This window comes from Palaemon carinicauda, chromosome 1 (assembly GCF_036898095.1).
Source record: "Palaemon carinicauda isolate YSFRI2023 chromosome 1, ASM3689809v2, whole genome shotgun sequence".
Taxonomy (NCBI): domain Eukaryota; kingdom Metazoa; phylum Arthropoda; class Malacostraca; order Decapoda; family Palaemonidae; genus Palaemon; species Palaemon carinicauda.
In genome coordinates this window covers 44,155,047-44,227,135 of record NC_090725.1, presented here as the reverse complement: position 1 = coordinate 44,227,135, position 72,089 = coordinate 44,155,047, and the positions used below count along the sequence as shown (strand labels likewise).

At 37.0% G+C, this 72,089-nt stretch overlaps 2 protein-coding genes and 1 long non-coding RNA gene across 3 annotated transcripts; all 3 read right to left on the bottom strand.

Annotated features, from left to right (window-relative positions):
- Positions 1–27,863: 27,863 nt before the first annotated feature.
- Positions 27,864–28,400, bottom strand: LOC137641642 (protein FAM200C-like). The gene has a single exon (XM_068374428.1). It carries the CDS (start codon positions 28,398–28,400, stop codon positions 27,864–27,866), a length of 537 nt encoding a protein of 178 aa, XP_068230529.1.
- Positions 28,401–28,674: 274 nt separating this feature from the next.
- On the bottom strand, positions 28,675–29,625 carry LOC137641572 (protein FAM200C-like). The gene has a single exon (XM_068374305.1). It carries the CDS (start codon positions 29,623–29,625, stop codon positions 28,675–28,677), a length of 951 nt encoding a protein of 316 aa, XP_068230406.1.
- Positions 29,626–43,098: 13,473 nt separating this feature from the next.
- On the bottom strand, positions 43,099–70,486 carry LOC137641993 (uncharacterized). Its single transcript, XR_011044623.1, has 3 exons — positions 70,434–70,486; positions 43,636–43,682; positions 43,099–43,255 (listed from the first exon to the last, which is right to left on the bottom strand). It is a non-coding gene; the product is annotated as an uncharacterized lncRNA (long non-coding RNA).
- Between the last annotated feature and the right edge of the window lie 1,603 nt (positions 70,487–72,089).

The window sequence follows — 72,089 nt, the reverse complement described above, 5'->3', positions numbered from 1 at the left end:
GACAGAAATGCCCACATTCAACTGAATGGTAATTCCCTTGATGATTATTGGTCTTAATAAACGAATTGCTTTTCATCTCATCAAAATGTTATGTTAGCCACACGTAGTTGAGATGGCGTAGGATCAAGTGTGCATACGGAGAGGTGTAGAGAGGCGTAACAAAGGAGTAGTTGTGTCTGCGGTCGAGAGTCTGTGATTGAGTGCACAAGGTAAACAAAGGCGTAGTTGCGTGAGCCTCGGTCGTAGCTGTGCGAGGTAAGCTCAGAGCGCACTCTTGAAGTCGACAGCGATCAGTATAGAGGGCTAAACGGTGTTGCTCCTCTTATTATTATGTGAAAGTCTTACTTTCTCCCTTGTAAAAGGTATGCACTTGTTTTAGTTATCATTTATCTGTTTTAACCACTTCACTGCGGCTCCATTCGGATCGTGTCCGTCCACCACAACGGCAAGATTTGGGAAAAAATAAGTTAAGGTAAATATTTTTATAAATACTTTGAAAGAAAGACCATTAAATGCCGAATCCAGTGGTATATAACAAATCTTGTGAAATTAACTGTATGAACTTTTATTTGCGAATAAAGGTCGTAAATTCCGCTGCCAGCCGTAAGAGCATATTATTCAGAGACCGGGGGGATATAGGGCACAGTGTAAAATCCGGACGTCGGACGTCGGATGCCGTCCAGGAGAATAGAAAACCGCTTGTATCACCGGTAAAGACGCCATAATACACCACTTTATTGACACTGGAATGTGATACATGGTATCATCCAGTGTGTGGTAATAAAGGTGCCAAAACATTATTTAATGAAACTTGGATTTGTGACAGATGTACTAAGTGATATATTAACAGCACATTAAAAGAAAAAAAAAAAGAGGGGCATGGATGGTTTGTGTGTGCATCGTCTCACACTTACATCACACTTACATGTTTATATGTAAAACTGCTTTTGTTGTATTTGTACTTGTAGTCTTATGTAACTTTTAAAATAAACTATTCTAACATGTTGTTTGTTTGGTCGAGACAAGTGCAATTAGGAAATCATTGTTCTAAATTTCTTGAATTATTTTGTGTCTGTGATAAAACTTTTTACATTTACTTTTACATTAATTTTAATATTTACCTTTTCTTAATTGTCTTATTATTTCTTTCAATTGAGTATATTTGCTTATATTTATGGTTATGGGAAATAATATGGGTTAGGGTGGTGGATTAGTTGGTTAGACTGTCAACTGCCTTCCATTGGCTCTGACTGGGCAACAGGCACAGGCTATTATAAAACGAATAAAAACAAATTGATTGATAAAATTTCAGTACATTTCAAGTGAAATAGACATCATTTCTTACATGTAGTATCCTGTGTCTGGCTAAAGTTGGCAACATTTTAATTGGTTCGTGGATCATACTAAACCTATTGGCAACTAAATGCAGGGTAAAGGGAGTGGTAGGCCCTTTCTCCTTATGTTACTTTACAGCCAGGTAAATTCTTATCTGTGACTGCTGATTGGCGACGTCTGGCTTTTATCCTAACAGGGTAAAATAGCGGGCAGTTAAATAGTGTAATGTTGACGTCCGATTGAGATTATTCTCAATAACATGAAAATAAACCAATATTTTTCGAACATTTATTCAGAAAATAACAGAAAGTATCAGTGAACATTACCAGTCACAAAAAAGAGGTGTATTTTCGCGTCTTTCACGGTGATACAAGCGATTTTCTATTCTCATGGACGGCATCCGACGTCCGACGTCCGACGTCCGGATTTTACACTGTGCCGGGATATAGTAGTGGGAAGGACGGTGTGGAGTCGGATTTTGACGGTAAATTAAAGACACAGCAGACGGCCTCTTTTGGAGGATAATCTGTCAGCTTATAGGTCTACCTCTGAATGAGATCAGTGACAACACTTGGTCTTTGTTCTAAATCTTTCATTCCTTGTATTTGCACTGCTCTAACTTACGAACATAGGACAATAAGTATTTGATTACTCTTCACGTAGTTGTAAAAGATTTATAAGATTTGATTTCTTAAAAATATTAATTACTACCTTCAACTCGTTTTTTTAATGAGTATAATAGTTTTCCCTTTATTACAAAGCATATTATGATAATGTTACAAATATTATATATGGTACCCTATAATCAACACATTGATTAGGATAAGTAGATATTTTGATTTGCCTACTTGCTTTTTTATTAGACCACTAATTGTTGTAGCAGATGGTTGTTATATATTCTTTCATAGTTACATAAAAATAATTTCAGAGAAGAATGCTCTCTTATATGCATACTATAATTATCAGTCTCACAAAAGTTTTACTCTTACAAATGATCATAATTATACGCACAAATTAACATAGATACTTATTTGTGTGATATATAGAGAAAATTATTATAATTGGACGAGAGAGATATTAGGTTACTTCCAGCGTATCATTTTAAGATAACCAGGATAAGTAAAAAAGCATAATTATTCTGTATTTACATTTTTATTACTTGACAAAGTTATCAATACTAAAAAAAAAAACGAAAATAAGATATTCAAAATAAAATATATTTATCCCTAGCTGCAAACAGAATTAGAAAACCTTTACAGTATGGTATATTTTAAAACATGGCTAATTAATCTGTATTTACATTTTTATTACTTGACAAATTATCAATACTAAAAAAAAAAACGAAAATAAGATATTCAAAATAAAATATATTCATCCTTAGCTACAAACAGAATTAGAAAACCTTTACAGTATGGTATATTTTAAAACATGGCTAATTATTCTGTATTTACATTTTTATTACTTGACAAGGTTATGAATACCAAAAAAAAACTGAAAATAAGATATCTAAAATAAAATACATTTATCCTTAGCTACAAACAAAATTAGAAAACCTTTACAGTATGGTATATTTTAAAGCATGGCTCAATGCAAAGAGGAACATCACATGCAGAACGCTGATAATATGTTCTCTGCGATTTCCTTTCTTTCTTAGTACTATGGGAGCAAACGTGGCAGCGGTTTCGAGGCTTGGGGTTATTTTCCGAGGGGGCAAATGACGCTGGGAAATGTTTCCCAGTGCATCCGGTCAAGCGCGTTAGATTATCACCAATCACTCCTACTTCCCTCGCTCTTACTACTGCTCCCTGATATCTATATATTAATTGCCTTATTGCCTGTTTTATGAAATAGTTAAATGGAGGCTTGTTCCCAGTTTTTACCTGGTACGTCGTATATGCATTGAGAAGGCGCATATCTATTATATGAAAAAATAACTTCTTATACCACTTAGAGCTTTTTCTCATACATTCATTGGTGCTCATATACATATCACTTTTATCAACTAAGCGCATTTTTACATTATATTCTACTACAGCATGTGGTTTTTGTACCTTTTCACCGGTGAAATGATCGAGCTTATCTGTTTGAACCATGTTTCCTTTATGCACAGAAGAAAGAATATGAACTTCTCGCTTATGGTGCCACTTCAAGCATAAGAGATTATTGCAAGATTTGCTCATTATGTCACCTTTTTTTTAGCACTGGAAACTTGGGCATTTGTTTTCGCCTTGTTATCACAGTCCCACAGGCCCCGGTGCTGTTTTCATGTTAAAATGAAAATAATGTTGGACTCGTATACCAATTATCACAGTACAATATATGATTTACACCTAAATAATCTTTCAATAGCAATTTCACTACGCTTCCACTGACTTTGAGATTTTTATCGATTTCAATTTCAGTTTCTTCACCCGTAGCCTATATATGATAAAATCTAATATATATCCCGTCTCGACATCAGCTAACACGAATAACTTTATTCCAAATCTGTGCCTTTTACTGGGAATGTACTGACGGAATCCCAATCTTCCTTTCCATAGTATAAGTGACTCATCAATGCACAGATCTTGGAATGGGTACAGTTTTGTCTTGAACTTTTTCTTTATCATATCAACGATATTTTGATTTTTTTTTTTTTTGTAATCTATTCCGTCTTGGTAAAGAATTATCAGAAAAATGTAAACACTAGTAAATTGAGAAATCGGTCACGAGACATTAATTTTCCAAATATTTTTGTCGCAAATGCTTCTTCGGTACTCCAATAGTCGTTAATTTGATGTTTTTTTCATTTGTGCCATGAGCATTACCATGCACAAGAATAAAAGAAGCTCGTCTTTGCAAGTATCTTTCCATTCACGAAGTCGACTTTTAGGCGACAAGAAAACGGACTTTTGCCTCAACACTCTGTAATAGAGGTTTGTTTCTTTCACAATGGCATCCAACATCTCATCATCAACAAACTCTAAGAAGTAGTCTACTTCCTCTGAGTCTTCGTCAACTGATACACTGTCTGTCAATCCTGAATTAGTACTATCAAATGGGAAAGTTGATGGTTCTTATTCAGAATTTTCTGTCCATTCCCATCGACGATTCCAGTTGACAACAACGTTCTGATTATTCCTCTTCCTCTTTTGTTGCTGGGGCTCCGGGGACAACTGCAATTCAAACTCATCCTCACTTGAAGATTCATCATCCTCATTTCTTCGGTCCGCTAGTACTTACCCATGTTTGGGTGTACAAACATTCCTAACGCATGAATGATAACATAAATCCAACTGTTTGTATAGAGTCCTTTCAATGACGTCACTGGGAATCGCCGGCGGCCATGCTGGAGGGCATACAAAGCGAAAACATGGCAGCTGCTACAGCGAATATGGACAATGAGAGCGACTTTGTCAAACAATTGTCGGGTGATGATAAGCGTTTTTACAAGCAGAAACTCGATCTAATTGATGGCCTAGATCCATACCAGATGCAGAATTCATTCAGTCAAAATATCGAGGATTTTCCCAGTATTTCATACATTGATATGGTGAACTACTTGATACTGTCGGCCAACCCAAAACATGAGTGGGCATACATTTCCATTGAATAATCTGCTTTCAGAATTCGTTGTTTTTCCCTTTAATGCTTTTAAGTCCAAAATTAGATAAACACTGGGCCAATGAAGAGAGTGTTTATAATTATAAAGCTAATATTGATCATTTAGCCTAACCTTGTGTATTTTAATTTTTTATTGTCAAAATGTATGTAAACGTTTTGCATTACAATGTCAAATCTTTATCAGTTCATGCCTAAACATTGTGTTTGTGTTTGGTTACAAATGCTATAATTTCTTATATAAATATAAACACATGATGGACAAACTCTATTGTAATGCTCTTGGATGATCGTTTTGCCTCCTTGCAATTGAATGCGCAAGTTTAATTATTTTTTCAATGTTTCATATATAAGCTGAAGACCCCTTCGGATTAAACCAGCTCTCAGATATTATTATTATTCATAATCAATGTTTATTCATCACATAGGCCTGTATGTCTGCACAATTTAATACACAAATTAAGATAAATATAAATATACACTTAATTATATATAGGCATGAGCAACTTGACGAAATAGAGACCTAGGTAAGTAGCCTTTGTTAATATAGCCAATATGGGCGCTTTTAATTTTTGTTTTGAAAATCTGAGATGCCCCTTTGATGTTTAAAAATTGAGATGGCCCTCCCCCACACACACTACACACTGAACTGACGATGATACTTGTCAAGTCACATATGCGATCGGATATAGCATGTTTACACAGGAATAATGATACTTTTAGGGCCTAGCCGAGACTGACCTGATATGAAATGATCAGAACAAATACGTGCTTAGGGTAGTGAGGATTCACGTAGATCAGCCCGTGATATTCTGGTCAACCACAAGTCACGTCTGCACTTGGATGATTCTTCTGTATCTTTGTCCTGATTCTGAATAACTGCAGGTATGCGGTAGAAACTCTTGTCATCTCTTCGTCCTCGATTCCCACAGCCAGCAATAGCGCAAAAACTGGGCATTGTGTGAATGTGAATGTGATGAAATGGCTAAATATTCCACAGTTCAACCATAGCTACTCACTGAACGCGTCTTTGTTTGCCCTCCAAGATGGCGGACCGGAAGTTTGATGACGTGTATTGAAAGGACTCTATTCAAGAACATATATGAACTCCACTAAAATTTACGCAAATTCTACTTTGACTGAGTGAAAATTTTTCGAGTGATATTACCTGGGGTGACGAATCATAAGAGGTGATTCTGTTCTGAAAGTTACAGTTACCTCTCTCTCTCTCTCTCTCTCTCTCTCTCTCTCTCTCTCTCTCTCTCTCTCTCTCTCTCTCTCTCTCTCTATATATATATATATATATATATATATATATATATATATATATATATATATATATATATATATATATATATATATATATATATATATATATATATATATATATATATATATATATATATATATATATATATATATTATATATATATATATATATATATACATATATATATATATATATATATATATATATATATATATATATATATATATATATATATACATATATATATATATATATATATATATATATATATATATAGGTGCTACTATAGCGTGAGGTCTACCGCCATATGTCGCCTACCCAGGCGGAGGGTGAGGTCTACCACCCGACAAGCTTGGACCTTCCGCAACCTAAATGCCATGGGGTACCAGCATTCTACAGTGAACCACCAGCAATATTATGTGGATCCAGCGACAGGAGCACACACACAGGCAATTGAGCGATCGTGGTTGGACGCTATACCGATGATTCTGAAGAGATTAATGCGAGGTGTTGGTCGTCAGCTGTTCCAGTCTCATCTTGATTATTTTTGCTGGAAGGTGGTGAGAAAAAATTCCAATGATCTATTTGTGTCTTTCTTAGAAGATGTACGAAGTGTGTACCGCTAGGATAAATGTATGGAAATATATGATAACATGTTTATTTTTACCTTTATTCCTTTTTTTAATGTAATTAGAAATCCAATTATCTATTTAAGTCATTTCTAAGATATGTTTAAATTAAGTGTTTATTGCTTAAACAAATTGTATGAAATGTGTTTTATCTATGAGGGACGAATAATTTAGCAGTAGACCGATAACATGTTTATTTTTACCTTTATTCCTTTTTTTAATGTAATAAGAAATCCAATTATCTATTTAAGTCATTTCTAAGATATGTTTAAATTAAGTGTTTATTGTTTTGTATCGCTAGAATAAATATGGAAATATATGATAACATGTTTATTTTTACCTTTATTAATTTTTTTTTCAATGTAATTAAAATTCCAATTATCATTTTAAGACATTTCTAAAATATGTTTAAATTAAGTGTTTATTGCTTAAGCAAATGTATGAAATGTGTTTTATCTATGAGGGACGAATAATTCAGCGGTAGACCTCATGCTATAGTGCTAACGGGAGGTAGACCTCACGCTATAGTGTGGTAGACCTCACGCTATAGTAGCACCTATTACTTTGTATATTTTTTTTTTCTCACGGTCTTTTGCTATGCCCTATTCCTTTAAAGATTTATATTTATATTATCCTCCTTGTAGGCCTATATATGCCATCTTTCTTTTTGTGTATAGGCCTAGTATGCTAATCTTATTTTGGTGCTACTATAGTGTGAGGTCTACCACCATATGTCGCCTACCCAGGTAGAGGGTGAGGTCTACCGCGTGACCAGCTTCTATTGCGCCTTGCTCGCACCTAACCATAAAAAACGTGACCTGTCCACGTGAACTGCCCATATAAAAGGAAGCAAATGGAGCTTCTAAATCTTGCTACGGGTCGACCAAGGGAATGGCCCATGCCAACGAGAACTGTTGGCTATATTCTACAGCAAGCAAGCAAGCAAGCAAGCAAGCTCCTACATAAGGACACTAAAACGATGATTCTGTTGGTCGTCAGCTGTTCCAGTCTCATCTTGATCAATTTTGCTGGAAGGGGATGAGAAGAAATTCCAATGATCTATTTGTGTCATTCTTAGAAGATGTACGAAGTGTCTCACTAGAATAAATGTATGGAAATATATGATAACATGTTTGATGTACGAAGAGTGTATCGCTAAAATAAATGTATGGAAATATATGATAACATGTTTATTTTTACCTTTATTCCTTTTTTTAATGTAATTAAAAATCCAATTATCTATTTAAGTCATTTCTAGATATGTTTAAATTAAGTGTTTATTGCTTAAACAAATATATGAAATATGTTTTATCCATGAGGGACGAATAATTCAGCAGTAGACCTTACGCTATAGTACGAACGGGAGGTAGACCTCACGCTATAGTGTGGTAGACTTCACGCTATAGTAGCACCGATCTATGAGTGATTATTTACCTGTTTGTGAATTTGTATTAGAATATTGACAGATAGACAGTCGTTAATAACAAGGCCAAAGATTATTGAGATAAGTACCTGACAGGACTCCTCTTCTCAGCTGGGAGCATAGTGATTATCCATATAATCCTCTTAAGGGCGTTTTTCACTCAAACCAAAAGTAAACCGATAGGAAACGGGAAATAAGAGAACATTTCTGCCGATGTATCACTGATAGTATCGTACATTGAATATTCCTTTTATCTCCTTTTACTAAACATATATAGGGACCTTTTTTTTAATACAATGTATAAACCTTCGGTAAAAGTATATTGAGGTGCTGAGATAGTTGTTTTTCATTTCCCGCCATTGTTAATGGTTTAATCGACAAGAAACCATATCTGGTCATACTGCAGGATGGGCACAATCATCTGAGCGACCAGATATGGTCATTCCGCAGTGAAGTGGTTAATAACACGTGATATTGTTTGTTGTGAGTTTTTTTTAAATGCAATACAGTAACAGAGTTATCAAATAAAGTTACGATAATCCTGCCAGTATTGAAACTGCTGCATGCTGTGTTTGCATGTGGTTGGAAGTTTGCTACCAATCGTATGTTAAGATGTGTAATATCAATTTCAGATTTGTGAAGTTTTTATTATTTGAGTTGCCACGCTAACTGTGTAGCATAACCAATAGGTTATTTAAGAGTACAGTATAGCCTAGGCTACGAATTGCATGTTGTTTGACATAGGATCATTGTCATAAATGAAGACTTTGTATTACAGGGTACCAGTTTGGAGTACTTGTCATGTACTAGCACTTGTAGAAGTAAGAATAAAAAGACCCCGGGAACCCGCCTTTCCATCAACCTCCACTGCAAAGGAAGAATCGTCCTTCTCCACAGCAAGAGTCAAGTTCAACTTTAAGTATAGGCTTAGAATATTAGCCTATGCCTTTGATGTATACGGTATAAGCCTATACCAAGGTTTGGTTGTTATAGATAGGCTTGCCAGGAATAAGTCGATTATCCTAAATTGAATGATAGCCTCCGAATGATTTTCAGGTAAGAGAGTTTAGCGAAAAGTCATGATGGAAACGGCATGACATATGAATTTTGTTATGCAACAGAACAATCCTCATTTTGCTAGAATGCACCCCTGGGAGTTACCCATGTATCCATGGCAAAGAGTGTATATAGATTTTGTAGGTCCTTTTTTAAATTATTTGTTTTTGATAGTCGTAGATGCTTACAGCAAGTGGCCAGAAGTCATTCCAATGAAAACAATAACGTCTTACGCCACAATAAAAGAGTTAATGCAAATTTTTTCTACACATGGTATTCCAGAAAGAATAGTTAGAGATAATGGTCCACAATTTACCTCACAAGAGTTTAAAGAATTTTGTAACGTCAATGGTATAAAAAATAAAATTTTCAGCAACATATCATCCCTCCACCAATGGAGAGGCTGAAAGATTTGTTCAACCATTTAAACATAATATGAAGTGTAGAAAAGCAAATTTGGGTAACATATTTTTGCATGTATCAAAGTTTATATTGTCTTATAGAACAATGCCCCACAGCACAACAGGCGTGACACCATCAAATTTGTTTATGGGGAGGAGGATAAGGTGTAAGTTAGATTTGTTGTATCCAAGTTTGGAAAGTGATTTAGAAGATAAACGGTATAAAAAAGTATTAACGCTTCCTAATGTAAGACATTTTTTACCTTTATCTGATGTCATGGTAAGATTGTAGAACACTCCAGAGAAGTGGGTACCAGGAGATTGTAAGAGAGATAGGAAATTTATATTATGATGTTCAAGTTGGTGGAAATATTGTAAAATGTCATGTTGATCAATTACAGCCATTAAACAGAAATACAGTAGAGCTTGTGAATGCTAGAGATGGAAAACTTTCATAAGTAGTTAGATCAAATGAGTCAAATGTTAACCAAGATGCTCCAACATCAAATGTAGATTTAAAATCAATTCATGTAACAGTACACGATGAGGTTAGAGTGCTTCCTAATAGAATTAATAGAATAAAGCCCCTGAGTGATTAGATTGTAAGGACACTGCTCCTTTCGTCGTCCAGAAATCAACAAACTGCTCATATATTTGAATTCTCCTTTCGCCACACCGTGGTTTCCCATGTATATGTATTCCACTTTATCAGAGCTACATTTTGACATATGTATCATTTCATTACATGTTTCTGTTAACTCATAATTCGTATATTTGTAAGTGTAAGAAAACATATATTTTGGCGGGCAATTCATTCTGATTTGGCGCCAGCGCCATCTTACCTTTCCCTCCGCACCTTGTAATATACTCCCATGCACATTTGAATAAAGTATTAGTTGATCTTGGTGACGCTTGACTCACTGTCCTTACAAGATTTATATAGATTTTTGGAATGTCCAGTTAAGGGGGAAGAAACTGTTACGTATTATTGTAATAATATACTATATTACCTCAAACGTTATGTATATTGAGCACAACATTGCATCATATTGCATTGATAAAACCTGTTATACATTGTACATAACTGAAATAATGTATTTTCATATTAGGGTTCAAGCATTTATTAATTACCTCAAAGATAAGATGTGATTTTTTTTACTTTTGTACTGCAGTAGGATTTATGTCTTTTGCGAGCGATGCTCTTATGTTTATTCTAATGTTTATGTTTGTGAGATTGTTTACAAGACGCTCGATGGTCAGTTGGGAGTTGGTTGTTGGAACTCGGAAGCCCAGAGCCACCGAGTAATGTAGCCTCTGATTATACATTAAAGGGTTATGTATACACCTGCGTTTGATTCAACATATCAACATAAAAAAAACTGACGACGCAGGAGGGATACCTCTGGATAATTACTAATAATTATTCACTCATTTACAGGTGAGTAATATGCTGAAATCACTAGACAATATTCAACCAACATAAAAATTATCGTCCTTAGCACTTCAGATAACTAAATATAAACTACAGTTGTCAAAATACTAAAAGGTTTTGGCAAAAGTTTCAGCAATACATTTTTCATCCAGGTCAGCTTCTGCTATTCCACCTCTGTTAGGATAGTGCCATGTATCTTCTGCAGCTGTAAATACACGAGGAATTTGACTCCTTACAATTCGTACTTTTGTTCATCACCATCGAACATCATATAACACTTATTTTTGAATGTACGACAGTGCCATCTACTTTATTGGTTTCATCAGAACATACATATGCACTATATTAATAATTACTGTAAACATATGATCACACTCTTTTCATTTTATTTCTGGATATTGTTTATATTTATGAGGTAACATATTGGAGATTTGTAATTCAGTGTTACCAAATATGGCATAATTTTACGCTTGTGGCATAATCTAAATGGGAATACATAGATTAGCATGATATTTTGCATAATCATAAATAAAGTATAAATTTGACATAATATTGGTCTATCTGGCATAATCACAGAATAACTGGAGAAAGTCGAGATAAATACGGTAATAGTAAAATGCGAATGCGGTAGTAAATAAAATGCACGAAAAATTGGTGTCGTAAGAATTCCATATATGTGTATACTATACGATTAATGATTGCAACCGTTCACTACATGTATCGACGGCTGCTCTGAAAAGATCCTGAACATCAAACAGTTATATAGTGGCGGTCCACCCAGTCGCCAATGCAATCTCAGGGTCTCGCACTACTAATTGTCACCACATATTCTTTCTTGCAAGTCGGATATTGCACCTTGTTCTCATCAAACCCACCTAATTATGTCGAAGAAAAGATTCCCATCTTTTTCATCATGCCATCAGCTTTAAAAGACTCTATTTAACTGTTTGTTAAAATTGACCCTTAAGATCCATGTAACCTTCTTCATGTAGCGCAGATTTATAGAGGTGTGAAATCTGCTAAGCTGTTCAAGATTACTATAAATAGAAGGGATGATCAACAGACAAATTAGATGTCTGAATGCCTTTCAAAATTTTTGGTAAAATTATCTTTGCAGCAACAATAAGGGCTCCAGCTAAATGATTTGTTGGAGGTGTCTTCCCTACTTGATCCTGCATGTTTAGTATGAAGTGGGATAACATCTGTTTTTGAAATTTTCTCAAAGTTTCCCCATATCATTTTGGAAAGTGAGCTACAAGAGTTGGACAGTGAATGGCGCTCGTTATTAGTAAGTAGTGACACTGACTGTTTTTTGTCTCAAGATACCAACACAAAGTCTCTTTGGTCAAAAGTTTATAAAAGTAGAAAATATCCTACCCTCTCAAAATTTGCTTGATCCTTGCTTTGTATCCCAGTTTCTAATGCAGATTTTTAAGGTAAATTTTCTTTAGTCAACATCAAAAAGAATGAGAAGCGAGACAGGCTGTCTAATGTTTCTTTGAGAAATGAACTTCTATGTGGAGAAGGCATAAGAAAAGCAGATGAATGTAGTAAATTCCATCTAACACTAACATGATCAAATCCACGAACAAATACCTTCACAATATATTTTTTTCTTCTAATTCACCCATTGTTTTCAATAGGATCCTCTTTTTTGTCAGTCATGTGATTGATAAATTGTTCTTAATAAAACCCTTTCATTATCATGTATATTTTTGGGCTCAAGCCATGTCGGCCTGATGGAAGGTTCCTTCAGTAGCTTCCTTTGGATATATATTTAACTACTAAAATATTCCCAGAGAATTAAACTAAAGGCTTCCACAGAATTTTAACTTCTGGAGCGAGTACTCTGAGGGTTATCCCTTCAGAATATCGTATATCAACAGGGGACGCATGCATTAACACGTCACATGGCCATCTGCACCCCACCTAGCGTTTACGCTTTGAGGGGGGAATGTGGCGAGGTAACTGAGGTGCCGTTCCAAAGTTACCCTCCTTCGTCACTGTTACGATACTCGCAACGTAAACAAACCGGCGCCATACTTGCGTGACGTCACGTCCGCCCTCTTCATTCTGTTCTTAGTAGCGCTAACGCTCTTTGGTTTGTTCCCTTTGATTGGAGTTTACAGTGCGCATCCTTCAAGATGTCTCAGCCTTCTGCTTCGCCTTCTTCTGGAAAGTTGAGTACCAGGTTCTTGTATTGTTTAAATAAGCGCTGGCCGTCGAGTAACAATTTTTTACGCTAAAATCTTGTGCTTTGTGGCCGAGCTGTGCCTTGCCTCGGGACACCATTTTACGGCGCTGCTGTTCGCTTCGCATGCGTTATTTAGATAGCCAGAACAGCCTTACCTGGCCTTTTAACTAAGATAAATCTTTAGTTATTTAGTCTTCATTATTAGGAATAAGTTATATTATGCCGATAGTGGTCTTTGGCGCTCTTAGTTAGCCGACCCCATACTAGCCTTTCAGCCTAGCATAGGCCGCAGCCTAGTGTTCATGTTTGCTTCAGCATGATATAATAAGTGTTCCTAGTGCTTACTCTAATGAACATATAGGCTTAGATAGCCAGCATAGCCTTACCCGGCCTTATAACTCAATTTATCTTGGTTGTTTAATCTTCATTTTTAGGAATAGTTATTTTATGCCGATAGTGGTCTTCGGCGATCTTAGCCAGCCGACCCCATACTACCCTTTCAGCCTAGCATAGGCTGCAGCCTAATATTCTTATTTACTTTTGCATGATATATGAGTGTTCCTAGTGTTATTTTAATGAAGATTTAGGCATTTTTAAACATATACAAGATTCCATGTTGTACATATTTTCGCCTTCGAGGAACTATACAAGGAACGGTGCCTGGTCCAGCCAGGCCACACCTAACCCAATACAGGGACCCTTGTATGCTTCCTTATCTCCCTTACCCTAATGTATCTCCCTCTGGGTAGCCTTGCTATTCCTAGCCCCTTACCCGAAATATTTTGGGTAGGTTAGGCTAGGTAGTTCTTCCTTCTTCCCTCCCATAGTGTATGGAGGGATTTCGGTCAGAACCCCAGAGTACTTATCGTTCCTCCCAGTCCACCCCTAAGGAACGTCTTTCCCTTGGGGTATCGACTGACACTGAAGGTGGCCTAGCCCTCCCCCTTTAGACTGCTCTTGGTTGGGACTCATCCCTTCCTCTTGTGGCCTAGCGATATGCATCCCCAGCCTTACCTAATCTAGGAGGATCTCCTGATTTAGGTTAGGCCTTGGGGGTTTCTGTTTTATTATAGTTTAGGACAGTACACCAATTCTGTTCCTACTCTGAGCTAACCTACCCTAGGGTTGGAGAGCGCTTCTCTCCTGCTTGGGTAGTATAGAAAACAGATTCCCCCACCCTCTGGGAGCTTTAGGGTTGGATCCCTGCTGGCCCCTCACCCCCCTACCTACCCCACTCTATTCTTTGTGTCTGCTTACCTTCACACACTTGTCCGCTGTTCTACAATTCCCCCTTAGGGAGAATTGTAGGTTAAGCTGCGCTCTCCTGCCTGGGTGGCCACTCTGCTACACTTCCCCCTCATAGTCGAACTATGGGGTTATGATAGCGGCCGCCCTACCGGCAGGATATCACCCTCCCCCCCCTGTCTAGAGTGTTCTCTGATCCTCCCTTGGATTACCATAGGCACTCAGCCGTCTGCCGGCTCCCTGCCACCGGATGATAGGTTGTTCCCCCCCCCCCCCTATCATGAGTACACTCCTTCCGGAGGAAAGCCTGTTGGGTATCAGACATTACCCTTCCTCCTTCCCTCCTTATCTTTCTCTCTTCTATCATGGTGCTGGTCCACTGCCGTCGCCGCCTGCCGCCGACTGACGCCGGCACGCCAGGTGACTCCCTACTGCATAGGACCTTCCTATCTCAGGATTACCTAAGGCAACACCCTGCCGGCTGCCGGGGGCCGCCGCCCCTTGCCTCCGCTAGTCGCCAGCACACCCGGTGACCTTCCTACTTCATAGGACTTCCTGTCTGAGGACCAGCTGTTGCGTCAGCCTGCCAGCTGCCGGGGGCCACCGCCCCTTGCCGCCGCTGCCGGCGACCGCCGCCCCTTGCCGCCGCCGCTGCCGTCGGCTTCTCAGACACCTTCCATCTTATGTACCTGGCTGCCGGCGACCTGCCGCCGTGCCGGCAGTCGACCCTACAAGTGTTTCCTACCTCTCTGCTGCTCAGTGTGTAGCCTTGATGGATTCACCCCACCGGACCAGGCCTCCGCCTTGCCGGCAACGCTCCGCGGCTTCCAGGGACAAGTACCCCTTCCCCCCGGCTGCCAGCCCCGTGCCGGCAGTCGACCTATACATCCATATAGCCAGACTGATCTTCTTTGCTGCTTCTTACCCTGAAGACAGTGTCTGAGCTGTATGAGTGTACAATACAAAGTTTCCAGCATACTCTGTGCTTCTCAGTGCAGTCTCTTACTGGGACCTTCCCAAATATTGAGGGGTTTATCCTATTTCCCCTCCTTTATCTAAATTCTGAACGATTTCAGACCTCTACCCTGCAGACAATTCCTTTATAAAGAAGCCTAATCTGGCTTTCCCATAGGGATACCATTCCCTCTCCTATAACCTCAGGTTCTAAGGAATTGCCAGCAGAAAAGGTCGCGGTACCTGGCTGGATGGGATTCACAAGTATGTGTCTTCCTACTTCTTTTCTAGCTCACCTATCCGGAGCTCACATAACACAATTCTAAGTTTACGAATTAGATTAAGGAATCTTAGTTTAAGAGTAATGTAAGTCATGACTCTATTTCCATGTACTCATGTTCTCTTTCTTTTACAGGAGGACTACATGAAATGTGAAAATCCCTTCTGCTCGGTTCGCCGCCCTGACTTTTACGGGCATGGTGCGTGTCGGACTCACGCTCCCTGTACTGCAAAGAAGGGCAACCTCAAGTACTGGGATCCAGTCTTCTGCCTAGTCTGCAAAGGCCTCCTTGACGAGGGGTTCGACAACCCCCCGTCCTTAGAAGCCAGAGACAATGCTCGAGAGAAACTGCGCAGGTGGGTGCGCGGTTTTCAGAAAAACGCTGCCGGGCCGTATTTTCCCAACGAGACAATGAGGGCCATCCTTTTCCTAAAAGCATCTGCAGATTCTGTGATCCCCCAGGATCAGATCCCCTTTTCAAGTGACCGTAGAACCGGACATTGAGACTACGCTTAGCAAGTGTAGTCTAGATGAGGTGGAGAAGATGTCGGACGTGTCCAACGACACCGAGAGGACCCTCATGGGCGAGTATCCGGAGGAAGAAGAGGATCAGGTGGAATACCCTGATTCGGAGGGCGAGGTCGCCCCTCCACCTCCGGTAGCTCCTGTAGTGGTCGAGGAGCCAGACCCCTCTACCTCCGCCGCGCCGCAGCTCCTGCTGCCTGCCACCGAAGATACCATCTGGGTATTGGTGGCCCTAATGGACAAGAAGCTTAGCAAGCATTCCGCCCAGATTACACGCCATTTCATGGAATTGAGGCAACCGAAGAAGATCTCGTTCTCGGTTAAGGATCTTCCTTCCTGCTCGGAGTCTAACCCTTGGAGGTACGCCAAGCATATTCCAATCACAAATAGCAAAATATTCTTTAATGACATGCTAGGGTCTGTTCTCCTAGAAGAAATGGAATTCTTCCCTAATTTCAATGCTTACCCAGACTGTTACGTCCGACTTAAGACCGAACCGGCCTCCAAGGAGGACACTGAGCCCAAAGAGGTGATCGTTTTCGATCACTCAAAGGCCCAAGCTTTGCTGGCAGATTGCCTGAAGAGCCACGGTTTTACTAACTCAAAAATGCCGGCTCTGAGCAAGAACCACCCATCTTTTCTTGCTCCCCCTTCCGCATCCTTCCCCTTTGTGGAAAAAGCCTTTCATGCGGTCATGAAGGCAGTGGAAGAAGGAAAACCCGGTCCTACCCTGGAGGAGTGTAGGCCCTTCTCCCTTGCCCTTCCCTCTGATGACAAGTTCTGGAAAGATATCCAGTTCACCTTCACGGTTGGGAAGCTGGACCCTGACGTAGCTGGACGTCAGTTCAACGAGGACCTCCCGAAATTGAATGACCACCTTCTTCGTCGAGAGGAAGAGACCAAGTAGAGACTGGCTGCCTCCCTGTCTCTCCAGATTTAGCTCTCTATATGGTTCTTGCTAAAACCCACCTAGTGACTGTGATGAAGGACCTGTACAGCTTCATCAGGTCCAGAAGAACCTGCTGAGAGTTCGTGTTTGCCAACGCGGCAGTGAAACACGAACCCCGGAAACTCATCTCCTTCAACATCTGGGGTAAGCATCTCTTTCCCTCTGCTCTGGTGAAAGAGATCGTCGACAAAGCAGCCTCTGAGAATTAGAACCTTCTCAAGAAATGTGGCATGTCACGAAAGAGGAAATCCTCCCAGGACGAAGGCCCTCAGCCTAAGAAAGAATCCTCCAAATCCGCCAAACCAAGACCCCAGCAGCGTCAACAAAAACGCTAGTTTCCGGCTCCCGCTACTTCCCAAGTGGTCACTCAACCGCAACAGACCTTTCAGTTGATCCCCAAACCAGTGGTGTCACAATCACCGGCCCTTACCCCTGCCTACGAGCGTCAGTCAACTACTTTTCGTCCCAGAGGTAGAGGCTCAGGCAGAGACTTCTCGTGCCACCCCTCCAGGGGCAGAGGAAGAAGGGGAGCTAGCGGCCGAGGTGGCAAGTCCTCGGGAAACCAGAAGCAATGAAGGGCTTCCGGTGGGAGGAAGACTCCGCCACTTTCAGGATCGCTGGACCTTCGATCCTTGGGAACACAGCATCATCAAGAAGGGACTAGGTTGGAGCTGGACACAACCACTTCCAACCTTCCACCAATTCTTCCAGCCATCAACCCCCCTCTTGGAAGAATATGTCCTAGAACTCTTGAACAAGAAGATGATCAAGAGGGTAAAGTCCACCAGGTTCCAGGGAAGACTGTTTCTCGACTTATCCCCCCTCAACAAGTTCATTGCGAACAACAAATTCAAGATGCTGACTCTTCAACAAATAAGAGCCCTACTACCTCGCAAGGCCTACACGGTCTCAATAGACCTGGCGGATGCCTAATGGCACATCCCAATGAACCACCACGCTTCCTCCTACCTAGGATTCCGGCTCAATCGAAGAAGCTACGCCTTCAGAGCCATGCCCTTCGGGCTCAACGTGGCTCCGAGAATCTTCAACAAGCTAGCAGACACGATCGTCCACCAGCTACGCCTTCAGGGCCTCCAAGTGATGGCCTACCTCGACGACTGGCTGGTCTGGTCGACTTCGCCAGAAAAGTGTTTGAAAGCTTGCAGCAAAGTAACCCAGTTCCTTGAACATCTGGGTTTTAAGATAAACACCAAGAAGTCTCGCCTCGCTCCAGTTCAGAAGTTCCTATGGTTAGGAATCCATTGGGATCTTCAGTCACACCGCCTTTCCATTCCTCTAAAGAAAAGGAAAGAAATAGCAGGGTCTGTCAGAAGACTTCTCAAATCCAAACGGATCTCAAGACGACAGCAAGAGCAAGTTCTTGGCTCACTTCAGTATGCCTCAGTGACAAACCTAGTGCTACGAGCACAGCTAAAGGACGCATCAGGAGTCTGGAGACGAAACGCATCCGTCGCTCGAAGAGACCTCAAGAGACCCCTATTAAACAGGCTTCGCTCCCTGCTCAGCCCGTGGTCAGAAGCAAGGACCTTGAAAAGATCCATCCCTCTCCAACCTCCACCTCCATTGTTCAACATCCAAACGGACGCTTCTCTGGAGGGTTGGGGGGGCCACTCCCATCAACGGCAAGTTCAAGGAACATGGTCTCCCCTATTCAAGACATTTCACATCAACATCCCTGCGTCCTTCGATACACATCCGTCTAACTCTGGACAGCTCGGTAGTAGTCAGATGTCTCAATTGTCAGGGCTCGAGATCGCCCCACTTAAATCAGGTGCTTTTACCCATCTTCCGCCTAGCGGACAGGAGGAAGTGGCACCCTTTTGAAGTTCACCTACAAGGATTTCGCAACGTCACGGCAAACGCTCTATCGAGGACAAGCCCCATAGTCGGAATGGTCCCTAGACGCAAGATCATTCTCCTTCATCTCTCGTCAAGTCCTGGAACTACAGATTGACCTCTTCGCGACGAGCGACAACAAGCAACATCCTGGATATGTGGCCCCTTATGAGGACCCCAAAATGGAAGCAGTGTACGCCATGTCCCTGGACTGGAACACATGGTCCAAGATTTACCTGTTCCCTCCACCCAACCTTCTACTGAAAGTCCTCTCCAAGCTTAGAACCTTCAAAGGGACGGCAGCCCTAGTGGCTCCCAAGTTCCCCCTAGTCCTGGAGCTATAGCCCAAGCTGATCCCTCTGCCGGGCCCAGTTCTCTCCCAACAGGTGCAGAAGTCGACTGTCTTCGCTTCATCAAAGAAAGTCAAGGATCTTCATCTCATGATTTTCTCTCCCTAGCCGTGAAGAAAAGGTATGGGATCTCAAAGAAAAGTTTAGACTTCCTAGAGGAATATAAAACAAAGTCTACCAGAAGGCAATATGAATCATCCTGGAAGAAGTAGGGTATTATTCGTCAAGGCAAAAATTCCTACGGAAATCTCCATAGATTTTTGCATTTCCTTTATTCACCTTCATGGACAAGGCTTGGCAGCCAATACGATTTCCACTTGCAAATTGGCCTTGACCAGACCACTTCTATACGCCTTCCAAATAGATTTATCCAACGAGATCTTTAATAAACTACCGAAGGCGTGTGCTAGACTCCGTCCAGCACTTCCACGGAAACCCATCCCCTGGTCCCTGGATAAGGTGCTTCATTTTGCCTCTAGTCTGGACAATCATTCTTGCCCTCTGAAGGACTTGACTCAGAAAGTAATCTTCCTTTTTGCTCTCGCCTCGGGAGCCAGAGTCAGTGAATTAATGGCATTATCAAGAGAAGAGGGCCAGATACAGTTCACCAACACGGGGGAACTTACCCTCTTCCCCGACCCCACGTTTCTCGCTAAAAATGAACTTCCCACCAAATGAGGGGCCCTTGGAGAATCTGCCTCTGAAGGAAGATGTCTCTCTATGCCCAGTGGAGAGTCTTAAGGTCTATCTTCAAAGAACTTCTGACTTTGGTGGAGGACAGCTTTTCAAAGGAGAAATGTCGGGCAGCGACCTGTCACTAAAACAACTTAGAGCGAAAATCACCTACTTCATTCGCAGAGTCCTAACAGTACACCCACAGGTCACGATCCCAGGAAAGTAGCCTCTTCCCTAAATTTCTTCCAAGGAATGGACTTCGAAAGCCTCCGATCCTTCACAGGCTGGAAGTCCCCTAGAGTTGTTCTTCAAACACTATTCGAAGCAGGTGCAAGAAGTCAAGCGATTCGTGGTGGCAGCAGGTAGTGTGATGAAACCTGCTGTTTAGTGCTGCGTAGGACAGTGAGTTTTTCGGGACTAACTCAAACGGGTGCCTGTGTTGACCCTAGTGCGATACATAGGGATTTCAAGGGACACTTAGTGTCACTAATGGACTGTCCTTTACCAAGGTGAAAAGACATAGATTCGTACACGTGCGCCACATGTTCTCGGACATGAAGTGTATTTTGATTTAAAAGACTGACGTTCCTCAGGAACTAGTGATTACAGAAAAGATTGTATCCCTTTCAGATTCTGCATCACTATATTTTACCATATCTATGTCTATTATTGCATTTTATCATTGTACATAAATTTTCATATTTCCATGCAAATTTCAAATAAAATATTTATTTTATTTACCACATGCGTCTCTTTCGCTCCTATGTTTATATATGAAAATATATTGCTGTTCGCGTTTTACTAAACATAGTCTAGAGTTATTATGATTAGTATACCTACTATCTCTTATGTACTCACCTAATGGTATAAATTTGTTCCTACACAAATATTTACCCTCCTTATCTGTCTTGAGACCGGCACGATTTCTTATCCAGGTGAGTCTTTCTTCGTCAGATTACTTCGAGATGTTCCTCTTGTCCTACTAGGACCTTCCTCACCAAGGGGGCGAGACGCCAGGTCATTGTAATGCCTCTGGTAGTGACATTTAACGGAGATATCATGGTCTCTTTGGTCACTAGACAACAGAATGTTTATTCGGAGTACCAGGCACTTGAATTGGGAACAAATCCATGATACATTAATTTTCTAGTACACTTGCATCAGGACGACATGGCTTGAGCCCAAAAAACGGATTTTGAGCGAAGCGAAAAATCTATTTTTGGGTGAGATGGCCATGTCGTCCTGATGGACCCCCCCAACTGTTCCAGTTTAGCCTGCTAGGCCCCTCCCTGCTGTATTGAATCGCGGAGGCTAGTAGTGAGCTAGAATGGAATGAAGAGGGCGGACGTGATGTCACGCAAGTATGGGGCTGGTTTGTTTACGTTGCGAGTATCGTAACAGTGACGAAAGGAGGGTAACTTTGGAACGGCACCTCAGTTACCTCGCCACATTCCCTCGCCACGTTCCCCCCTCAAAGTGTAAATGCTAGGTGGGGTGCAGAGGGACATGTGACATGTTAATGCATGCGTCCCCGTTGATATACGATATTCTAAAGGGATAACCCTTAGAGTACTCGCTCCAGAAGTTAGAATTCTGTGAAAACCTTTAGTTTAATTCTCTGGGAATATTTTAGTAGTTATTTATATCCAAAGGACGCTATTGAAGGAACCTTCCATCAGGACGACATGGCCATCTCACCCAAAAATAGATTTTTTGCTTCGCTTAAAATCCATTATTTTGGTTGGTGTTTACGGTTCAAACAATTACATTTTGGAATAAAACATCTATGAAGTATTATTTATTACGGCATTTTCTGCATAATATTTGCAATGAAAACTATAATAGAAATCTGGCATATATACGTCAAACCTATAGCATAATATTAGCACTGATAATGAATATGTTGGGACTCATCTCAGAATCTGCACCATGTTGGAATATTCTCACTTGGCGTTGCACAATGTGAAGATTCCCAGATCGCGCGACCAAGTTTGAATCGTATTTTGGTTGCTGGGGAGTGAAACAGATTCACGTAAATACGCCGACTGACTCGTTTACCTTATATGGCAATAGGCGTGTTAACAGTATTAGGTTCTATGGAGTGATCTCCTCGTCGTATATGCAGTGATCAGGCCATTATGTAAAGTCAGGTCATTATGTGTGTTTAATTTGTTTCCAAGGCGTGTTAGTTATTGTAGTGATTAATTGCAATTACCATTTGGTTTGATGGATGTGTTAGGCCACTGTTTATAGCATTTATTGATTTGGAAAAGGCATTTGACTTGGTACCTAGGAACAAATTGTGGAGGTGCTTGGGAGAGGTTTATGGACTCGACGGTAGATTGGGAGCTGCAATAAAGAGCACGTACGAACCATGTATGAAAAATGTAAGGACTGGATACAAGAATGAAAATTGGTTTAGAGTAACAACAGGTGTTAAGCAGGGAAGCGTTCTTTCCCCACTCTTGTTCATTGCATATATAAATGTAATTATAAGAAGTTTCGAGGAAAGAATAAATATCTTGGGAGACATCATGATTTTTGCTGATGATATTGCTTTCTGGACATATGATCGGGAAGAACTAGAAAGAGCATTAATAGCCTTGAACGATTGTTTAACAGAAGCTGGACTGAAGATGAACATTAATAAAACAGAAATATTAACAATCAACAAACAACAACAAGCTCCAACGAACATCATGATAAGAAATACAGTAATTAAGGACACCAACGCATTCTAGTATTTAGGGTGTATGATTACAGACAACGGCTATAAGAACAAAGAAGAAATTACTGAACGAATAAAAAAATATGATAAATGCTCTGGAGCACTCTATCCAATTATGAGAGATGTATACGTACCTATAGAAGTAAAGAAAACCATATTTGAAGGGTTACGAATACCAATAATGACATATGGATCAGAGAGATGGAAAATGACAATCAAAGACAGGAGCAGAGTCCAAGCTTCAGAGATGAAAACCCAGAGAACAATAATGCACAAAACAAGAAGAGATAGAATAAGAAATGTAGATTTTAGAAGGATGGTTGGGGTATCTCCTATGTTGAACAAGATTGAGAAGGGACAGCTGAAGTGGCTGGGACATTTAATGAGAATGGATGGAAATAGAATTGCGAGGAAGAGACGGGACTGGACGCCTGGTGGGAGGAGATCAAGAGGTAGACCACGTAAATGCTGGAGGGATAGAATTGAAGAGATTCTGACATAGAACAACATGCCAACAATTGAACATCTGAGAAGAGAGGGAATTTTTGAAAACAGAATTAAGTGGAGAAGACAACTGATTCCACGGACAGGCTGAAAGACTACCTGGGAGCAGAAGTGAAGTGGATGTGTTAGGTAGTGGCATTAAGGGGGGTGTCGCAGGGGCTAGGCCTAGGTAGGGGTAGAGGCCCTAGGTTCGGTTAGGTGGTTGTATTAGGTTCGGTAGTGCCCCGAAAATCACTGTGGCCTTAAGGGGGGGATCGCTCCCCACCCCCCCGGTAGGCCTAGGTAGGGGTACAGTGCCCCTAGGTTAGGTTAGGTGGGTATATTAGGTTCGGTAGTGCCCTGAAAATCACTGTGGCCTTAAGGGGGGGTGGAGCCAACAACCCCCCCCCCCCCCCCCGGAAGGCCTTGGTAGGGGTACAGGGCCACTAGGTTAGGTTAGGTGGGTGTATTAGGTTGGGTAGTGTCCTGAAAATCACAGCGGGAACCCAACACTGCATTCCAACTTTGCCTCACAAAGTAAGAATTCTAACATCACGCAACCCGATTTGGAGTCAGCGCAGATTCCAACATAGCGCAGAACATATATACTGAAGAGCAGAACTTATTCTGAACTCCACAAAAAGATCTAGAGAAAAACGAATAATATATCGCATTAATGTTGAAAAGCATTGAAAGGTACGGATTACTTTGATACATATAATTACTAGAGAAAGAAATTGGAATGCAATATAATCTTAATTTCTTATTGAATTCAATGTAAAGGCATATAGTAGGCAGTATTTCTAATATATATATATATATATATATATATATATATATATATATATATATATATATATATATATATATATATATATATATATATATATATATATATATATATATATATATATATATATATATATATATACACACGTTAATGCTATTTTGATTTTAATGAAAAATTGAAAAAAGCAAAATTTTGAAATCAAATTGCTTGAAATTATATATAAAAATCAGACTATATATCAGTTTAATGAGATCGGTGTTGCTGTATGGACAAGAGTCATGGTATGACAATGAAACAATATCCAGCAGATTTTGTAGATTTGAGAACAAAGCCCTCAGAAGAATATTGGAAGATGAATGGCGGGACAGGATTATAATGATTCTATAAAAAAGATTACTTGAGTGCCATATGTGGATGAGATCATGGCGAGGGGTAGATGGAGATTGTTTGGGCAAGCTCTTCGCATTCCCCAAGGGAGATTAGTTCACCAAAATCTCTTTCTCTCTCTCTCTCTCTCTTTCTCTCTCTCTCTCTCTCTCTCTCTCTCTCTCTCTCTCTCTCTCAGATGTTCCCAGATGTTTTTCCCACCTTCGCCTTCAGTTTTAAGTTGACCACCATCTCGTAAAGATGTCTCGGAAGAGAGAACATCAATCCATTTCGAAATTTTGTGTAATTTCATTTATGTCTGCAATTGATTATGATGTAAAGCTATTGTTACTCATGTGAAATTAAGAAAATAACAGCGAAATAATGTCTCAAAGGTCCGATTCTGACTTAATTTTCGGGGAAGGCCAGTACTTTTCCTACCGCACAGCTTTTGTAATGATTGCCAAGAAAACAAAAAAAGCGGCGAAGTCAATCATAAGGTAAGGAATTGGTTGCGAATTATTTTTTCATAATGGGAGGATTTATTTGTGATTTACTTTATCATAATATAAGGATTTATTTGCGATTTACTTTCAGTTTGTTTCCTGGGAAGAGGGTGTCCGGCTAGAGGGTGTGACCTTGGAAGGGGGTCTGGGGGCTTGTCCTTGGCTAGGGGTTGTGACCTGGGAACTATTAGATTAGGTTAGCTAGGTTTGTTAGGTTCTGTGCCCTTTTAAAAATCTCAGATGTGTCAAATAATCATGTTTGACTTATGTTCAGCCACGGACATGATCCATATACTGTATTTCTCCAACTGGTTATCTTGTGTTTATTTTGCATTTATGACCATTATTATTGCTGTAAATCACTCGTCTATGACATTTCCCCACCCATAAAACCCACTGGGCTCCCCCATAATTGTCTTTATATAAGGGGGTCCAAAAATTCATGAACGGGTGGTTTGCCCCAATAATCAAGGTCAGAAATGGATAGACCACAAGATAACGTGTAGGAAAAATATATGGCTCATTTATTTGGCTAGAAATTAAAGTATCATATATTTACCCAACTTAAAGACAAAATATTACATCTGGAATGAGAAAAAATTTAACAAAACTCTCTTCATTCATGCCCTGTAGGTTCCTGTTCTCTAAGGGCCCGGCTAGACCAAGCGCGGCTAGCGGGGAGGTTAGCGGCAAGAGGTTCCAGCTGATAATTGAAACCTTAAGTATCTTATGTAGGTGGCCAGATAGGAGACGCGTGAAGCCTCAAGCCGCTGCAGTTGCCGCCAGACTATGTTTCATGTTTTAAAAAATCGCGGCGGCTTGAGCGTCTTCACCCAAGATTACGCCATTTTTCATCAGTTCCTGAAGGGTTACGCGTTCAATTGTTAGTTTCCAACCTTTACTAATCAACAATTTTTGGGAGGTGTTTCGGAGAGCAAAAATGGATTAAACAAATGGAAGTTATGGCAATCAACTGCAAATGGATGGTAATAAAATAGTGGGTAGGCCTAAGTTTTTTTTGTGCTTTGCAACCTATTTAATCACCATTTAGTTATATATATATATATATATATATATATATATATATATATATATATATATATATATATATATATATATAGAGAGAGAGAGAGAGAGAGAGAGAGAGAGAGAGAGAGAGAGAGAGAGAGAGAGAGAGAGAGAGAACATTTCAAATGTGAAAAGAATCGTATGTACATTTAAACAATATATCTTATGCAAAAGCTAGTTAATTCTGGAACGAAAGGGACAATGATTTTTCGTGAACTTTATCATATTTGAAGCAATTATAATAGCTGGTAAAAAAAAGAGATTGAGGTTGTCTATAGTTCGACGTTTGTTTTTTTGAGTCTGAATCCAGGAAGAATGTTCCCATCAAAGAATCTAAAGACTTGTGAAATATGCAGATATTCATTAAATCTGTCGCCGTACAAACGGGACTGGCAACGTTAATTTCAAAATTAACTTCTTCTCCCTTCTCTGTTTATTAAAATCGTGAATCCAGACTCTTGTGTAATTTATAGTTCAGATTAAAATAACGATTTTCAATCGGAAGTAATTTCCTACTCAAAACACCATCGTCATGTTTACGAGCAAGGCTATCAGCTGGGAGTGAGGAGGCAAGAGAGGTGTGGCTTGCCGCCGAGTCATGCCGCTAACCTCGCCGCTCAACGCGCTTGGTCTCGCCGAGCCCTAATGGAGGGATAGAGCTGTGTAACTCCGTTTTCTGTTTCACTCTTTTGACGCTAACTAGCTTAAAATAACATATGTGGTCTTGAGAGCTTTTGTACGGTACATCCATATGTACGGCTCGTCCAGAAATTACCCTACCTCTACTGAGGCATTATGCGCAGTCTGTAAATCAGCAGATACTGCAGTATCAGGGCTAGAAAAATAATGCTTCAGTTTACTTTCTTCTATTGAGGAGGAAGCTTTGGGCAGGAACAATACCACTCAGCCATCTTCTTTCTATGAGTGTTATACTTTGTTCCCACTGAGAAGACGACCACTCCTTGCAACCATCACAGGAGGATCTCTCATCACATTGAATTAAGACCCATTCAGGAAATGAGGGGATTAATGATTTCACACACAAAGCATCCAGAAAGGTTAGCAATGGATAGACACCAAGTGTCTTAATTTGACTAAACAATTTTCAAAAACATAAAATTTCAATACAATCGGTGATTTATTTCTATTTCTCATTATTTTCATAATCAATATAATTATGTTTTTTTAAAGATGCTCCGTTTCTTTTGAAGAGAAAATCCCTATATTTGTATTATTAGAGATTGATAGTTTTCTTTTTGTATGAGATTTTCATGACCTACCCTACCTCTCATTCTACACAAGGCAAGACACTTCTTGACCTATGAAGGAGCCAGGCTCAGTACACAACCTGCTTAGAAGGAGCTGTTACTCACACAGGAGGGGGAGAAAGAGATCCTAGTGAGATAGGAGGACTTGTGGCAAGAGGAGAAGATTGTCAAAGGCATCTCCAGACTCTAGCCTTCTTCTCCAACAATTGACTCACTGTCAGGTTCCGCTAGAAGAGTGGTTCATAACCTTTTTCAGTGCCCGTACCCCTTGATATGTCAGAAAATTTTCTCGTACCCCCATCCAATGTAAATACAATACAAATATATGAAAAGGATTAGTGATACAAACCTTGCTGAGAAATTATTAGATTTTAAATTACAGAAGAAAGGTCTTTTTTTTATTTCAAATGAAAACTGTCAATTAGTAGGATACAATGAATAATAATGAGTATTACTACATAGTGCACACCAACACATTTTTAGTGGCTCTTTTGTTGTTGTTTCTCGTTAATGATATTGTTCAAACGAGGTTCTTTCTTTGAAAGTGCCAGACGCATGTCATCTCTTGCATCCAAACGGTTTCTGGCTTTTGTTTTGATGTGTAGGAGCGTTGAAAAAACTGCCTCACATAAGTATGTAGTTGCAAATGGCACGAGGACCTCCAAAGCTCTCCTTGCTAACTGTGGGAATGCTTGGAGTTGTGCACACCAAAACATATCCAGTTGCATTTTTTCAAACTCCATTCGGATTCTGTCATTGGTCTGCAAATCCACAAGATCATCTTTCATGATATCATTATCATCCATGGAATCAAGGTTGAAAAGAAATGGATCCCGTATCCATCTTTGTGCCACAGAACCTTCTTCAAGGTGAAAATACCCTTGGAAGTACTGAATCAGTTCTTGCAAATGTTCTTTTACTTCACTCAGGATGGGCAGCTCTTCTTCAGCACTAGCAGCCTCATCAAGAGAAGGGAAGTTTGCAAAAATTCCAGTTTCAATGCGCTTTATCCACATTGGAAGTTTCTTGGCGAGGGAAGGTATCTTTTCTCAGGCAGTTATCATATTCATCGCTGTTCCTTGCGTAGAGATATTCAGTTCATTGAGGTGCATGAATATATCTGCCAGATATGCCAGAGACAAAATGAACTCCCTGTTTTCAAAATAGTCAGCAATATCACTGCCTTGATTTCTAAGAAATTGCATGATTTCTTCATGAAGTTCAAATACACATGTAAGCCACCTCACTTCTGTGTGGTAAAGAAGAGCACTGTGCTCAGCTCCAATTTCTTCACAAAAAGATGCAAAACGACGGTGATTCACTGCCCGTCCTCTGAAGAAATTTACAGCACGCACAACAACTGATAAAACAGTCCTCAATTTTTCTGGCAGCGTCTTTGTAGCAAGTGCATGACGATGCAACACACAGTGAGTGACAGTTACATGGGGAACCTCTTTTTTTCACTAGGGTAGCAAAGCCTGATTTATTTCCAAGCATGACAGGGGCTCCATCAGTGCAAGTTGAACCACACATGTTGAGAGCCATTTCATGTTCCAAGAAGAACTCTTTCACAAGACTGAACACATCAGTTGCTTTTGCAGTAGTTTCCAGAGGTATACAAAATAAGAATTCTTCCACCACTTCTTTCTCCTTCATATACCGAACAAATGCCATCAACTGGCTGCAAAAACTAACGTCAGTTGACTCGTCCAGCTGAATACTCACTCTGACAGGACTAGCTTTCAGGTCTGTTATCACCTGCTGCAAGACATCTTGACTCATATCATGAATCCTTGAATGAATAATGTCATTTGATAGAGGTATCTGTTTAAGCTTCTTTTCAGATTCTCTCCCTAACACTATTTTTACCATTTCTAATGCACAACGTATAACAAGCTCCTCTGCGATAGTGTGAGCTTTTTTCTTCTTTGCACACAAAAGGGCAACTTCATAAGATGCTTGCAACAAAGGTTTCTCAACTGGCACAAAATCTAGCTTTGACAGGGTACCACTACGATCAAATCGTTCCCGCTTGATCTTCAAGATTTTTAAGTCATGTCCAGCATCTGTGCCTCCATGTAGATTGTTGAAGTGTTCATTGAGTCTTGATGATTGGAGATTTGCATTTGCAAAGACTGCGCTGCAGAGGATGCACTGTGGTCGTTGAGTTCCATCTGCCTCAGTCATACAGGTGAAACCATAACGAATGTAGTCTTCGTTCCATTTGCATTTATTAGACATAGTTACTAGATCTTGATCACAACGATACTACCTGGAAAGATGCAGGCCTGGATGTTATAACCATTACAACATGTTACAATCGATATAAAATAACGTATCACCACCAACACAATACACAGTTAACCCAGGTATGGCTCCAAGTGTATGTTATTGTGGGAGGGTAAGGCCGTTTTTTTACCAACTGAGACCATTTTTTACCAACTCAGGACAGTTTGACCTTCTCAGGACATTTTTTTCACCAACTCAAGGGATTTTTTTGATCAACTCAGGCCATTGTTTGACCAATCCAGGTCATTTATTTACCAAAGGAATTTTTTTACCAGTTCAAGCCATATTTTGACCAACTCAAGCCATGCTTTGACCAACACATACCAGTTTTTGACTAAGTCAGACCATTTTTTGACCAACTCATCCCCGATCCCTCACACTGGTCGAGCCATCCCTAAGTCCACTATATTCCTCCTCCTGCACATAACAGTACCTTCAAAATTATATCTCTTTTATCAATTATACATCTATTCTTGACAATATTAGAGTTATATCACACTAAAAAACATATTGCGACAAATAAGAGGATAATCCAAAAATTACATTTCACAAATAAAAAATGACACACTCACCAGTAACTCACCTCAATACTATCAACAACTCGAACACAAAGAAAAATGCAGACCCAATTCACACTGTTCACATTGACTCAACTACACACAGCACAGTGCACATGTAGCATTTTTCAGTCAGGAACAACGCGAACACGAACGGTAAGAGACATCAAGAAAATATATATGAAACCATAGAAAACATAAGAAAATTGTTTACAGCACTAACTTGAAATAAAATAATTTAGACAATTATAGTAAGAGAAATATTTGGAATATACATGTTTTGCTTTCTCATGGTAAATATACAGTAGCTACCATTGCACTGGCTATTGTGTCTCGTACCCCCAGGCTTAAGGTTTCGTACCCCTTGGGGGTACAGGTACCCCAGGTTGAGAACCACTGCGCTAGAAGGATGTTGTGGGATCAATCCCACTGACATTTTGAGCTGAACTTCAGCCGGTTCTTAGTTGATCATCAGGGAAAGAGGAGGACACACGTAGTTCTCCAAATCTCTTCTGAAAGCCAAAATATTCTGGTATTCTGGGAGATGTTCTTGTATTTGAATTCCTTATGAAATGTGGTTTTTCTAAGTAATTACTTGTGTTTCAAATGACTTTAGAAGCTGAAATATTCTGTTTCAGAAAATACCATAACTAAGAGCATTCAAATCACACCAGGAACACCTCATATTTTCTTTTGTTGAGTTTTGCGAGTCTGAAACTGACACGACGAGTGAGATTATTTCAAAATGCAAAAAAAAAAAAAAGCTCCATAATGCTTACAGTACACCGTGTGGGGTTTACTGAAAACATTACTATTTTTCCCGAATTCATCTCTGATTATGGAACAGAATATTCTAGATTAATAAAAGATCGACTTCAGTTGGATGACTTGACCAACTAGAGACAAATTAGTCCCTCCAAGAAACACAATATAAAAACCCTCTTAAAGAGGAAACAGTGTAGGCTATTCAGGCATAATGATGAGACATATTATCATGCATTATCTCTATCACTGCTAATTCATTTTGCTTGGCTGCTTTAACCCTGGATAGGTACGGTCCTCGGACACCCCTTTAAGGGTATACTCGGACGCGAACGACCCCGACGCCAAAAAAAATTCTTGAAAAATTAGTTTTTGCAGTAACCTCCTTTTTTCTTTTGCCAAAAAAAACTTCAATGAATGCTTAAAACAACTGTAAAGATAAATACTACTCATCTGCAGAAAAACTATTTATTATAAATATTTTAAAAAATTAAGTAGAAAAAAAAAAGACCTGACATAAAAATTCATAAAAAAAAAGTTTATACATATATACACAAATCCTTTTAGGAATTGATTCTTGAATGTTTAGGACACATCTTGATGTATTTTGGATGAAGTCAGACCCATGGAGGTGAAGATCTGAAATGAGAAAAAAAGGGTAACTTTTTTTGGCCAAAAAAAATTGTCCAAATTTCATGAATTTTTTTGGGTACCCAAATGAAATAGGAAGTGGCTAATTTTTTTTAGGGAATAAACATATGTTATCCTAAAATAGAAATATGTAAAAAAATCTTCATTATTTTGTAAATTACATTTATATCAGGGGCCATATCTAAAGGTAATTTTTTGAGTACTTGGAAATTTCGTAAAAAAATACATATATTTAATATATAATATGATATTTATGCAGGTAAAAATATACCAAAATATCACAAATTCTATAGGGAACAAGAATATATATAGATAGGGCAGCTTACGCTTCGGATATGTCCACAAAATGGCCGCCAACCACACTGACTCAGACTCCCTAATCTGCCACTTGAAATGTAGGAAGGGTATGTCAATTTCAAGGTGTTATTTACTAATCTAATTGTTATTGGATATGCATAAAAATTGTATGGTGGGTTGCTGGATAATTGTCGATTATTTTACGACTATAAAATTAAAATTCTGACCCAAAAAAATTTTTTTGAAGGGAAATAAAATCGAAAAAAAAAAATGTAAAACAATATTTTAGCTAAAAAAATTTGATGATAATCAATCAAAAAAAAAGTAAACAAAATTTTCCGACAAATAAACATCTAGAGGAATCATTACTCTGTGATAGTTCCTTAGTACGTAGTAATTTTGAAAGAATTGGGAAAAAACGAAAAAATGGCAATCACCGGAAAATCGAACACATACCTATATATACGCCATATCTGGCTAAAAAAAAGATAGGCATGGGTAGCCAGATCATCTAGAAACACTTTCCAACACTATAAAAATATAAGTTTTGCGACACTACTTGCCAATTCCTTACGGTAACATGACTAAGCAAAAAAATGCAAAACAAATAAAAAGGGGCACTCGTGGAAAAATGGCCATTCTAATATACGGCATTTCCGAAAAAAAAAATTTCAGCCACGTGCTAGGCAAACCATCAAGGCATATTTTCCGACAAATAAACATATAAATGAAATATTACTCTGTGATAGTTCCTTAGTACGTAGTAATTTTGAAAGAAATGGGAAAAAACGAAAAAATGGCAATCACAGGAAAATCGAACACATACTTATATATACGCCATATCTGGCTAAAAAAAAAATAGGCATGGGTAGCCAGATCATCTAGAAACACTTTCCAACACTATAAAAATATAAGTTTTGCGACACTACTTGCCAATTCCTTACGGTAACATGACTAAGCAAAAAAATGCAAAAGAAATAAAAAGGGGCACTCGCGGAAAAATGCCCAACATTCTAATATACGGCATCTCAGATAAAAAAAAAAAAGACATGCACGTGTTAGCCCAACCATCAAGGCACACTTTCTAACACATAAACATGAAAAAAAAAATCAATAATATACGGCAATTCCTTACTACGTAGTAAATTTTTACAAATATTGAAAAAAAAACAGAAATTGGCAACCGCAGTTAAATACCCAATATACCAATAACTATGTCGTATCTGACAAAACAAAATCACGCATGGGTAGCCAGATCATCTAGACACACTTTCCAACATTAAAAAAGCAAAAGTTTTACGACACTATTTCGCAATATCTTACGGAAAAATGACTTGGCAAAAAAATTAAAAAAAATTAAAAAGGGACACTCGCGGTAAAATGCCCGACATTCTAATATACGACATCTCAGATAAAAAAAAAGACATGCACGTGTTAGCCCAACCATCAAGGCACACTTTCTAACACATAAACATGAAAAAAAAATGAATAATATACGGCAATTCCTTACTACGTAGTAATTTTTACAAATATTGAAAAAAAAACAGAAATTGGTAACCGCAGTTAAATACCCAATATACCAATAACTACGTCGTATCTGACAAAAACAAAGTCATGCATGGGTAGCCAGATCATCTAGACACACTTTCCAACACTAAATAAGCAAAAGTTTTACGACACTATTTGGCAATATCTTACGGAAAAATGACTTGGCAAAAAAATGAAAAAAAATGAAAAAGGGGCACTCGCGGTAAAATGGTCCTCGTGGTGATGAACGACATTTTAACTAAAAAAAAAAACATGCACATGGTAGCCAAACAATCCACCAAGACTTTCCACAACTGATAACCTATACAAGTTGCACCATTCTACGACAATTTCATAATACGTAATAACTTTGATAATTATGCAAACTACCTCAGAAGGGTAAACTCGGACGCGAACGACCCCGACGCGTCTCAGAAATCGGGGAAGGAGTAGAGCTACAGCAATGCACATCTGGACACTACTAGAGCGTGTAGGGGAGACACCTCCTGCAGGTCGATCACCCACAAATTCAGTCACAGGGGTGAGTCACGTGAGAAAAACCTGTTTTTTTTTTACGCTCGGGGTCGCAAACGACCCACCGTACCTATCCAGGGTTAAACACATTAAAAAAGCAGTTAACTTTCCATGTGTAACATAGTTTAAAAGCATTCAACATATAGATTTCAAAATACGCAATTATCTTATTATAGCCTTTAAAATCTCACTACTTTGTACTTTGTGTAAAAAGTTTACAGAACTGGAGTTTTGAGGGAGGTATTCATCAGTAGTTATAATAATAATAATTATATTAGAAGTAATGATAATTTTATATCCAACCTGTTAGAGGATCCCCTTGTGTAGGCTACCGTTATAGAGAGAAGCTCTGGTCGTAGCCTCTCTGTAACTGATAGAGGATCTCAATCTACAAATATTGAGAGAAGAAGAAATAAACAATTGGTAAATTTACAGTTTCATCCATTATGTGGAAACTGGAATAGAAATATATTTGTTGCATCATAAATAGTGTAGTTTCAACGAATTTAACGTTTATTTTGACTGCAAACCATCCGATTTAGAGATTTACTATGGAGTTAAAACCACAAGTTTTTCAAGAAAAATCAGTTTTTGTAACCCTAGGCTAGGTTAGGTGGGTTTATTAGGTTCGGTAGTGCCCTGAAAATCACTGTGACCTTAAGGGGGGGTCGCAGGGGGAGGGGGCGGAACCCCCCCCCCCCCCCGGTAGGGGTACAGGGCCCCTAGGCTAGGTTAGGTGGGTTTATTAGGTTCGGTAGTGCCCTGAAAATCACTGTGGCCTTAAGGGGGGGGCGGATCCCCGCCCGGTAGGGCTAGGTAGGGATATAGAGGGAGGGGTGGTGGAACATTGATTAGTGCAAATATCATTGGACGCCCCCTCCCCCACCCAAAACCCCGTTTCCCAGCTGGGGTCCCCCATAATTGTTGGGATAAAGAAGGGTATTTCTGCATTACAACATAATATGCAACAAAAACAATAAAAACATGGTTACAAAAACTGATTGGTAAATTTACAGGTATTTTTTTTATGTTATATATATGATATAATTAAAAACTAAGAAATAACTCACATTTCATTGATCTTTGAAGGTTAGCAGGCAGAACAAGAAGTTCCCAAAGCAAACACAATGTCGCCATGTTGGAACTTCGTAAAACTTCGAGAGTTAGTGTTGCTAGATGGGTTAGTCTAAAGATCCCCAAAACAAAAACAAAAACCAAACCAACGCAAAAATCCCTAATTTTCACAAATATATTTTTCTTCCAATCCTGTAGGCTTTACTATTATAGAAATTACTCTTTATACTTCATATAAGTGCAAGCAAATTGGTATAGAATATCCCCATCATACACTCAGAAATTCCCAAATCTAAGGATAAATAGGCATATTTGGCACACTGACTTGGTGACAGAATCTCGGGAAAAATTATGAAATATTTTCGTATCTACAATTTGCTCCTGTAAATGATAAAATAAAGCTCTTTGAAATAGAAATATGTTTTTTTAAACACCATGAACAATACAGTAAACGTGGAATTATATTTTATAACTTAATTATGAATGGTAACAAGAAAGTTGACTGAGAAGCGCTTCTTTATTCTTTAAGGACTGCTTTCCTGGTCATATAAATGGAATACATTATCTTATAATTAATTATAATCAATAAATAATGAATATTCAACACTAAAAAGTGATATATTTAACCTGAAACATTAAACAAATCTAGATTTGTCCTGGCAGATGATTTTCTAATAGGGAAAAAACTAAAGTAATTAAATAATGCAGAGTTCATCCAATTGTTTTATATAACGTTAATTTTGAATATTTTGAAATACGAGCTGTTTATTGTATTTAATTATTTATAGATGTTTATTTTCTATTTAAGGCTTGTAATTTAAGAAATTCATGGACACTGCGATTGTATGGACACCTACTGAGAGCAAACATAACTAATAATGCTAATAATAAATCTCAACTTAGTGAATTATGCAAAGGTATTTTGTGAAAGAGGTGCTCAATACGATAAATGAAATTTACAACGTATATCATAGAAATTGTGTCTACTTTTATTCCCAACCCTAATATATTAAATTCTTAAGATAGAAACTGGTAAAAATCTAAAATTTTAAAAAACTGCTAGCAACTTCTGCCTTTTCTAGATTGGTCATGAATATGTCTATTGTTTAATGATTCGAACAATTTCGTATTAAATATAGATTCCATAAAAATCAGTAGATGCATGAAGTTTAAATGTAGTCCTTATACATTTTAATGCCATATTTTTCTTCAAAATAAGATAGCTTAAAGGTATTTTGTTTTCTTGTTTGGTAAAACAAGTGGCAGACCAGTTTCCATAACTGCCACGTGGCATAAAATGAAATTACAATATACACAATAAATCAATCTTAAAGATGCAATGGAATGAAAATTTGGTTGAACAAAATACTATCTAAAGATCCTGTGTTTTTACGTGTCCATTGTTACATATGAACACAAAGCAAGAGACATAACAGAAAGACCTTCTTTATAAGCTTATATAACATTAAAACATCATTTTACAGACTATGTATTCTTTTCAAATTGAATAAAATTAACCAATAATGAATGTTTAACACTGGAAAGAACTATATTTAACCCAAAACATAATAAAATCTAGATTTTCTGTTGGTAGACGATTTTTTCACAGGGAAACCAAACTAAAATATTAAAATACTACAAAAGAAATCATCCGACTGCTTATTGTAACATTAATAATAAATTCTTAGGATATTGGCTGTCTATTCTATTTAATAATTATTCAATATTTATAAATTCTATTAGGGTTGTAATCCCAAAAAAATCATGGGCACTGCGATGGTAAGGACCCCTACTGACAGTAAAAGTAAATATTCGAGATACCTTTATGAATTATGCAAAGGTATTTTTGTGCAAGATGTGCTCTTTATAATCAATTACACTTAAAACGTATATGATAAATATCATTTTTTCTTTAATTTCCAACCTAAATATATTTAATTCTTGAAATAGAAACTGGTAAAAATCTAAAATTATAAAAACTTCTGGCAACGTTTCTCTTTTCTAGATAGTCATAAATATCTCTATTGTTTAATGTTAAGAATATTGTCGTATTAAATTTATATTCTATAATAAATCACTAGATATATAAAGTTGAAATCCAGTTGATATACTTTTAATGCCATATTTTCCTTCAAACTCAGATAATTTAAAGGTATTTTGTTTTCTTGTTTGGTAAAACAAGTGGCAGACCAGTTTCCATAACTGCCACGTGGGAAGAAATGAAAATATAATATACCAAATAAATCAATCTTAAATATGCAACGGAATTAAAATTTGGTTGAACAAACTACTACCTAAAGATCATATGCTTTTATGTGTTCATTATTACATATGAACACAAAGCAAGACATATAACTGAAAAAAAAAACTTCTTTAAAACTTATATAACATTAAAACGTCGTTTTGAAGACAATGTTTTCTTTTCAAATTGAAAATAATTAATCAATAATGAATACTCAATACTCAATATAATCTATAGTTCCTGGTGGCAGACGATTTTCTAATAGAGAAACAAAACTCAATTAATACAATAATATAGGGTAAAAAACCCTTGTATATTATAACCTTCCACTAAATTTATTTTCAATATTGGCTGTTGATTCTATTCAGTGATTTCTCAATATTTATCTTATCATTTTTGGCTTGTATGCCTACTCTTAAGAAATTCAAACCTATTGTTGAATTAGCAAATTATTTCATATAAAATATATCTTTTACGAAGGTTACTATAAGGTTATTTTGAATATGATAAAAATTGAGACTTTGTCTGTCATTATTGCTCAAAATGACTAAAATTGAAAATCTTTAAAAAGGAATTTTGTTCATTTCGTTTGGTAAATAAAAAAGAAATAGACGAATTCCCAGCCTAAAAATCTAGACCTTGCTAACAAAACCAAGTTACCACTTAAGGAAATGGAAATTGCATCAGAATAAATGAAATCTATGTGTGTGTGTATATATATACACACACACACACACACACACACACACACACACACACATATATATATATATATATATATATATATATATATGCATATATATACACGCACACACATACAGTATATATATATATATATATATATATATATATATATATATATATATATATATATATATATATATATATATATATATATATATATATATATATATATATGTATATATATATATATATATATATATATATATATATATATATATATATATATATATATATATATATATATATATATATGTTGTGTGTAGGCTATTACTTTTAACAAAATTAATTAGTTCGTAAAAGTTAATTTATGGAAAATTCGAAAAAAAAAATATTTTTAAGTAAAACAGGAACAACCGTTTAAAAATCGGAGTATCTGACATTATAATAACTAGCCAAGCTACAAAGAGAGTTTTATGTCAACCTGTCCAATGGAAAACGAATTTACAAGTTTGAACTTTTGAAGTTCCACCGATTTAATCGCCAGATTAGAGGAACATCATTCCACAATCTGTGACAGCTGAAATAAAACTTTTAGATTGCTGGGTAGGAGAGAGAGAGAGAGAGAGAGAGAGAGAGAGAGAGAGAGAGAGAGAGAGAGAGAGAGAGAGAGAGAGAGTCACGGTGGATTTTTCTTTTCCTCCTGACATAAATTTTCGTTATTCGTCAAAAGTGAACTTGACATTCGACGTGTAAGAGAGAGAGAGAGAGAGAGAGAGAGAGAGAGAGAGAGAGAGAGAGAGAGAGAGAGAGAGAGAGAGAGAGAGAGAGACGTGATCCTTATCTAGTTTTATTCAGTTCAAAATGTTGTACACTGTTCCATAATTTGATCTTCCAGACTGAGTCCAAGATCACAGATCTCCCAGACTGATTCATGATCACAGGTCTCCAAGACTGGTTCCCTTTGAAAAGGGATACGTCAATGTCTTCTCTAATGACCCAAAACAAATATCTTTAATGGACGGGGATGCATGCCCATTTGGCTTCTCCTATGTGTTTCTCTCATACCAGTATGGCCAAAACGAAAAAAAGGGACTCAGGACCACGTATCAGATAGAGAGAAAAACATAAGAAGGGAATGGCAATAATGTTACATGCATTCGTTGATGAAATAAATTTTCTTTAAATGATTTTTATAATCAATATTACTAAGAGATAATTTTAAAGATATTAGAGTCGGATGATGAATCAATTTCACAGAAAAAAACCAAAATACCAAAAGGATAACATTCTCCCATTACAAGAGAGAGAGAGAGAGAGAGAGAGAGAGAGAGAGAGAGAGAGAGAGAGAGAGAGAGAGAGAGTCTATTAACGAGTATCAGAAACGTTGAAGAAATATCATCAAATTGCTGATGCTTTCACACAATTTATTTCAAAATCTGAAGATCTACGTTCGAGAAAACTACTTTCAGATGTTAACGTTTAATTCGGGGCTATAGTATGTACATTGATTATTTGTTTATTTATTTATCTATAAAGGAAAATTTGTGAATATTTACGTAGACGAAAGCCGCCCGCAACAGCTAGTGGCTACACTTTCCCCACTCGATAGCGCGGAGTTTAAAACATCTACACAAAGGAAACATCCATAGAACAATATTAATCAATATGCTACACATTGAAATCAAATGTTGTACTTACATTTCACAATGATGTACCACTGCAGCTTGAAATTATGTATCTCCGATGAACCGAAATAGAAAACGCGCGCAGACATCTCTACTCTACCACACTTAAAGCAACACTGAATTAGTTTCAACTTGAGGTGATGAATCATATTATCATCAGATCACCTGGATGCTAGTTACCTAAATTTTGTTAACTGTAACTGGTTAGCCTTGAATGCTATATTTTCGGCCTTTTTCTACTATTAGGTTGGCCTTTTAAAGCTGAATTTGATAAGAATATAATTTAATATTTAAATGATATACAGTATACGAGTGAAATGTATAAGCAAGTTACCCCTAGAAAAGCGGGCTCAAGTAAAAGAAAACGACGCGACTTTCCATTTAGAGAAAACCTAATTTAAGGCCAACTATATTATATTGTTTTGTTTTGTTATAAAGTCGCCTTAGCAAATTTATGAGTTAATGCCTCTAGAGATATTACCTTTCATTACTTGTATAATTATACGATGTAAAATTAGTAATATTTACTTAAGAATAGTAAATCTATCACCATAAACTGAAAGTAGATAGTATCTTAAAATCTAGGATTGATAGTTTTCGCTGTCTGATTGTGATGTTGGCAGATTCCAGAAGATTTCAAAATTTTTGCTATAAATATTCAAATATATTACTACTTTATCATCAGGTAACATTTCTAAGCCCGAAAATCTGTTTCGGCACTATAACAATCCTTTTTACTACTTGTGTCATCTGAGTTTTTCAATGTCATATCTGAGAATTATAAGTTAGGTTTTCATTACTTTTCCTGGTTTTCAACTTAGTGTCTCAAGTGTCTAGTAGCCATTTTTTACATTATTGATAAATGGTCAAGTTGGTTGCTATATTTTCCGCATGTCTGTGTTCAAGCAATGTGTTTCGTATTATCAGTTCGTGAGAAAAAAAGAAAAGAAAGAAAAACCTCCTTGCTGATATGGAGTGCCATGCTCCCTCCCAGAATGTAGAAACCACGTTCCTCCATCTAAGTCTTTTTTTTTTCGAATCCAGTCAAGTCTTCTTTCAGTGAATACACATATCCAGGCCATATATTACAAGAACTGACAAAGGCTGCTCTAATTTGCCATCTTAGTTCAATTTTGGACACTAAGTTTCCATGAGGTTAAGCTTTACTCTGGATTTTTAAACTTACTTAAGATCTTTATTTATTTATCGTGAGATACTTCGCACCCTTCTCCCACTTGAAAGGGTTGCACTGGACCAAGGGACATTTCTACCATTTGAGAGTTCACTAAAGGCCACTGATCTTTCTCCCTCTACCTTGCTGGAAACCTCAAGAGTCATGCAGTTTTACGAGTAAAGAAAGAATTAAGAGTTTGCATAGATATATATGTATACACACACACATTGTCGAGTAATGGTTTTTACATTTTATATTCCATGAACTCTGGTTCTTTTAAAAATATATTTGATTGCTAATTTTTAAGTTTCCTTGTTTAATTTTTAATATAAATTCTATTAACTTAAAATATATTTACAAACAAAAACATACAAAATTAACAAACTTCGTGTATAACACCAGGAACTTCTATAATAATATAAAGGTCTATTGAAGATCTTGCGAGTATAATCATGATAAGGAAAAGTACTGTACGTGATTACAGTCTGACGAAGAATCACGTGTATCTAAGGATGAAATAAGATCCAATGACTAAGAGTCTAAGGTCTAGGACCAATAATGAAGAAGACTGACCAAGGTCTAAGGAGTTCTGCAAAATATAAACATATTTACAACAATATAACTTGATATAATATAAGAGTTCTTGACTGCAGAAAATGGACAATGAAGTAAAACCTGATTCTAACCTTATTGTTTATACATTATAAACTATCAAACACTCACAGGTTAACATATGACATTTCCAATACACAAACAATCTTCATTAGTTATACAGTATACCCTTATAAACACTAAATCACTTTAACACACGACATTATATAATACACTAATACATAGAACAATTTGAATAAAGGAGTCCTTTCAGTACTTACTGTTACGGATGGCTAGGTGTGGCAAGTAGTGATCTCGGGGACTCTCCATGTTGAGAATAAAAAAAAAAAAAGAAAAAAAAAAAGTTCAACCAAATAAACAAAGTAATAACTTCTTTAGTCCATGGAGTACAAACATATACAAGAGATGGCAGCACAGCATTCCTCGACACACACAAATAATCTATATGTATATGTTGTTATGCCAATGGTAACAATGTTGAATTTGTCTAAAGAGAGTGTGCGATGATAAGATGTGATATATAATAAAGGAGACAAAAACTAAAGGAAGACTTAACCTAACTTATATTTGAATAAGATTTATATGTAGATATAATTTATACATATCTAGGTTTATCTTTGAATACTCAAATCACCACATAAGAAAACTTAATGCACAACTCCTAATCAAATAAAGTAATGACATAAAAACCAATTCCTGCGGGAGCAATTTACGAAATACTTGAGATAATTTAATTAAACCTTTACAGTTACACAGACTCTGTGAATCTACTCTTAAAACAAAATCAAACTTAAAACTATTAAAGTATAGCAGCAAGAATAACAAAATGCAAACAATAACAATTCAATACAATTACATAAATCTCATCAAAGTACACATTGAACACAAAAAGAGACAAATATCAAGATACTTCTTAACATGTCCCTCCTCTTAAGGGGAGACAACATGTACATCCAAAGAACAAACTAATAGGTTAGAATTTTTGTATGCAGAAGCAAAAGTCAACATTTGGGAAGGATGTCGGCAATGAGGTTTAATCTTGCCTTTGATATGCAATACCCCAATGTTATACTGGACCAAGGCCCATAGAGTTAATTTTGAAGTTTTTAAATTTTACTTACAAAAGACAGTGGATTACGGTCAGAAAAAGAAAACTATACAAGAGATGGATTATCTATTAATTTCATAAACGAGATAATTAGATGATTTATATACGAATCAATATTTTTCAAGAGCATGAAGGAGAGCCCAAGCTTCCTTTTCCACTGTACTCTAGGAACTGAGGCGGCTTCACTTTACTTGCATAAGAAATCTGGTGTAGTACATTATCGTCACTGGTCCGCATCAAAACTGCTCCTACAGCCATATCACTAGCTTCTCCTTTGATAAACAGCTTGTCCGATTCAGATTCCTTCAAAACGAAGACTTCAAGACAAAACTTTGATAGCTTCAAAGGCACGTTGATGATCTGTCTACTAGCATCAGTCTTAGGGCTGATGATATTAATCAGAGGTACAGCAACTTCTGAAGAGTTCGGACAGAACCTCGTAATAAGATCGGTGCTGCCTTGTTTATAGGAGTAGGCAATAATGTGATGCATACAACTATCACACTTGGGTGCAATCATTCCGCTCCCGACATCCATGACCCAAGTTACAAAACTTTTCCCAATAGTAGCTTTCTGCCAAGTCTTTTCTAAGGCCAAGAAACAGGCCTCACATTCTTTTAATGTTCTTTCCAAGTACTATCGTGGACCAATGTCATCAAAGGTAACATTTCTCATCTGAAACAAAACAGTAAAGATGTTAAGGTTTCAACAGCATTTGTCATTTCAAAGGGAAGAATAGTATTGAAATCAACTACAGACATGATCCAGGCAGAAGCTTTCTTAGCATTTTCTGTCAAGGGAACTTTATAGTATCATTTTGACAAAAAGTTGAAAATTTAGAATTTACAACAGCAATAATGAAAAATCTTATCAAAGGATAGTGACGCTAATGGTGGCATATTCCTGGAAGATTTAAACTTTTTTTTTTCTAGGGTAAAACCTACCCGACCCCAACAAGTAATTATGCAATAGGCTTGACTTTCTATCTTTATGCTAGTCATGGCAAGTAGTAAATTAATATTAACATAATATACTGTAGTATTTTTTTGACATACCTTTTATTCGAAGAGCTGCTATGTCTTTTAAGTAATCAGGTTTCTCTCTGAAATCAGAACAAAAATAAATTGTGCCATAAACATCCTTTTCAAAAAGTACTTAAATGGATATGAAATTTATCACTAAAACTTGAATATTGTATTTCCTAAAATTAAAGTTTCCTTACAGTATAACAAGAAGTATTTCACATTAGAATTAATTATACAAATCAATTAAACAACCTTATAATAATTAGAAATAACAATTTAATAACCCTGGATAGGTAATGTTATTTCACCACCTTGGATAGGATTTGATGGGTCGATTTCAACCCGGCCCAAACAAATTCATTAAAAATTAATTTGTAAGCCAATTCAATACCTTCCTAAATAAAAAAAAAAGTTCAAAGAATCTTCTAATATTAAAAAAGAATAGATAAAAGCTAAGTACAAAATAAACATTTTTTACAAATAAATTAAAAAAATAAGTATAAACAAATTACCACAAAATATTTACCTAAAATCTAAATAAGAAAATAAACTGAAACTATTTTAAGCACTTATTCTACGATAATTGAGCACTCTTTGGTAAGATCCAGGGTGGAAAGGGGGGGGGGCTTGGAGGAACAACAAGGTAACTTTTCCTAAGATGAGAAAAAATGTAAATGTTTTTTTTTGGCCATGAATAAAAATCAATACTCTTTTACACATTTATTTTCGGTAGGTAAATAACAGTTGTTGAAATTTTTACAGAATATTGTATTACCTTACAATAAAAATGTGTAAAAATGTCAAAATGGCTGCCAACCACACCACCTTGTCAGGCCAAATCTGTTACCTGAAAGGGAGAAAGATATGTCAATATCAGCGAGTTATTTACTTATATAATTGTTAGAGGATTTGCATAGAAATATTATGGCAGCTAGTATGAAGTTAATAGGTTATTTAACAATTAAAAAAAAATAATGATCATATTTAAGTTATCATAAAGGTCCAAACTTACAAAAACCTGAAAAATAATAAACTATTTTATAAATATATACGGGGTAGAAGACATTCCCAAACTCTTTAAAACAATCCCTTTTTTATAAGTACCTAAAAACTACTACACATTCGATAATTATATAAAAACTTTGATATTTCACAACTCACCTTAACCAGGATTTCAGAATTAGCCTACAGAAATTTTCTATGAACATGACCACTATACAGCAATTTGTACCTTAAGATATACTTCTATGCAATCAAGTTTTTTACCCCCAAAATACCTGACACATTAAGACCTACCTAAAGACCATCAAGTCCAAAGTTCTGTAAAGTCATTTGACTTAAAATTGCAAAATTTATTTCATTTCAAGTTAAACCAACAAAAAAGTACCACTTAATCTACTGTATCACCATTCCTGTATTATCCCCCTTTGCATTTTTTTTAGAGCTATTGATACTAATGTAATATGTTGAAACTATTTCAACCCTAGGAAATATTATCATTAAGTTCTAAAGGTGCTTTTCCCTTTCAGTACAAGCAGGAGACTTTAAACCAATGGTGTTATGGTCATAGTTAGCCATGCTTATAAAATTTTGTAGTGTATTGAAGCACACCATGTATGAAGCATGTTGCCACTGTCTCACCACGATGAGGTCATGACCTTCGAGACAGGGGGGACGTCCACTGTACAAGATCGGTACCATGCACCCACCTCCATGTGTTGCGAGCACATGTCACCAACACTTGAGCGTCCCTGGAACCCCAAACCAGAGCGGATCAAAGTAGTAACAATCAAGAGGCTTGTGATCACCCCAACATTGAGACTACCCCGACATCCTGAAACCTTATTTTGAGGGGGGTTCTAAGTCCCTCGCCATAAGGTAACGGGACCGTTTACTAGCCGGTTTCCGACTTTTGCCAGAAACCGGATATTCCAAAACACGCCTTTAACACTGTAACCAACCCGTGACAGAGTCACAGAAGTAAGCCAGGAATCAGCGTGAATCGCGCATGAGCGCTATGATGTGCCTTTACACCTCACTGAGCCCAGACAGGCTCAGCCAGGAATCAGCACATTACGTCACAGAGGTCAGCTAGGAATCGGCATACTTTTGCAAGTCTTTCCTTTAAGCCTAACTGACCCGGACACAAGAGATTTAAAAAGCTGGAAATAAAGTAAGAGGCGACTTAGACTCATAGAGTACTTTCCATTGTTAGTAATTTTTTGTTAATTAGGTCACAGAGGCCAGCTAGGAATCGGCGTAGTTTTCCGCCTATCTTTATCCCTAACTGACCCGGACCTTGGAGATAAAAAGCTGGAAATAAAGTAAGAGGCGACTTAGACTCGTAGAGTACTTTCCATTGTTAGTAATTTTTTGTTAATTAGGTCACAGAGGCCAGCTAGGAATCGGCGTAGTTTTCCGCCTATCTTTATCCCTAACTGACCCGGACCTTGGAGATAAAAAGTGGGAAGTAAAGTAATAAGTGATATAGACTCTTAGAGAATGTTAGTAAAGGATTTGGCTAAAGTCTCCTGCAATTGACCATTAGCATACCTTCATAAATTAGCAATGATACCTAACTCAGTATATCTAATTCGTTCCTTTGGCTCTTGCTTCCTTTCTATATAGAGGACTACTTTTGGACTATCACTATCAATACTTTCTTTACATATATCGCCGTCTACTTTGGGTTCTTATGCCTATTTTCTTCCTCAGAGGACTAGGCTACTCTGTCAATATATCTAACTTTTCTTCCATGAAGGGCTACTCTGGCCAGTACAGTTACTGGTTTTCTTTTCATTAATTAAAGACTGAAATCAAGATACCTTGTAAAGTTGAAAAAACTTTGGCAATATTAAGGAGTGCTGAATAAAGTTCTATTAGGAATCAATGAAAGTTTGCCTGCCTACATCACAAACTGTCTAAGAACATAGAATGTCCATAAACTACTAGTCTTATGTTCTGATAATCCAGCGATAACATTTGAGAAATTAAAAAAGAATAATGTTAAATTTAACAATAAAAAGTGAAAGATTAAAAACTTGCAGCAGGAGAGACATCACGGGCAGCAGAAGGGACGTCATAGGTAGCAGAAGAGACGTCACGGGCAGCAGAAGGGACGTCATAGGTAGCAGAAGAGACGTCATGGGCAACAGCAGAGACAGCACGGGCAGCAGCAAAGACATCACAAGCAGCAGAAGAGACAGCACACGCAGCAGGAGTGAATGGTTTTGTTAAACCTTGAAGAGCCGCACTCTGGAGCCTTTTACGGTACCTAGCAACAGCCTTTACAGCCGAGATAGCAGAGGGAGAAGGCAGGCATGGATCTTGGGCTTTACTGGTGGAAGAGTGGTGGTGTTGGCCTACACGCTGGACACCCCATGTCTTGTGAGGTGTTGGTCTACGTGTGTCTGTTGCACGCACTACTTTGTAATTTCATTTCATCAAACTCATCACTGTCCACATCACATTTAGAGGGTTGCTCATAATATTTGTCAGATTCAGAGCTATTCAAAATCTCTTTCAACATTATCATCTTCATTTTCAATTTCACTTGGCAACAAAGAACAGTTTGTATGTTATTATTTTGATACGTTTTTGTGGTCAATATTATCCAACTCAAGCTATAGAAAAACCGACTGGGATGCCTCCACCTATGCATCTCTACGCGCATGAAACAAATGTGTTTAAGGTAAAAATCACCCACAACAGTGTTTCAGGGTTAAATCTACCAGACACAATTTAGTAATTATATAATGTGATTGACTTTCTATCCTTATGTTAATCACAGCAAGCAGTAAATTGATATTAACTTATTATAGTGTAGTAGTTTTGTTGACATACCTTTGATTCGAGGAGCTGCTAGTGCCTTTTCGGTAACCAGGTTTCTCTCTGAAATCAGAACAAAAATAAATTGTTGTGCCATAAAAACCCTTTCCAAAAAGTGCTTAAATGGAAACGAAATTTATCACTAAAACTTGAATAACGTATTTCCTAAAGTTAAGGTTTCCTTACAGTACAACAAGAAGTATTTCATATTAGAATTAATTATACAAATCAATTAAACAATCTTATAATTATTAGAAATAACAATTCAATAACCCTGGATAAGTATTGTTATTTCCCAACCTTGGATAGGTTTCGATGGGTCGATTTTGACCCGCTCCAAAAAAATAATTAAAAATTCATTTTGAAGCCAATTCAATACCTTCTAAAATAAAACAAAAATTCAAAGACTGTTTAATATTAAAAAAGAATAGATAAAGGCCAAGTCCAAAATAAATATTTATTACAAATAGATTAAAAAAAAAGTATAAAAAAATTACCACAAAAATATTCAATTAAAATCTAAATATAAAAATAAACAAACTATTCTAAGTACTTATTCTACAATAATTGAGCACCCTTTGGTCAGATCCAGGACGGGGTGGGGGGAGGGGGGGTGGATGAACAACAAAGTAACTTTTCCTAAAATGAGAAAAAAAAGTAAATGTTTTTTTGGCCCAAAAAAATCAATACTCTTTTCAACATTTATTTGCAGTAGGTAAATAACAGTTAATGGCTGAAATTTTTACAGGATATTATCATCATCTTACAGCAAAAGTGTAAAAGAATCTCAAAATGGCTGCCAACCACACCACACCACCTTGTAAGGCCAAATCTGTTACCTGAAAGGGAGAAAGATATGTCAATATCAGCGAGTTATTTACTTATATAATTGTTAGAGGATTTGCATAGAAATATTATGGCAGCTAGTATGAAGTTAATAGGTTATTTAACAATTAAAAAAAAATAATGATCATATTTAAGTTATCATAAAGGTCCAAACTTACAAAAACCTGAAAAATAATAAACTATTTTATAAATATATACGGGGTAGAAGACATTCCCAAACTCTTTAAAACAATCCCTTTTTTATAAGTACCTAAAAACTACTACACATTCGATAATTATATAAAAACTTTGATATTTCACAACTCACCTTAACCAGGATTTCAGAATTAGCCTACAGAAATTTTCTATGAACATGACCACTATACAGCAATTTGTACCTTAAGATATACTTCTATGCAATCAAGTTTTTTACCCCCAAAATACCTGACACATTAAGACCTACCTAAAGACCATCAAGTCCAAAGTTCTGTAAAGTCATTTGACTTAAAATTGCAAAATTTATTTCATTTCAAGTTAAACCAACAAAAAAGTACCACTTAATCTACTGTATCACCATTCCTGTATTATCCCCCTTTGCATTTTTTTTAGAGCTATTGATACTAATGTAATATGTTGAAACTATTTCAACCCTAGGAAATATTATCATTAAGTTCTAAAGGTGCTTTTCCCTTTCAGTACAAGCAGGAGACTTTAAACCAATGGTGTTATGGTCATAGTTAGCCATGCTTATAAAATTTTGTAGTGTATTGAAGCACACCATGTATGAAGCATGTTGCCACTGTCTCACCACGATGAGGTCATGACCTTCGAGACAGGGGGGACGTCCACTGTACAAGATCGGTACCATGCACCCACCTCCATGTGTTGCGAGCACATTTTGGGAGCACATGTCACCAACACTTGAGCGTCCCTGGAACCCCAAACCAGAGCGGATCAAAGTAGTAACAATCAAGAGGCTTGTGATCACCCCAACATTGAGACTACCCCGACATCCTGAAACCTTATTTTGAGGGGGGTTCTAAGTCCCTCGCCATAAGGTAACGGGACCGTTTACTAGCCGGTTTCCGACTTTTGCCAGAAACCGGATATTCCAAAACACGCCTTTAACACTGTAACCAACCCGTGACAGAGTCACAGAAGTAAGCCAGGAATCAGCGTGAATCGCGCATGAGCGCTATGATGTGCCTTTACACCTCACTGAGCCCAGACAGGCTCAGCCAGGAATCAGCACATTACGTCACAGAGGTCAGCTAGGAATCGGCATACTTTTGCAAGTCTTTCCTTTAAGCCTAACTGACCCGGACACAAGAGATTTAAAAAGCTGGAAATAAAGTAAGAGGCGACTTAGACTCATAGAGTACTTTCCATTGTTAGTAATTTTTTGTTAATTAGGTCACAGAGGCCAGCTAGGAATCGGCGTAGTTTTCCGCCTATCTTTATCCCTAACTGACCCGGACCTTGGAGATAAAAAGCTGGAAATAAAGTAAGAGGCGACTTAGACTCGTAGAGTACTTTCCATTGTTAGTAATTTTTTGTTAATTAGGTCACAGAGGCCAGCTAGGAATCGGCGTAGTTTTCCGCCTATCTTTATCCCTAACTGACCCGGACCTTGGAGATAAAAAGTGGGAAGTAAAGTAATAAGTGATATAGACTCTTAGAGAATGTTAGTAAAGGATTTGGCTAAAGTCTCCTGCAATTGACCATTAGCATACCTTCATAAATTAGCAATGATACCTAACTCAGTATATCTAATTCGTTCCTTTGGCTCTTGCTTCCTTTCTATATAGAGGACTACTTTTGGACTATCAATATCAATACTTTCTTTACATATATCGCCGTCTACTTTGGGTTCTTATGCCTATTTTCTTCCTCAGAGGACTAGGCTACTCTGTCAATATATCTAACTTTTCTTCCATGAAGGGCTACTCTGGCCAGTACAGTTACTGGTTTTCTTTTCATTAATTAAAGACTGAAATCAAGATACCTTGTAAAGTTGAAAAAACTTTGGCAATATTAAGGAGTGCTGAATAAAGTTCTATTAGGAATCAATGAAAGTTTGCCTGCCTACATCACAAACTGTCTAAGAACATAGAATGTCCATAAACTACTAGTCTTATGTTCTGATAATCCAGCGATAACATTTGAGAAATTAAAAAAGAATAATGTTAAATTTAACAATAAAAAGTGAAAGATTAAAAACTTGCAGCAGGAGAGACATCACGGGCAGCAGAAGGGACGTCATAGGTAGCAGAAGAGACGTCACGGGCAGCAGAAGGGACGTCATAGGTAGCAGAAGAGACGTCATGGGCAACAGCAGAGACAGCACGGGCAGCAGCAAAGACATCACAAGCAGCAGAAGAGACAGCACACGCAGCAGGAGTGAATGGTTTTGTTAAACCTTGAAGAGCCGCACTCTGGAGCCTTTTACGGTACCTAGCAACAGCCTTTACAGCCGAGATAGCAGAGGGAGAAGGCAGGCATGGATCTTGGGCTTTACTGGTGGAAGAGTGGTGGTGTTGGCCTACACGCTGGACACCCCATGTCTTGTGAGGTGTTGGTCTACGTGTGTCTGTTGCACGCACTACTTTGTAATTTCATTTCATCAAACTCATCACTGTCCACATCACATTTAGAGGGTTGCTCATAATATTTGTCAGATTCAGAGCTATTCAAAATCTCTTTCAACATTATCATCTTCATTTTCAATTTCACTTGGCAACAAAGAACAGTTTGTATGTTATTATTTTGATACGTTTTTGTGGTCAATATTATCCAACTCAAGCTATAGAAAAACCGACTGGGATGCCTCCACCTATGCATCTCTACGCGCATGAAACAAATGTGTTTAAGGTAAAAATCACCCACAACAGTGTTTCAGGGTTAAATCTACCAGACACAAATTAGTAATTATATAATGTGATTGACTTTCTATCCTTATGTTAATCACAGCAAGCAGTAAATTGATATTAACTTATTATAGTGTAGTAGTTTTGTTGACATACCTTTGATTCGAGGAGCTGCTAGTGCCTTTTCGGTAACCAGGTTTCTCTCTGAAATCAGAACAAAAATAAATTGTTGTGCCATAAAAACCCTTTCCAAAAAGTGCTTAAATGGAAACGAAATTTATCACTAAAACTTGAATAACGTATTTCCTAAAGTTAAGGTTTCCTTACAGTACAACAAGAAGTATTTCATATTAGAATTAATTATACAAATCAATTAAACAACCTTATAATTATTAGAAATAACAATTCAATAACCCTGGATAAGTATTGTTATTTCCCAACCTTGGATAGGTTTCGATGGGTCGATTTTGACCCGCTCCAAAAAAATACATTAAAAATTCATTTTGAAGCCAATTCAATACCTTCTAAAATAAAACAAAAATTCAAAGACTGTTTAATATTAAAAAAGAATAGATAAAGGCCAAGTCCAAAATAAATATTTATTACAAATAGATTAAAAAAAAAGTATAAAAAAATTACCACAAAAATATTCAATTAAAATCTAAATATAAAAATAAACAAACTATTCTAAGTACTTATTCTACAATAATTGAGCACCCTTTGGTCAGATCCAGGACGGGGTGGGGGGAGGGGGGGGTGGATGAACAACAAAGTAACTTTTCCTAAAATGAGAAAAAAAAGTAAATGTTTTTTTGGCCCAAAAAAAATCAATACTCTTTTCAACATTTATTTGCAGTAGGTAAATAACAGTTAATGGCTGAAATTTTTACAGGATATTATCATCATCTTACAGCAAAAGTGTAAAAGAATCTCAAAATGGCTGCCAACCACACCACACCACCTTGTAAGGCCAAATCTGTTACCTGAAAGGGAGAAAGATATGTCAATATCAGCGAGTTATTTACTTATATAATTGTTAGAGGATTTGCATAGAAATATTATGGCAGCTAGTATGAAGTTAATAGGTTATTTAACAATTAAAAAAAATAATGATCATATTTAAGTTATCATAAAGGTCCAAACTTACAAAAACCTGAAAAATAATAAACTATTTTATAAATATATACGGGGTAGAAGACATTCCCAAACTCTTTAAAACAATCCCTTTTTTATAAGTACCTAAAAACTACTACACATTCGATAATTATATAAAAACTTTGATATTTCACAACTCACCTTAACCAGGATTTCAGAATTAGCCTACAGAAATTTTCTATGAACATGACCACTATACAGCAATTTGTACCTTAAGATATACTTCTATGCAATCAAGTTTTTTACCCCCAAAATACCTGACACATTAAGACCTACCTAAAGACCATCAAGTCCAAAGTTCTGTAAAGTCATTTGACTTAAAATTGCAAAATTTATTTCATTTCAAGTTAAACCAACAAAAAAGTACCACTTAATCTACTGTATCACCATTCCTGTATTATCCCCCTTTGCATTTTTTTTAGAGCTATTGATACTAATGTAATATGTTGAAACTATTTCAACCCTAGGAAATATTATCATTAAGTTCTAAAGGTGCTTTTCCCTTTCAGTACAAGCAGGAGACTTTAAACCAATGGTGTTATGGTCATAGTTAGCCATGCTTATAAAATTTTGTAGTGTATTGAAGCACACCATGTATGAAGCATGTTGCCACTGTCTCACCACGATGAGGTCATGACCTTCGAGACAGGGGGGACGTCCACTGTACAAGATCGGTACCATGCACCCACCTCCATGTGTTGCGAGCACATTTTGGGAGCACATGTCACCAACACTTGAGCGTCCCTGGAACCCCAAACCAGAGCGGATCAAAGTAGTAACAATCAAGAGGCTTGTGATCACCCCAACATTGAGACTACCCCGACATCCTGAAACCTTATTTTGAGGGGGGTTCTAAGTCCCTCGCCATAAGGTAACGGGACCGTTTACTAGCCGGTTTCCGACTTTTGCCAGAAACCGGATATTCCAAAACACGCCTTTAACACTGTAACCAACCCGTGACAGAGTCACAGAAGTAAGCCAGGAATCAGCGTGAATCGCGCATGAGCGCTATGATGTGCCTTTACACCTCACTGAGCCCAGACAGGCTCAGCCAGGAATCAGCACATTACGTCACAGAGGTCAGCTAGGAATCGGCATACTTTTGCAAGTCTTTCCTTTAAGCCTAACTGACCCGGACACAAGAGATTTAAAAAGCTGGAAATAAAGTAAGAGGCGACTTAGACTCATAGAGTACTTTCCATTGTTAGTAATTTTTTGTTAATTAGGTCACAGAGGCCAGCTAGGAATCGGCGTAGTTTTCCGCCTATCTTTATCCCTAACTGACCCGGACCTTGGAGATAAAAAGCTGGAAATAAAGTAAGAGGCGACTTAGACTCGTAGAGTACTTTCCATTGTTAGTAATTTTTTGTTAATTAGGTCACAGAGGCCAGCTAGGAATCGGCGTAGTTTTCCGCCTATCTTTATCCCTAACTGACCCGGACCTTGGAGATAAAAAGTGGGAAGTAAAGTAATAAGTGATATAGACTCTTAGAGAATGTTAGTAAAGGATTTGGCTAAAGTCTCCTGCAATTGACCATTAGCATACCTTCATAAATTAGCAATGATACCTAACTCAGTATATCTAATTCGTTCCTTTGGCTCTTGCTTCCTTTCTATATAGAGGACTACTTTTGGACTATCACTATCAATACTTTCTTTACATATATCGCCGTCTACTTTGGGTTCTTATGCCTATTTTCTTCCTCAGAGGACTAGGCTACTCTGTCAATATATCTAACTTTTCTTCCATGAAGGGCTACTCTGGCCAGTACAGTTACTGGTTTTCTTTTCATTAATTAAAGACTGAAATCAAGATACCTTGTAAAGTTGAAAAAACTTTGGCAATATTAAGGAGTGCTGAATAAAGTTCTATTAGGAATCAATGAAAGTTTGCCTGCCTACATCACAAACTGTCTAAGAACATAGAATGTCCATAAACTACTAGTCTTATGTTCTGATAATCCAGCGATAACATTTGAGAAATTAAAAAAGAATAATGTTAAATTTAACAATAAAAAGTGAAAGATTAAAAACTTGCAGCAGGAGAGACATCACGGGCAGCAGAAGGGACGTCATAGGTAGCAGAAGAGACGTCACGGGCAGCAGAAGGGACGTCATAGGTAGCAGAAGAGACGTCATGGGCAACAGCAGAGACAGCACGGGCAGCAGCAAAGACATCACAAGCAGCAGAAGAGACAGCACACGCAGCAGGAGTGAATGGTTTTGTTAAACCTTGAAGAGCCGCACTCTGGAGCCTTTTACGGTACCTAGCAACAGCCTTTACAGCCGAGATAGCAGAGGGAGAAGGCAGGCATGGATCTTGGGCTTTACTGGTGGAAGAGTGGTGGTGTTGGCCTACACGCTGGACACCCCATGTCTTGTGAGGTGTTGGTCTACGTGTGTCTGTTGCACGCACTACTTTGTAATTTCATTTCATCAAACTCATCACTGTCCACATCACATTTAGAGGGTTGCTCATAATATTTGTCAGATTCAGAGCTATTCAAAATCTCTTTCAACATTATCATCTTCATTTTCAATTTCACTTGGCAACAAAGAACAGTTTGTATGTTATTATTTTGATACGTTTTTGTGGTCAATATTATCCAACTCAAGCTATAGAAAAACCGACTGGGATGCCTCCACCTATGCATCTCTACGCGCATGAAACAAATGTGTTTAAGGTAAAAATCACCCACAACAGTGTTTCAGGGTTAAATCTACCAGACACAAATTAGTAATTATATAATGTGATTGACTTTCTATCCTTATGTTAATCACAGCAAGCAGTAAATTGATATTAACTTATTATAGTGTAGTAGTTTTGTTGACATACCTTTGATTCGAGGAGCTGCTAGTGCCTTTTCGGTAACCAGGTTTCTCTCTGAAATCAGAACAAAAATAAATTGTTGTGCCATAAAAACCCTTTCCAAAAAGTGCTTAAATGGAAACGAAATTTATCACTAAAACTTGAATAACGTATTTCCTAAAGTTAAGGTTTCCTTACAGTACAACAAGAAGTATTTCATATTAGAATTAATTATACAAATCAATTAAACAACCTTATAATTATTAGAAATAACAATTCAATAACCCTGGATAAGTATTGTTATTTCCCAACCTTGGATAGGTTTCGATGGGTCGATTTTGACCCGCTCCAAAAAAATACATTAAAAATTCATTTTGAAGCCAATTCAATACCTTCTAAAATAAAACAAAAATTCAAAGACTGTTTAATATTAAAAAAGAATAGATAAAGGCCAAGTCCAAAATAAATATTTATTACAAATAGATTAAAAAAAAAGTATAAAAAAATTACCACAAAAATATTCAATTAAAATCTAAATATAAAAATAAACAAACTATTCTAAGTACTTATTCTACAATAATTGAGCACCCTTTGGTCAGATCCAGGACGGGGTGGGGGGAGGGGGGGGTGGATGAACAACAAAGTAACTTTTCCTAAAATGAGAAAAAAAAGTAAATGTTTTTTTGGCCCAAAAAAAATCAATACTCTTTTCAACATTTATTTGCAGTAGGTAAATAACAGTTAATGGCTGAAATTTTTACAGGATATTATCATCATCTTACAGCAAAAGTGTAAAAGAATCTCAAAATGGCTGCCAACCACACCACACCACCTTGTAAGGCCAAATCTGTTACCTGAAAGGGAGAAAGATATGTCAATATCAGCGAGTTATTTACTTATATAATTGTTAGAGGATTTGCATAGAAATATTATGGCAGCTAGTATGAAGTTAATAGGTTATTTAACAATTAAAAAAAAAATAATGATCATATTTAAGTTATCATAAAGGTCCAAACTTACAAAAACCTGAAAAATAATAAACTATTTTATAAATATATACGGGGTAGAAGACATTCCCAAACTCTTTAAAACAATCCCTTTTTTATAAGTACCTAAAAACTACTACACATTCGATAATTATATAAAAACTTTGATATTTCACAACTCACCTTAACCAGGATTTCAGAATTAGCCTACAGAAATTTTCTATGAACATGACCACTATACAGCAATTTGTACCTTAAGATATACTTCTATGCAATCAAGTTTTTTACCCCCAAAATACCTGACACATTAAGACCTACCTAAAGACCATCAAGTCCAAAGTTCTGTAAAGTCATTTGACTTAAAATTGCAAAATTTATTTCATTTCAAGTTAAACCAACAAAAAAGTACCACTTAATCTACTGTATCACCATTCCTGTATTATCCCCCTTTGCATTTTTTTTAGAGCTATTGATACTAATGTAATATGTTGAAACTATTTCAACCCTAGGAAATATTATCATTAAGTTCTAAAGGTGCTTTTCCCTTTCAGTACAAGCAGGAGACTTTAAACCAATGGTGTTATGGTCATAGTTAGCCATGCTTATAAAATTTTGTAGTGTATTGAAGCACACCATGTATGAAGCATGTTGCCACTGTCTCACCACGATGAGGTCATGACCTTCGAGACAGGGGGGACGTCCACTGTACAAGATCGGTACCATGCACCCACCTCCATGTGTTGCGAGCACATTTTGGGAGCACATGTCACCAACACTTGAGCGTCCCTGGAACCCCAAACCAGAGCGGATCAAAGTAGTAACAATCAAGAGGCTTGTGATCACCCCAACATTGAGACTACCCCGACATCCTGAAACCTTATTTTGAGGGGGGTTCTAAGTCCCTCGCCATAAGGTAACGGGACCGTTTACTAGCCGGTTTCCGACTTTTGCCAGAAACCGGATATTCCAAAACACGCCTTTAACACTGTAACCAACCCGTGACAGAGTCACAGAAGTAAGCCAGGAATCAGCGTGAATCGCGCATGAGCGCTATGATGTGCCTTTACACCTCACTGAGCCCAGACAGGCTCAGCCAGGAATCAGCACATTACGTCACAGAGGTCAGCTAGGAATCGGCATACTTTTGCAAGTCTTTCCTTTAAGCCTAACTGACCCGGACACAAGAGATTTAAAAAGCTGGAAATAAAGTAAGAGGCGACTTAGACTCATAGAGTACTTTCCATTGTTAGTAATTTTTTGTTAATTAGGTCACAGAGGCCAGCTAGGAATCGGCGTAGTTTTCCGCCTATCTTTATCCCTAACTGACCCGGACCTTGGAGATAAAAAGCTGGAAATAAAGTAAGAGGCGACTTAGACTCGTAGAGTACTTTCCATTGTTAGTAATTTTTTGTTAATTAGGTCACAGAGGCCAGCTAGGAATCGGCGTAGTTTTCCGCCTATCTTTATCCCTAACTGACCCGGACCTTGGAGATAAAAAGTGGGAAGTAAAGTAATAAGTGATATAGACTCTTAGAGAATGTTAGTAAAGGATTTGGCTAAAGTCTCCTGCAATTGACCATTAGCATACCTTCATAAATTAGCAATGATACCTAACTCAGTATATCTAATTCGTTCCTTTGGCTCTTGCTTCCTTTCTATATAGAGGACTACTTTTGGACTATCACTATCAATACTTTCTTTACATATATCGCCGTCTACTTTGGGTTCTTATGCCTATTTTCTTCCTCAGAGGACTAGGCTACTCTGTCAATATATCTAACTTTTCTTCCATGAAGGGCTACTCTGGCCAGTACAGTTACTGGTTTTCTTTTCATTAATTAAAGACTGAAATCAAGATACCTTGTAAAGTTGAAAAAACTTTGGCAATATTAAGGAGTGCTGAATAAAGTTCTATTAGGAATCAATGAAAGTTTGCCTGCCTACATCACAAACTGTCTAAGAACATAGAATGTCCATAAACTACTAGTCTTATGTTCTGATAATCCAGCGATAACATTTGAGAAATTAAAAAAGAATAATGTTAAATTTAACAATAAAAAGTGAAAGATTAAAAACTTGCAGCAGGAGAGACATCACGGGCAGCAGAAGGGACGTCATAGGTAGCAGAAGAGACGTCACGGGCAGCAGAAGGGACGTCATAGGTAGCAGAAGAGACGTCATGGGCAACAGCAGAGACAGCACGGGCAGCAGCAAAGACATCACAAGCAGCAGAAGAGACAGCACACGCAGCAGGAGTGAATGGTTTTGTTAAACCTTGAAGAGCCGCACTCTGGAGCCTTTTACGGTACCTAGCAACAGCCTTTACAGCCGAGATAGCAGAGGGAGAAGGCAGGCATGGATCTTGGGCTTTACTGGTGGAAGAGTGGTGGTGTTGGCCTACACGCTGGACACCCCATGTCTTGTGAGGTGTTGGTCTACGTGTGTCTGTTGCATGCACTACTTTGTAATTTCATTTCATCAAACTCATCACTGTCCACATCACATTTAGAGGGTTGCTCATAATATTTGTCAGATTCAGAGCTATTCAAAATCTCTTTCAACATTATCATCTTCATTTTCAATTTCACTTGGCAACAAAGAACAGTTTGTATGTTATTATTTTGATACGTTTTTGTGGTCAATATTATCCAACTCAAGCTATAGAAAAACCGACTGGGATGCCTCCACCTATGCATCTCTATGCGCATGAAACAAATGTGTTTAAGGTAAAAATCACCCACAACAGTGTTTCAGGGTTAAATCTACCAGACACAAATTAGTAATTATATAATGTGATTGACTTTCTATCCTTATGTTAATCACAGCAAGCAGTAAATTGATATTAACTTATTATAGTGTAGTAGTTTTGTTGACATACCTTTGATTCGAGGAGCTGCTAGTGCCTTTTCGGTAACCAGGTTTCTCTCTGAAATCAGAACAAAAATAAATTGTTGTGCCATAAAAACCCTTTCCAAAAAGTGCTTAAATGGAAACGAAATTTATCACTAAAACTTGAATAACGTATTTCCTAAAGTTAAGGTTTCCTTACAGTACAACAAGAAGTATTTCATATTAGAATTAATTATACAAATCAATTAAACAACCTTATAATTATTAGAAATAACAATTCAATAACCCTGGATAAGTATTGTTATTTCCCAACCTTGGATAGGTTTCGATGGGTCGATTTTGACCCGCTCCAAAAAAATACATTAAAAATTCATTTTGAAGCCAATTCAATACCTTCTAAAATAAAACAAAAATTCAAAGACTGTTTAATATTAAAAAAGAATAGATAAAGGCCAAGTCCAAAATAAATATTTATTACAAATAGATTAAAAAAAAAGTATAAAAAAATTACCACAAAAATATTCAATTAAAATCTAAATATAAAAATAAACAAACTATTCTAAGTACTTATTCTACAATAATTGAGCACCCTTTGGTCAGATCCAGGACGGGGTGGGGGGAGGGGGGGTGGATGAACAACAAAGTAACTTTTCCTAAAATGAGAAAAAAAAGTAAATGTTTTTTTGGCCCAAAAAAAATCAATACTCTTTTCAACATTTATTTGCAGTAGGTAAATAACAGTTAATGGCTGAAATTTTTACAGGATATTATCATCATCTTACAGCAAAAGTGTAAAAGAATCTCAAAATGGCTGCCAACCACACCACACCACCTTGTAAGGCCAAATCTGTTACCTGAAAGGGAGAAAGATATGTCAATATCAGCGAGTTATTTACTTATATAATTGTTAGAGGATTTGCATAGAAATATTATGGCAGCTAGTATGAAGTTAATAGGTTATTTAACAATTAAAAAAAAAATAATGATCATATTTAAGTTATCATAAAGGTCCAAACTTACAAAAACCTGAAAAATAATAAACTATTTTATAAATATATACGGGGTAGAAGACATTCCCAAACTCTTTAAAACAATCCCTTTTTTATAAGTACCTAAAAACTACTACACATTCGATAATTATATAAAAACTTTGATATTTCACAACTCACCTTAACCAGGATTTCAGAATTAGCCTACAGAAATTTTCTATGAACATGACCACTATACAGCAATTTGTACCTTAAGATATACTTCTATGCAATCAAGTTTTTTACCCCCAAAATACCTGACACATTAAGACCTACCTAAAGACCATCAAGTCCAAAGTTCTGTAAAGTTATTTGACTTAAAATTGCAAAATTTATTTCATTTCAAGTTAAACCAACAAAAAAGTACCACTTAATCTACTGTATCACCATTCCTGTATTATCCCCCTTTGCATTTTTTTTAGAGCTATTGATACTAATGTAATATGTTGAAACTATTTCAACCCTAGGAAATATTATCATTAAGTTCTAAAGGTGCTTTTCCCTTTCAGTACAAGCAGGAGACTTTAAACCAATGGTGTTATGGTCATAGTTAGCCATGCTTATAAAATTTTGTAGTGTATTGAAGCACACCATGTATGAAGCATGTTGCCACTGTCTCACCACGATGAGGTCATGACCTTCGAGACAGGGGGGACGTCCACTGTACAAGATCGGTACCATGCACCCACCTCCATGTGTTGCGAGCACATGTCACCAACACTTGAGCGTCCCTGGAACCCCAAACCAGAGCGGATCAAAGTAGTAACAATCAAGAGGCTTGTGATCACCCCAACATTGAGACTACCCCGACATCCTGAAACCTTATTTTGAGGGGGGTTCTAAGTCCCTCGCCATAAGGTAACGGGACCGTTTACTAGCCGGTTTCCGACTTTTGCCAGAAACCGGATATTCCAAAACACGCCTTTAACACTGTAACCAACCCGTGACAGAGTCACAGAAGTAAGCCAGGAATCAGCGTGAATCGCGCATGAGCGCTATGATGTGCCTTTACACCTCACTGAGCCCAGACAGGCTCAGCCAGGAATCAGCACATTACGTCACAGAGGTCAGCTAGGAATCGGCATACTTTTGCAAGTCTTTCCTTTAAGCCTAACTGACCCGGACACAAGAGATTTAAAAAGCTGGAAATAAAGTAAGAGGCGACTTAGACTCATAGAGTACTTTCCATTGTTAGTAATTTTTTGTTAATTAGGTCACAGAGGCCAGCTAGGAATCGGCGTAGTTTTCCGCCTATCTTTATCCCTAACTGACCCGGACCTTGGAGATAAAAAGCTGGAAATAAAGTAAGAGGCGACTTAGACTCGTAGAGTACTTTCCATTGTTAGTAATTTTTTGTTAATTAGGTCACAGAGGCCAGCTAGGAATCGGCGTAGTTTTCCGCCTATCTTTATCCCTAACTGACCCGGACCTTGGAGATAAAAAGTGGGAAGTAAAGTAATAAGTGATATAGACTCTTAGAGAATGTTAGTAAAGGATTTGGCTAAAGTCTCCTGCAATTGACCATTAGCATACCTTCATAAATTAGCAATGATACCTAACTCAGTATATCTAATTCGTTCCTTTGGCTCTTGCTTCCTTTCTATATAGAGGACTACTTTTGGACTATCACTATCAATACTTTCTTTACATATATCGCCGTCTACTTTGGGTTCTTATGCCTATTTTCTTCCTCAGAGGACTAGGCTACTCTGTCAATATATCTAACTTTTCTTCCATGAAGGGCTACTCTGGCCAGTACAGTTACTGGTTTTCTTTTCATTAATTAAAGACTGAAATCAAGATACCTTGTAAAGTTGAAAAAACTTTGGCAATATTAAGGAGTGCTGAATAAAGTTCTATTAGGAATCAATGAAAGTTTGCCTGCCTACATCACAAACTGTCTAAGAACATAGAATGTCCATAAACTACTAGTCTTATGTTCTGATAATCCAGCGATAACATTTGAGAAATTAAAAAAGAATAATGTTAAATTTAACAATAAAAAGTGAAAGATTAAAAACTTGCAGCAGGAGAGACATCACGGGCAGCAGAAGGGACGTCATAGGTAGCAGAAGAGACGTCACGGGCAGCAGAAGGGACGTCATAGGTAGCAGAAGAGACGTCATGGGCAACAGCAGAGACAGCACGGGCAGCAGCAAAGACATCACAAGCAGCAGAAGAGACAGCACACGCAGCAGGAGTGAATGGTTTTGTTAAACCTTGAAGAGCCGCACTCTGGAGCCTTTTACGGTACCTAGCAACAGCCTTTACAGCCGAGATAGCAGAGGGAGAAGGCAGGCATGGATCTTGGGCTTTACTGGTGGAAGAGTGGTGGTGTTGGCCTACACGCTGGACACCCCATGTCTTGTGAGGTGTTGGTCTACGTGTGTCTGTTGCACGCACTACTTTGTAATTTCATTTCATCAAACTCACTGTCCACATCACATTTAGAGGGTTGCTCATAATATTTGTCAGATTCAGAGCTATTCAAAATCTCTTTCAACATTATCATCTTCATTTTCAATTTCACTTGGCAACAAAGAACAGTTTGTATGTTATTATTTTGATACGTTTTTGTGGTCAATATTATCCAACTCAAGCTATAGAAAAACCGACTGGGATGCCTCCACCTATGCATCTCTACGCGCATGAAACAAATGTGTTTAAGGTAAAAATCACCCACAACAGTGTTTCAGGGTTAAATCTACCAGACACAAATTAGTAATTATATAATGTGATTGACTTTCTATCCTTATGTTAATCACAGCAAGCAGTAAATTGATATTAACTTATTATAGTGTAGTAGTTTTGTTGACATACCTTTGATTCGAGGAGCTGCTAGTGCCTTTTCGGTAACCAGGTTTCTCTCTGAAATCAGAACAAAAATAAATTGTTGTGCCATAAAAACCCTTTCCAAAAAGTGCTTAAATGGAAACGAAATTTATCACTAAAACTTGAATAACGTATTTCCTAAAGTTAAGGTTTCCTTACAGTACAACAAGAAGTATTTCATATTAGAATTAATTATACAAATCAATTAAACAACCTTATAATTATTAGAAATAACAATTCAATAACCCTGGATAAGTATTGTTATTTCCCAACCTTGGATAGGTTTCGATGGGTCGATTTTGACCCGCTCCAAAAAAATACATTAAAAATTCATTTTGAAGCCAATTCAATACCTTCTAAAATAAAACAAAAATTCAAAGACTGTTTAATATTAAAAAAGAATAGATAAAGGCCAAGTCCAAAATAAATATTTATTACAAATAGATTAAAAAAAAAGTATAAAAAAATTACCACAAAAATATTCAATTAAAATCTAAATATAAAAATAAACAAACTATTCTAAGTACTTATTCTACAATAATTGAGCACCCTTTGGTCAGATCCAGGACGGGGTGGGGGGAGGGGGGGGTGGATGAACAACAAAGTAACTTTTCCTAAAATGAGAAAAAAAAGTAAATGTTTTTTTGGCCCAAAAAAAATCAATACTCTTTTCAACATTTATTTGCAGTAGGTAAATAACAGTTAATGGCTGAAATTTTTACAGGATATTATCATCATCTTACAGCAAAAGTGTAAAAGAATCTCAAAATGGCTGCCAACCACACCACCTTGTAAGGCCAAATCTGTTACCTGAAAGGGAGAAAGATATGTCAATATCAGCGAGTTATTTACTTATATAATTGTTAGAGGATTTGCATAGAAATATTATGGCAGCTAGTATGAAGTTAATAGGTTATTTAACAATTAAAAAAAAATAATGATCATATTTAAGTTATCATAAAGGTCCAAACTTACAAAAACCTGAAAAATAATAAACTATTTTATAAATATATACGGGGTAGAAGACATTCCCAAACTCTTTAAAACAATCCCTTTTTTATAAGTACCTAAAAACTACTACACATTCGATAATTATATAAAAACTTTGATATTTCACAACTCACCTTAACCAGGATTTCAGAATTAGCCTACAGAAATTTTCTATGAACATGACCACTATACAGCAATTTGTACCTTAAGATATACTTCTATGCAATCAAGTTTTTTACCCCCAAAATACCTGACACATTAAGACCTACCTAAAGACCATCAAGTCCAAAGTTCTGTAAAGTCATTTGACTTAAAATTGCAAAATTTATTTCATTTCAATTTAAACCAACAAAAAAGTACCACTTAATCTACTGTATCACCATTCCTGTATTATCCCCCTTTGCATTTTTTTTAGAGCTATTGATACTAATGTAATATGTTGAAACTATTTCAACCCTAGGAAATATTATCATTAAGTTCTAAAGGTGCTTTTCCCTTTCAGTACAAGCAGGAGACTTTAAACCAATGGTGTTATGGTCATAGTTAGCCATGCTTATAAAATTTTGTAGTGTATTGAAGCACACCATGTATGAAGCATGTTGCCACTGTCTCACCACGATGAGGTCATGACCTTCGAGACAGGGGGGACGTCCACTGTACAAGATCGGTACCATGCACCCACCTCCATGTGTTGCGAGCACATTTTGGGAGCACATGTCACCAACACTTGAGCGTCCCTGGAACCCCAAACCAGAGCGGATCAAAGTAGTAACAATCAAGAGGCTTGTGATCACCCCAACATTGAGACTACCCCGACATCCTGAAACCTTATTTTAAGGGGGGTTCTAAGTCCCTCGCCATAAGGTAACGGGACCGTTTACTAGCCGGTTTCCGACTTTTGCCAGAAACCGGATATTCCAAAACACGCCTTTAACACTGTAACCAACCCGTGACAGAGTCACAGAAGTAAGCCAGGAATCAGCGTGAATCGCGCATGAGCGCTATGATGTGCCTTTACACCTCACTGAGCCCAGACAGGCTCAGCCAGGAATCAGCACATTACGTCACAGAGGTCAGCTAGGAATCGGCATACTTTTGCAAGTCTTTCCTTTAAGCCTAACTGACCCGGACACAAGAGATTTAAAAGCTGGAAATAAAGTAAGAGGCGACTTAGACTCATAGAGTACTTTCCATTGTTAGTAATTTTTTGTTAATTAGGTCACAGAGGCCAGCTAGGAATCGGCGTAGTTTTCCGCCTATCTTTATCCCTAACTGACCCGGACCTTGGAGATAAAAAGCTGGAAATAAAGTAAGAGGCGACTTAGACTCGTAGAGTACTTTCCATTGTTAGTAATTTTTTGTTAATTAGGTCACAGAGGCCAGCTAGGAATCGGCGTAGTTTTCCGCCTATCTTTATCCCTAACTGACCCGGACCTTGGAGATAAAAAGTGGGAAGTAAAGTAATAAGTGATATAGACTCTTAGAGAATGTTAGTAAAGGATTTGGCTAAAGTCTCCTGCAATTGACCATTAGCATACCTTCATAAATTAGCAATGATACCTAACTCAGTATATCTAATTCGTTCCTTTGGCTCTTGCTTCCTTTCTATATAGAGGACTACTTTTGGACTATCACTATCAATACTTTCTTTACATATATCGCCGTCTACTTTGGGTTCTTATGCCTATTTTCTTCCTCAGAGGACTAGGCTACTCTGTCAATATATCTAACTTTTCTTCCATGAAGGGCTACTCTGGCCAGTACAGTTACTGGTTTTCTTTTCATTAATTAAAGACTGAAATCAAGATACCTTGTAAAGTTGAAAAAACTTTGGCAATATTAAGGAGTGCTGAATAAAGTTCTATTAGGAATCAATGAAAGTTTGCCTGCCTACATCACAAACTGTCTAAGAACATAGAATGTCCATAAACTACTAGTCTTATGTTCTGATAATCCAGCGATAACATTTGAGAAATTAAAAATGAATAATGTTAAATTTAACAATAAAAAGTGAAAGATTAAAAACTTGCAGCAGGAGAGACATCACGGGCAGCAGAAGAGACGTCATGGGCAGCAGAAGAGACGTCATGGGCAGCAGAAGAGACAGCACACGCAGCAGAAGAGACAGCTGTGACCAAGTTGAGGAATGATCTTCCTAATCGGATAGTTGAATCGGTAGAACTTCAAAAGTTCAAACCTTTAGAAAATATTTTTTGTTGTGTAAATAAATCCCGAATATAATAAAAACGAACGCACAAAAATGTCGGGTAAATAAATCCCGAATATAAAAAAAACGAACGCACAAAAATGTCGGGTAAATAAATCCCGAATATAATAAAAACGAACGCACAAAAATGTCGGGTAAATAAATCCCGAAAATAATAAAAACGAATGCAAAAAATGTCGGGTAAATAAATCCCGAATACAATAAAAACGAACGCACAAAAATGTCGGGTAAATAAATCCCGAATACAATAAAAACGAACGCACAAAAATGTCGGGTAAATGAATCCCGAATACAATAAAAACGAACGCACAAAAATGTTGGGTAAATAAATCCCGAATACAATAAAAACGAACGCACAAAAATGTCGGGTAAATAAATCCCGAATACAATAAAAACGAACGCACAAAAATGTCGGGTAAATGAATCCCGAATACAATAAAAACGAACGCACAAAAATGTAAAATGTCTGGTAAATAAATCCCGAATACAATAAAAACGAACGCACAAAAATGTTGGGTAAATAAATCTCGAATACAATAAAAACGAACGCAAAAAATGTCGGGTAAATAAATCCCGAATACAATAAAAACGAACGCACAAAAATGTCGGGTAAATAAATCCCGAATACAATAAAAACGAACGCACAAAAATGTCGGGTAAATAAATCCCGAATACAATAAAAACGAACGCACAAAAATGTCGGGTAAATGAATCCCGAATACAATAAAAACGAATGCACAAAAATGTCGGGTAAATGAATCCCGAATACAATAAAAACGAACGCACAAAAATGTCGGGTAAATGAATCCCGAATACAATAAAAACGAACGCACAAAAATGTCGGGTAAATGAATCCCGAATACAATAAAAACGAACGCACAAAAATGTTGGGTAAATAAATCCCGAATACAATAAAAACGAACGCACAAAAATGTCGGGTAAATAAATCCCGAATACAATAAAAACGAACGCACAAAAATGTCGGGTAAATGAATCCCGAATACAATAAAAACGAACGCACAAAAATGTCGGGTAAATAAATCCCGAATACAATAAAAACGAACGCACAAAAATGTCGGGTAAATAAATCCCGAATACAATAAAAACGAACGCACAAAAATGTCGGGTGAATAAATTGTTAGAAGATTTGCATAGAAATATTATGGTAGATAGTATGAAGTTTATAGATTATATAGCATTTAAAAAAAGAATAATGATCATAATTGAATTATTATATAGGTACAAACTTACAAAAACCTGAAAAATAATAAACTATTTTATAAAAACCTGAAAAATAATAAACTATTTTATAAAAACATAGGGGGCAGAAGACATTCACAAACACTTTACAACAAACCTATTTTTTTATACGTGCCTAAAACCTACTACACATTCGATAATTATATAAAAACTTTGATATTTCACAACTTACCTTAACCAGGCTTTCAGAATTACCTTACAGAAATGTGCTATGAACCTAACCACTATACAGCAATTTGTACCTTAAGATATACTTCTATGCAATCAAGTTTTTTACCCCCAAAATACCTGACACAATAAGACCTACCTAAAGACCATCAAGTCCAAAGTTCTATAAAGTGATTTGACTTAAGATTGCAAAATGTATTTCATCTAAAGATAACCAACAAAAAAAGTACCACTTAATCTACTGTATCACTTCCTGTATTATCACCCTTTGCATTTTTTAGAGCTATTGATACTAATGTAATATGTTGAAACTATTTCAACCGCAGGAAATATCATTAAGTTCTAAAGGTGCTTTTCCCTTTCAGTACAAGCAGGAGACTTTAAACCAATGGTGTTATGGTCATAGTTAGCCATGCTTATAAAATTTTGTAGTGTATTGAAGCACACCATGTATGAAGCATGTTGCCACTGTCTCACCACGATGAGGTCATGACCTTCGAGACAGGGGGGACGTCCATTGTACAAGATCGGTACCATGCACCCACCTCCATGTGTTGCGAGCACATTTTGGGAGCACATGTCACCAACACTTGAGCGTCTCTGGAACCCCAAACCAGAGCGGATCAAAGTAGTAACAATCAAGAGGCTTGTGATCACCCCAACATTGAGACTACCCCGACATCCTGAAACCTTATTTTGAGGGGGGTTCTAAGTCCCTCGCCATAAGGTAACGGAACCGTTTACTAGCCGGTTTCTGACTTTCGCCAGAAACCGGATGTTCCAATACGCCTTTAACACTGTAACCAACCCGTGACAGAGTCACAGAAGTAAGCCAGGAATCAGCGTGAATCGCGCATAAGCGCTATGATGTGCCTTTACACCTCACTGAGCCCAGACAGGCTCAGCCAGGAATCAGCACATTAGGTCACAGGTCAGCTAGGAATCGGCATACTTTTGCAAGTCTTTCCTTTCAGCCTAACTGACCCGGACACCATCACGCCTTTAACACTGTAACTAACCCGTGACAGAGTCACAGAAGTAAGCCAGGAATCAGCGTGAATCGCGCATGAGCGCTATGATGTGCCTTTACACCTCACTGAGCCCAGACAGGCTCAGCCAGGAATCAGCACATTAGGTCACAGGTCAGCTAGGAATCGGCATACTTTTGCAAGTCTTTCCTTTCAGCCTAACTGACCCGGACACCATCACGCCTTTAACACTGTAACCAACCCGTGACAGAGTCACAGAAGTAAGCCAGGAATCAGCGTGAATCGCGCATGAGCGCTATGATGTGCCTTTACACCTCACTGAGCCCAGACAGGCTCAGCCAGGAATCAGCACATTAGGTCACAGAGGTCAGCTAGGAATCGGCATACTTTTGCAAGTCTTTCCTTTAAGCCTAACTGACCCGGACCTTGGAGATAAAAAGTGGGAAGTAAAGTAATAAGTGATATAGACTCTTAGAGAATGTTAGTAAAGGATTTGGTTAAAGTCTCCTGCAATTGATCATTAGCATACCTTCATAATCTAGCAATGATACCTAACTCAGTATATCTAATTCGTTGCTTTGGCTGTTGCTTCCTTTCTATATAGAGGACTACTTTTGGACTATCACTATCAATACTTTCTTTACATATATCGCCGTCTACTTTGGGTCCTTATGCCTATTTTCTTCCTCAGAGGACTAGGCTACTCTGTCAATATATTTAACTTTTCTTCCATGAAGGGCTACTCTGGACAGTACAGTCACCTGTTTTCTTTTCATTAATTAAAGACTGAAATCAAGATACCTTGTAAAGTTGAAAAAACTTTGGCAACATTAAGGAGTGCTGAATAAAGTTCTATTAGGAATCAATGAAAGTTTGCCTGCCTACATCACAAACTGTCTAAGAACATAGAATGTCCATAAACTACTAGTCTTATGTTCTGATAATCCAGCGATAACATTAGAGAAATTAAAAAAAAAATAATGTTAAATTTAACAAAAAAACTGAGATTAAAAACTTGCAGCAGGAGAGACATCACGGGCAGCAGAAGGGACGTCATAGGTAGCAGAAGAGACGTTATGGGCAGCAGAAGGGACGTCATAGGTAGCAGAAGAGACGTCATGGGCAACAGCAGAGACAGCACGGGCAACAACAGAGACATCACAAGCAGCAGCAAAGACATCACAAGCAGCAGAGGAGACAGCACACGCAGCAGGAGTGACTGGTTTCGTTAAACCTTTAACAGCCGCACTCTGGAGCCTTTTACGGTACCTAGCAACAGCCTTTACAGCCGAGATAGCAGAGGGAGAAGGCAGGCATGGATCTTGGGCTTTACTGGTGGAAGAGTGGTGGTGTTGGCCTACACGCTGGACACCCCATGTCTTGTGGGGTGTTGGTGTACGTGTGTCTTGCACGCACTACTTTGTAACTCCATTTCATCAAACTGATCACTGTGCACATCACATTTAGAGGGTTGCTCATAATATTTGTCAGTTTCAGACCTATTTAAAATCTCTTTCAACATTATCATCTTCATTTTCAATTTCACTTGGCAACAAAGAACATTTTGGGGAAAAATATTACCCACATAACTTCGTATGTTAGTATTTTAATACGGTTTTGGGGTAAATATTATCCACACAAGTTTGTATCGTATCAAGGTTATTGGGTAAATATTACCCATACAAGTTTGTATGTTATATGATAGAATCTAACCAAAGCAAAACATACACAGACCCAAGATGGCACGAATGTGGATACACTACATCCAGCATGAGAACTAATAAGCCAACTGAAGCTACACATAGACCCACTGGGATGCCACCACCCATACGTCTGTGCGTTCATGAAACAAATGGGTGCAAGGTGAAAATTACCCACAACAGTGTTCTAGGGTTATATCTACCCAACCCCAATAAGTAATTATGCAATAGGCTTGACTTTCTATCTTTATGGAAGTAATGGCAAGTAGTAAATTAATATTAAAATAATATACTGTAGTATTTTTTTGACATACCTTTTATTCGAAGAGCTGCTATGTCTTTTAAGTAATCAGGTTTCTCTCTGAAATCAGAACAAAAATAATATAGTAAAAACGAATACATTAAAATGTGTAAACAAATATCTAATATAATAAAAAAAACAATACACTAAAATCTTGTGTAAATAAATCTTGAATATAATAAAAACGAAAACACTAAACTGTTGTGTAAATAAATCTTGAATATAATAAAAACGAAAACACTAAACTGTTGTGTAAATAAATCTTGAATATAATAAAAACGAAAACACTAAATTGTCGTGTAAATAAATCTTGAATATGATAAAAACGAACACTAAAATGTTTTGTAAATAGATCTTGAATATAATAAAAACGAACACACTATATTGTTGTGTAAATAAATCTTGAATATAATAAAAACGAACACACTAAATTGTTGTGTAAATAAATCTTGAATATAATAAAAACGAACACACTAAAATGTTGTGTAAATAAATCTTGAATATAATAAAAACGAACACACTAAAATGTTGTGTAAATAAATCTTGAATATAATAAAAACGAACACACTAAAATGTTGTGTAAATAAATCTTGAATATAATAAAAACGAACACACTAAAATGTTGTGTAAATAAATCTTGAATATAATAAAAACGAACACACTAAAATGTTGTGTAAATAAATCTTGAATATAATAAAAACGAACACACTAAAATGTTGTGTAAATTTCGAATATAATAAAAAAAACACACTATATTGTCGTGTAAATAAATCTTGAATATAATAAAAACGAACACACTAAATTGTTGTGTAAATAAATCTTGAATATAATAAAAACGAACACACTAAATTGTTGTGTAAATAAATCTTGAATATGATAAAAACGAACACACTAAATTGTTGTGTAAATTTCGAATATAATAAAAACGAACACACTATATTGTCGTGTAAATAAATCTTGAATATAATAAAAACGAACACACTAAAATGTTGTGTAAATAAATCTTGAATATAATAAAAACGAACACACTAAAATGTTGTGTAAATAAATCTTGAATATAATAAAAACGAACACACTAAAATGTTGTGTAAATAAATCTTGAACATAATAAAAACGAACACACTAAATTGTTGTGTAAATAAATCTTGAATATAATAAAAACGAACACACTAAAATGTTGTGTAAATGAATCTTGAATATAATAAAAACGAACACACTAAAATGTTGTGTAAATAAATCTTGAATATAATAAAAACGAACACACTAAAATGTTGTGTAAATAAATCTTAAATATAATAAAAACGAACACACTAAAATGTTGTGTAAATAAATCTTGAATATAATAAAAACAAACACACTAAAATGTTGTGTAAATTTCGAATATAATAAAAACGAACACACTATATTGTCGTGTAAATAAATCTTGAATATAATAAAAACGAACACACTAAATTGTTGTGTAAATAAATCTTGAATATAATAAAAACGAACACACTAAATTGTTGTGTAAATAAATCTTGAATATGATAAAAACGAACACACTAAATTGTTGTGTAAATTTCGAATATAATAAAAACGAACACACTATATTGTCGTGTAAATAAATCTTGAATATAATAAAAACGAACACACTAAAATGTTGTGTAAATAAATCTTGAATATAATAAAA

Bases quoted from the DNA above. Each gene is read 5' to 3' on its own strand.
- LOC137641572 (XM_068374305.1), bottom strand. From the start codon at position 29,625: ATGTCTAATAAATGCAAATGGAACGAAGACTACATTCGTTATGGTTTC.
- LOC137641642 (XM_068374428.1), bottom strand. From the start codon at position 28,400: ATGTGGATAAAGCGCATTGAAACTGGAATTTTTGCAAACTTCCCTTCT.